The following is a 72089-nucleotide window of genomic DNA, read 5'->3' as shown; positions in this document are numbered from 1 at the left end:
AAGCATCTCTAGGTAAGTCAGTCAGTCTTCCTGTGTGAGAAGTCATAAATAAATAAGCGGTGGAAGGAAAAGTGTTGACAGCAAGACATTATATAGCTTTGTTGACCATTCTTCTGCTATTACTCTAAAATTGTCTTTGGAGGAAAGCAAACAAGAGCCTAATTCTGTCATTTAGCGACCTGAAATTCTTGTGACATAGCAGGCTTCAAAAGTATTTCCAGTCTTGGCAAGTTCACAGCGCCGCACGGGGCCAGAGCAATCTATCAAAATGACTGCTGTGCTATAAGGACACCTCTGTCCCCCATATTATGTGCAACGCCTAAAAACCAGTCAGACGTTTCAGGGAAGATCACTGAGGTCAAATGAAAGACTGTGTGTGTGTGCGCCAATAACAGCTTAACAAGAGAAAATAACGAGGATCGAGAGGGGTGTTTCTGGTAAAAAATCACGACCTGCCAATTAAAACAAAAAAAGGTGTGTGAAAAAATGTGTTAGTGTGTTTGTTTGAATCCTCATTAGTGGCTGTATCGAAGCAAACGTTCCTGCTGAGGTCCAGAAAAAAAAGGCACAGGGTGACGATACAAACGGACATACAACAATAAATATAAGACGTAGACTTGACTTGAAAATAAATAGTACTATAATAATCAGAAGTATTATAATGACAAAATTAAAGGCACTTTATCTGAAGTCTCCTTAGAGAAGACACATTTTTAATGTTAAATATATAACTTTTAATATTTTAAAAGTGGGAACACAACTTTCTGAAGCAATTGGTTGAGAGAATGGATTTCATTTTGATATTTGATTTCAGTTTGATATTTGACAGGAAGAGGATTGAGTTTTTTCTTGTAAACTGCTGTCCTGCCACGCTGGTCAAATCATTACAGTATGTTTTAGAGATGCAATGATTAGTGCATTCATCGATTAGTCGATCAAAAACAAAACAATTGCCAGTTATTTAGATAAAAGATCAGTCATTTTATTAATAAGAAGTAGAACTCAGCCATTTTTTAAACATTTTACTGTTACACTATTGGTTCACAAACCTTGTCTGATGCTTGAACCAACTGTCTTACACAGACATAAACAAAACAATCATTCTGGACCTGACAAACATTTTGAAGTTATTGATTCACAATCATAATAATGTTTTCAAGAAAAAGAGATACTTCATTCTGCACCTTTAAACAAGTGGTGTAGATGTATTAGTTCTAAAAAATGATTAGTCTGCTTAAAAATGTTGTCAATATGACCTTTGATTTTCTCCTCGATAAATAAACATATGCTGTGTCTAGGGCAATATGTTTACAGTAGAAGAGAACAACACTTTTATGCTTCAGCCGCAGTTATTACCACAGGCATGCTACCTGAATGACAAAAATGATATTTTTTTTATAGACCTTCTCACTTAAAGGTCACATATTGTATAAAATTGAGATTTCCATTTCCATGGGGGGTGGCAGACAGATATTAAAGTATGTCAACATTTTCTAGTATACCCAAACTAAATTATGAAACCGAAACTGTCCAGTGCTCCTATTAATTTGTCCATAGCTGCACATACTATATATAGAATATAGCATAAGCAGCTAAGTAAGTGTGCTGCTGGAGAGAAACTTTTTGCTGCAGTCTTTGGCACACATACTGCACTTGAGTTCATTGTCACATTGAGGCAACCTTGAAGCATATTTTTCGAGCACACAGTACAGGTTGGTAGCGTCGTTCATGAGCAGGTATTTCTGCTCCCTGCGTACCCAGCCTGCCAGCAGACTGTCAAAAAGGACCTCCACACCTCCATCTTCACAATTTATTGACTTACCTCTACTTTTCCTTCATCTCCTGGGCCAGTGCTGCTTGCCTCAGCACATCACAGCCTAACACCTTGCCTGTCTGAACCTTCTCCTGCCTCGCCGGCTACTGACACACGCCGATGCTGTAATTAGGTGTGGGTGGTGCAGCGCAGACTGATATCATTGACTTTCAGGGACGAATGAGCCCGACAGTATCAACATTGTGAGCAAACAGAGGAAGAATTTGTAACTCAAGTTCAGGCTCGGTTTAGCCTTTTATCTTCTAAGGCACATTTTGCCTGTCACATTATTTATGATCACTGGAGGTCTGTTTTTTTGGGATGAATCCCAATAAAAAGTCGGAAAAATGAAACCCCACATGAGCATTCCTAGTGTAGAAGATACTTTTAAAATGACACGTGAGATGAATAAATACAAAAGTGTGTAAAAATACTGATCGGAGCCCATAAACAGCTGAACATCCCAATTACCACGGGAAGTGTGGAGCTCTTTCTTAATTATATTCTACACAAATTAGTCAATTAACTCTTTTAAACACCCAATTAATCATGAAACCACTTCAACGAGGCAGTTTATCATGTACAACACGTTTACACATACTCACATGTAACCTTGTGGGGACCACAGAGCAAACACAGGGGGCACTACTATGAAATCCCATCGCTCTATGTTTCACATTCAATCACTTATCGCACAATTACTGCAGGCTGGACACACAGGCACACCTCTGGATTTATGTGGCAGGTTTACCAGCAAAGTCCCTGATCCAACACTGCATGACATTTTTCTCTCTGGTCGTTTTCCGGGACGTACAACGTCAAGTGCTGACAGTGTTAAATTCTGGTAGTAATAGGAATAATTGATGACTGGCTATTTATGGGGATGAAACCAGTCTGGCAGGACAAGGTCAGAAATGTGATTTACGGTATTATCCCCATAAAGAGAAATAAAATACCCTTTTGCCTTGAGTAGAGGAATTGTGATGTTTGTATTCGGTTTGAGTAAGGTGAGTCACACCAGCTCAAAGCAGGACACAGTGTGATCTTTCCGGAGACACAGAGTTAAATGTTAAGCTTGATTAGTGCTTACACTTTTTCCTCTTTGCAAAATCAACTCCACACTGCATGATATGAGCCCTCCCAGTGTTTACATGCAAGCCTGCTGCAGTGTATTTTCATCAACTCCGGAGCCGAAACAGTCAAACAGCTGGAAGTGCAAGTATGTCATCTGTTTTAATAAGGAGCACTTTGCTATGACACTTTAAGTGGGTTGCATTAATGCTCTCATAACCCTATAATTAGCAAGGCACGGTTTCACAAAGCAGATTATTCAGCAGTGGCTGCACAAACAACTGCTTAGCTGACTTGATTTTGTGCATCAGCATCACCTGTATGGGGGAATCAGGGAAGGGAGGGAGAGGCCGCTTCAGCTACTCCTTCCTTGAGCGTGGGATGATGTGATAAACGCCAAGTGTGCCTATACATGTGTGCAGCTGCATATTTCATGGTTAGTTACCAGAGCGCTCCCACAACCTCAGAGTAGATATCGCAAACAAATCCCGGGGATTTCAGGGGAAGTAAGGGTGAGCACCAGCACAATTAGATAAACACTCATTGCACCCTCCAAGGTTGCTGAAGTAAAGAAAGTGCAAGGTGACATTTACACTGCAGTCGCAGCTGTAGAGCCAAAGTAGCTGTATCATTTTAACATGGAACTCAATGCTGGATGGTTTTGTGGGATTTTTTACTATGATGGTAATGAACAAGCCTCCTGTGACTCTGACTATGATCTGAAACCACAATTTCAAATGGCTTCTCATTTATTTCAGTTACTATAGAGATTCATGGTGCGTCTGTGATACTAAACAGTCAGTCCACAGTCAAGGCGTTGCTTTGTACGGCTGCTGTATTATATAAAAAGGACAACTAGATGTCAGTTACCTTCGCAGCAGCAGCCTGACATTATAAAGCCTGATAGGAATCGGAGCTTCGCTTCTATCCAGCGGTGGATTCAGGCTGTCTGACAGGCAGAGGGACCATAAAAAATAAAACAGGGGACCAGCTGCATTGGGTGTAGCACCAGCAAACAGAAAGTCATGAGATATTTGTGGTAAAAAAGTTCGAAACGCAGATTAAGATCAAACATGCATATTGTTTTTTCCACTGGAAGGACACCCGAGAGGCCTCTGCATCATGTTTTCTCCATTGGAAAGGAACCCTAGAGGGCACTTCATATTGTTTTCCCCACTGGAAGGACACCATAGAGGGCACTGTATTGTGTTTTCTCCACTGGAAAGGAACCCTAGAGGGCACTGCATCTTGTTTTCCCCACTGGAAGGACAGCCTAGGGGGCACTGCATCTTGTTTTCCCCACTGGAAGGACACCATAGAGGGCACTGCATTGTGTTTTCTCCACTGGAAAGGAACCCTAGAGTGCACTGCATCTTGTTTTCTCCACTGGAAGGGCACCCGATAGGGCACTGCATCATGTTTTCTCCACTGGAAGGGCATCCTAGATGCCTCTGCATCATGTTTTCTCCATTGGAAAGGAACCCTAGGGGGCACTGCATCTTGTTTTTCCCACTGGAAGGACACCATAGATGGCACTGCATCATGTTTTCTCCACTGGAAGGGCACCCAAGAAAGCACGACATCACATTTTCTCTTTTTTAACAGCACTCATTAGTGCACTTATTTATGTTTTCTCCACTGGAAGGACGTTCTACAGGGCACTGCATCACATTTTCTTGCACATTGGGCCACCACAGAGGGCACTTTATCATGTTTTATCGACCACAGGGGCATCCAGCAGGCCATTTTTGTTACAATCAACCCTCCTGCCCTCCTCTCCGCCAGTGGGTCTGTTTCTGGCAAAAGTAATTAAGATGAATAGGAGGGATAGTTTTGTGTTCAATGTGAAAACAACTTAAAATCTGATTCTTAACTGGTAGTCGGTTCACTAAAACAGAGTGTAAGCAGAATGTCACTGCAGGAAGCAACCGGTTTGCTGCAGACAATGATGATTTAATTAAATGAATCACCTTGAGAGTAAGGACTACAAAGGAAGTGGAAATTCCTCGAGGAGCCTAATCGGGAGAAACTTCCGAGTTTTACAAGGCCAAGTTCCTTCCAATATAACATTTGAATTACTTTTTTTTTTTTTTTTTTTTTAAACGGATTAATCACGTCAGCAGGAGAAGGGGAGTTGGGGGGTGGTGGTCGCATGGAAGTATCATCCATCATAAAGGAGCAGGATCGGAGTCTCCTCAAGCAACCTCTGATCACTGCAGAATAAGACTAATTACAGAGAGGGAAATCTCTGAGCAGCCTCAGTCTGACAAAAGACAGGCACCCTCATCTCCCACTCTGCAGCCTCTGAGAAGAAAAGCTCAAGTGAAGTGCACACAAACAACAACACACCACACACGCGCGCGCGTCTCCCTCATGCCTAGAAAACGCAGCGTTTGGCGTTTGCGCTGCGCTCAGTTCCCCCTTCCGACCGGCGCGTGGTTCATTCCAGCGCCTCTGTCTCCTCAACGCGAGGTGTGTTTCTGCTGTCACCCACACTGAGCAGCGCTGTTCAATCACTCAGCAAGAGCTGCAAAGTGAATCTCGATGATGGTGTGAGCAGGGATCTCTTCTCGTGCAGGACTGCTTTGTGTTCAGCTGTTAATGGGGTGAGTTATCTCCGGATGCGAATGATCACACCGCCGCCGAGTTTTGTTTCCTAACAAGAAAAATAGCCGGGATTCTTTCTTTTTATATATATTTATAGATCGATAGATAGATTATGATTCAAAAGTATGGCTGTGTTTTTGAGACGATGCGTAACAAGTGTCCTAATTGATGACCAATTATAAACCAGAGTCAGGAAACCTCATGGGACATGTGAGCACCAGAGGGGATACTACATATTGAAATCTGGAGAGTTAAAAACAATAATCCACATGTGATTGTTTTCAGTGAGTTAGAGGAGCAGGTTGTACATGTCTTACATAGGCTGGACCCCACATGAGTTCAAGGTTTGCTTCATGCTTCCTTTATCATTTTAATGTCAGCCGAAGGACACATCTGCATACCTTCCTTTCAGCTGCAAATGTCAGCCCCTGAAGCCTCAGAGAAGCTTCAATGAGGAGCTTCACACAAAGGGGAATGCCATTCACACTCTTGCTGTTATAATCAGGTTGTGACAGTGTGTTTGGACACAAAGATTAAATGAAATTGAGATGTCAAAGTACTTTTCTTTCTTTTTTACCTAGAATCTGCAGCAGGTAGCCCTCAATGCTTTGTTGGAGATTGTTGTTTTTCTTTCAACAGTATTGCATGTAAGCAATATATGTGTTTGACTTCTTTTGCTGAGAAAAATAACACTCACGCTGTGCTCTCGAAATAATCACAGCAAAGAAAACTGAGTTTAAAGAACATGCAAAACACATTAATCTAACTTTGTGTGCAGCGTCTCAATTCCCGCAGCACTGGCCGCAGCGTGGGTTTGAGTTACTGATTCATTTGCTCATTTTCTAAATTATAATGAAATACGCACAGCCCTGGAAATATCTCCCTGCTGCAGCTCTGTCAGGACCGTAAAAATCCTTCACTGTAATAGCTTATCGTTTTCACCTCTGTTCTCCTGCTGTCATTACAAAGTAAAAGCTCACAGACTTTATGATAGATAATGAGATGTTGATCACCCTATGTCCCTGTCTAATTTCTCACAGTTAACAAAAATTCCCACTAGGCTCTCGAGCAAATAAGCCCAGCGACCCAGCTGGTACTTTAAAGTCTCGAGACGGTGACTGACCTGAACTGACACAGCTACCTTTAAAACACTCTTATGTAGAGACTGTGCAGTTGTTACCCTTTGACGCCAGTGGATGTGATTCCTGTCTCCCTGTCTGTCAGTGCCTTTGTCCTCATTCCTCTCACATATATGCATTTGCATGTGTTTTCCTGCCCTGCTTGTCTTTCTTTCAGAGTGAGTGACAGCCGCTGTTTAAAAGGAGAGAACAGGCATGTTTGATTGCCTGTTCCCTTCATAACGGTTGTCCAATTTCATGGCTATTAGGCTTGTTAATAGTAGCAGGAGGGAAGAGAGAGCAGAGGGCCTATCGGTGTGCTTGGTTGGACCCTTTGATTAGAGGGCATGGTTTGTGATGCTAAGAGACGGTGTCACATGTCGCATAAATACATCGGCTGACGGGGACACGCTTCGTATGGCCTGTCGGGCCTTACCGATGATCAGACTGGCACAACCCAGTGGGTATAAGCACATATATGAATTAAGCATTTCTTCTTCATGCCCTTGAAAATCCGATACAATTTTAATGATTTATTCATCAGATTAATTCTTCAGTAATGGAGCCAAAAGTAATGTCATCACAGGACAAACAGCAACAAGAATATGATCCTGTTGATTAAATCCTGTTATATAAATGAAACTCAATTAGAGACATTTATTTCAACTGAATTATATGCATTAGCCGCACTCATTATGGACACTGCCACAGCACCCAGATGCCTGGGGGAAAACCCTCATTACAGTGTCACAAGAGGAAATATGAAAAATGAATGCTTATGTTTTATATTCAAAGCTCCACTTTAAAGATACTGGTGCTGTAGATACGCTGGCTCATGGTGAGAAACAGCGGAGATCTGTATTTTTAAACCACCTAGGAGGATTGTTAGAGGCAGGAGTAGGTTGTAGGGAATTGGTTGGAGCAGGAGGTGTAGTTTAAACTGAGCGATTATAAATATGATGATTCATGATTAGAATTAACATCTTGTGAGATTGTTTAATCAGGCACGTCTGAATATGTTTTCCAGAACATGATGCATGAAATCATTATTGCCCCCGGTGACGCTCCTAAAATGAATGTGTCAGAGTGTGAGTCTCAGGCTCAGTTTTCACAATCTGGACAAAAATGATGGATTTCTAATGTTCAAATGTTCTTCTGTGTGTATATAAAGAGCCACTGAAATCACTTAAGAGTTGATTTATTCATGTATTCAAGTATGCCACTTGTAAATAACTTAATTCCATTATTTTTAACTGTATAAATCAGTTGTAAAGATTAAAACCAGACTTTAAAACATACAGCTGAGAGACAGGAAGCGGTTGGTGTCTTCGACTCTTTGTTTCTGCACTGTTGAACTGAGCCTCTGAGCATCTTTTCTTTTTTTTTGTCTCTGAAACAGAGACAATTCTGTGTTGATACAGAGTATCTCTCCAACAGACTCTCTTATCTGAAGTGAAAATAGATGCCGCTCTCCGCTACCACTCAAAACATATAACTCCACAGTGTTTAACAGAGGGATCTCTCCATTGGATACCAAATTCCTGAATGGGTTCACAACAAAGTCTCCACTTAAAACTGTTAATTTTCTAACAGAGGTCTGACTTTGATGCAAATCAAAAGACAGCAGTGGGATGATGAAACTGAATATTTATGGTATTTTCCAGACCCAGAGATCTCTCAGAGTACTTTTGAGCCTTTTTAACAGCAGATGAAATTGCACTTGAAAGTTGTAGGCAGGTTACTTGACAGCTGTGAGAAACTCAAGTGCTTTTTACTATTGTGAGCAAATCACTAAAGTACCTCTCTGGTGATGTGCATTTACGCAATGGTGCAACGCCAGCCGTAAAAGCTGCCATCTTTTGTGAGCATTGCATCTCTTTAATCTAGTTTGTTCCTCCCCTCTCTCCCCGCTGCAGAATGCATCAGCTGTCGGCGGAAACTGTCTCTAAATCATCTTGGCCCTTGGCTGCGGGGCCGTGAGCAGCTACCATGACGTACCCCAACACCAGCATACTGACAGCCAACTTCAGTGAAGCTTTGGACAGCCATGACTCTGGGGGAAACATCTACCGGCCCTTTTCTGTTTTCAGCGTGCTCACGCTTACATTACTGGCAATGCTGGTGGTGGCCACATTCGTGTGGAACTTGCTGGTGCTAGTGACCATCCTGAGGGTACGAACGTTCCACCGGGTGCCCCACAACCTTGTGGCGTCCATGGCCATCTCCGACGTGATGGTGGCCGCCCTGGTCATGCCGCTCAGCCTCGTCCATGAGCTGAACGGGAGGCTGTGGAAACTGGGCCGCGTGCTGTGCCAGGTGTGGATCTCCTTCGACGTGCTCTGCTGCACAGCCAGCATCTGGAACGTGACGGCCATCGCGCTGGATCGCTACTGGTCCATCACCAGGCACTTGCAGTACACGCTGAAGACACGAAAAAAGATCTCCAATGTGATGATCGCACTCACGTGGCTGCTGTCCTCCATCATTTCCCTGTCGCCTCTCTTCGGCTGGGGGGAGACCTACTCAGAGGGGATGAAGTGCCAGGTGAGCCAGGAGCCGTCCTACACGATCTTCTCCACCTTCGGAGCATTTTACCTGCCACTTTGTGTGGTGCTGTTTGTTTATTGGAAGATCTACAAGGCTGCCAAGTTTCGGATTGGCTCCCGCAAGACCAACACAATAACACCCATGGCTGAGGTGATTATTCATTCTCTTCTTTTTCTTTATAAATCACAGTATGTTAATCATCCCTATTGTCAAAGTATTGGGTAATACATGTAGAGAGACACTTCTTGAAACCAAGCAGGGAGCTATAATGAGCAGTTACACTGAACGAGCTGTTTGAGCTGTACGAGTCAGAAAGGTTGGAAAGCACTTTGTATACAACTCATGTTGAGATGCTGTTGTGGAGTTAACAATCCAAATATTCTAAGTGCAAATACGCTGTCATCCAGCAGAGTATCACATCTGGTGCTACGGTGAAGTTTAGCCCACCAGAAACTTCAACTTTGGGCTGCAAAGCCGAAAATAGTCCCCACCTACGTAAGACGGAGAAAGAGGACAGCTGCGTCACAGTATTAGCTCAATAAGACTAATGCTTTTCACCTGAAAAAAACACAGTACTTGAGAGAGGATGTTTACAATGGCAAGTTCAATGGCCACGACGAAGAGCTCTCCATGTGACAACGGGGGGGAGGGGGTCCAACCCCATATTGGACACGGCAGTGCAGAGGCAGCACAGCAGATAAGCCAGTATGACCAACAGGTAGCATTCAGTGTGCAGGACGTGATTCAACTGTGACCATTGAAGAGAGGTGAGAGACAGTCAGCTAAGGACAGAATTGATGGACGGGAGAAACCCCACTCGGGGACTATAGGTGCCGGCGTCACGGGAAGGAGATGCCCAAGGCAAATGCCCAGCATTAGATTCTGAGTGTGGAAAATATGGGGAAAAGACCACTGGGAGAGAAAATGTTTTCGAGTCAGCAAAGAAGGGAAACTTTTACCCAGAGAAGAAGTGAAGGAAAACAAGAACAGTGCAGAGCATTGCTTGGGAGGTCAAGTACATCTTTAATATAGACGTTGCAAAAGGTGGAGATGGAGGCGGAGGAACCAGCAGGGGCCACTTAAAACAGACCCAGTCACCCACTGTCCAAGCTGTCAGATTCCACATTCTTCAGGTTTATGGCAGATATAACTGCATGAAGAGTTTAGCATCCCTACAATTATCTTGCGTTTTGGGAGGTATTGACTCAAGCACTTACACTGGGCATGATTAATTACATGAGCAGATTAGTAAATACCTGATTTGTCAACTGTAGCAAGTCCCCTATATGATCTGTTGGAAGGAGAAACTACCACGACATTGGATCAGGCACTTCTAGCAACTCAGAGAAGCCCTTATCACTTCACCTGCTCTGGCACACTATTACCCACAGAGGCAGACAGCTGTTTAAGCAGAGGCACTCGCTGTCATATTGTTCCCAGGAGAAAGACAGACGAGGAAATCAGGTGTGTGTAATGTGAGAATGAATGGCAGGATTATGGAGAAACACTGGAGATTGCTGATGCACCATCACGCAGGCCATTAAACGACAAAGGCAACCACACAAAGACAGACGTTGCTTGTCATATCAGTGCTGTCATTCGCACTTGGCCAATATCACAGCACAAACTGGACAAGATAAAGAGGGATAAGCAACTGCAAAGTGTTCTGAAAATGATCAGAGATGGATGAACAAGTGAGAAGCATCACAATCACAACTGGTTTGCCTTGTTGGTGTTTTTCCGGAACATCATACCTAATGTTGTTCCAGGACCATCATTGAAATTGACGTTGACCTCATGTTTTTGTAAAGTCATAGCTTAGCGTCTCGGGAAAAAAGATGCACAAGAGAGACGTTATCCTTTGTAACAGATATTTTATGTTGTGAAATGTTGTGAAACCTGTTTTCCTACAACCCACCAACCTATTTTAGTACCTTAAACATAACCAAGTATTTTAGTTTCTCAAACCTAACTAAGTATTTTAGTTCCCTAAAACTTACCAAGCATTTTTGTTGCCTAAACCTAACCAAGTATTTTGGTTCCTGAAAGCTAACCATTTTTTTTTGTCTAAACCTAACTAAGTAGTCTAGTTCCCTAAACCTAAGTATTTAAGTTCCCTAAATCCAACCAAGTAGTTTTGTTGCCTAAATCAAACTTAATATTTTAGTTCCCTAAACCTAAGTATTTAAGTTCCCTAAATCCAACCAAGTAGTTTTGTTGCCTAAATCAAACTTAGTATTTTAGTTCCCTAAACCTAACCGAGTATTATGTTGCCTGAACCTAACCGAGTATTATGTTGCCTGAACCTAACCGAGTATTATGTTGCCTGAACCTAACCGAGTATTTTAGTTCCCCAAACCTAACCTAACAGTGACACAAAACTGGGGAAAAAACCCCTGAAAAAATAAGTTAATAAATGATGAAGTGAATAATATAATAATAAGTTCTTAACAGGATATAAATCCTGGTCTCCTAAGTGATAATCTTATAGTTAACCCACTCAGCCATGACGGCTTGCTCCACATGTGGTTTTCGTCACTGTTTTGTAAGTTGAAATGATGTGTCCCTCAGCGGCATTAATTAGGATGTTCTGGGAACAACACCAGTATGGTGATATTAAATACACCAGCATCATAAACAGTGCAAAAGACTATTACACAGTGAAAGACTCATTATCAATATGTAAAGGCCTTATCACACCAGGCTGCTTTTATATATCCATAATCCAACAGTCAGTGAGAGGAAATATCAGAAAACAGCCATAGGAAACTACGTGGTAAGCCTGAAGTATCTGCTGATAATAAACACATAGTGGAAACAACTGCTACTTCTACCACGACACAAGCACACACAGCACAAAGAGCCATTACAACATTCACCTCTGCCTCGACGACCATGGCAACAGATAGAGGCAAGAACCACATTGTGACATCAGACTACTACACATGTAACCTGGACATTTTATACCTGCCTACCGCCACAGAAAAGACCAGGTTTTTGGAATCCTCATTTGCAAGATTTGGTATTCCTGACCAGGAAGTTAGTGAAAGACTTTTGCAAACACTATGACACTGTGTATGTCACGGCAGGTCCTCACAACCCTCAGAACTGCTCACAGGACAAAAGATCAGAATCAGGGATCCTGGCCCGTTTGAGTCGGACGAAGACAAAGCATAGAATGGACCTCCAGCAGCATCCATCATCCAAGAGAGCTGCGACTGGGAAAACAGAGAATATGAAATCAAGCTCAGTGCCAGTAAGATCTGAAACATGATATCAGGGCTCTGGTCATGGAGAGAGTGAGAGTTATGGGTATCAGGAAAGGGTTTGAAACTAGAGCTGATAATTGAAGGCAATGTAAGGTCAAGCCAAGGATGTAAATTCTGATATATTAGGGTAAAAAATATAGAAGGACACACCTTTATCAAATTAATATTTCTTCTTATGCTGATGCCCCTGAACCACTAATATGAGTTGCAGTCAAATTATTTATTATTTTTACCTGATGAGCTATTCAATAGCAATCAGGCAAACATGAGTATCCAGTGTATGAGCATACGGACAAATAATTGAAGCAGTCCTGCTCATCACCACAGGCAGCTTGTTAACGTGCATCGGCAGAAGGTAGAAGTCTATAAATACCACCTCCAGCATCCTTAATGGGCCACTGCACCTTCCGAGCTGCGGCGTTTTCTCTAATCAGCAGACACAAAGGTCTAGATCTATTCCGCAAGCATTAGCAAATATTTAATCAGGCAAATTTTCCCTGTGAAAATTGAGCCGGCGCCCACTTTTCACCGGCCCTTATGGTGGCAAATGCAATTTTAAATACCCTCCGAAAACACGCCAATGATAGAGATTATGCCACTTTTGTGCACCTCAGAGCAGACATCTTTTTCTTCCGCCTGCAAAAGACTACTTATGAAAGGCACTCAGCATCTGAACATTGGGAGAAAATGGCTAACTTCCTGAGAAAGGAGAAATGTTTCAAATGTTGAGAATACACACTGTGTTTTTTATGATAATTTATGTAATGCATTTTGCAATTACCCAAAAATCCTCAAGATACCCCTTAGTTGTGCAAGCGTGACAGCAGCCGGCATGAAATTAGGACCTGGTGGTCAAGAAGAACCAAGCGTTGAATAAATTAGCCGCATCTTTTGTTGCCGTGATGGACAGACTTCTATGTCAAGTTTCATTACACAGGCAATCATTCTTGTAGCTATAGCAATTAAACGAAATATGTTTTATCAGTCATTTTGCTTTCCGCAGACATACTCACAGCTTATGGTTGTATTATACAAGTCTCATTACCCAGCCAAAGTTCATTCTCATCATTTCCCAGCGTACGGCGAAGAGTCGAGGCACCGAGCCCTGCAAAGAGCCTGTAAGGAGTTGGGATGTGAGCGGTAGCATCAACATCCAAGATAATAAACCCCCTGCACTCATCCATCAACACCCACTCAAAGACATTAAGAGATCCACACGTACACATGCCACCAGAAATAGAGTGCATTGATAAGTAAGGTGCACAGATTCATGGCCTAGATGCACAAATAGCTGTGCTGAAAGCCATAAAATGTCTCGTTTCAGAAAGCGCTTATTGTCACTCCGAATATGAGTATACAGTTTAGATTCAATAATACCTCTAAACACTCTAGATTTACCTGACCTTCAACACATAAAGCACGCTTGTCATCCATTCTTGAACAGTTACACCTGTCAAACATATGAAAGGAGGTGAAAAATTCTTAACAAGACAAAAAAAACATCCATATCTGCGGGCGGAAGGGTTTTGTCATCAGAGAAAAGAAAGAAAATCAACTTTTGCTACAAATAGCACCTTTAAAGGTCAAATCTGTAGGATTTAGGGTGGTTTAGGGGCAGAAAAGTAATCCAATATTCATAAACATGTTTTAGTTAGTGTGAAATCACCTGAAAATAAAAATCTTTATGTTTTCGTTTGTTAGAATGAGCCATGAACGGATAACTTTCTGGGCTACAAAGAAAAATGTAAGACTAGAAGGAGACTAGGATGACTGTTGAATACTTAGCATCAGGTTGCTGAAGGATAAGATCTCCATGTGTTTAATAGAAGTGAGCCATTTAAGGTGAGTCTTACCTTCTTAGTTTCAAAGTGCCTCATAGTCTCACTACTGATCCACAGTTAAGTGCCTATTTTAGCTCCTGCGCCATCTCGTACATCGTGTTGAAGCCTCTAAAAACCATCCACCAAACTTGAAACCTTCCCAACAGCCCTATGCTTTTAACCTCTGGCCTCTGCTGCAAATGGATTTGCCTCGTCCATCTTAACGTTTTTAGGCCCCGCTGAACCGTATTGATTCAACTAAATTTACTTCAGAGGGAACAGGTTTTTCCATCCGTGCGCAGGTTCTTGTTCAAACAGAACACAGCAGTTTAGAGCGCTTTACTTCTGACATGTCTTAGAGGGACGGTGAGTCTCTATAAAAGCTGTTAGGCTGCTGGATGACCTGGGCGACTTCACCTGATAAACAGAAAAATAAAGTCAGCCTTGAGCTGTGCTAGGCAACAAATAAGAAGAGGGGGAGTCCACAAATTAATGTTGACATTTCTTTTTCCTCTTCCCCGGCGCTGCTGTGTGTTTGAGAAATGGCACGAAATGGGCTGCTGGAAAATGCAGATTAAGACACTGCTCTGGCTTTATGCACTCTGTCGTGTGTGTGCTCGCATGTGTGTGAAATGAAAGAATAAGCTTTGGCTCGTTGATCCACCTGTTGATTCACACTTCTGTTCAGCAGCCTGTAATCCATCTTTTGTTGAGCAGCCACAAAATTCCCACTTGAGCATTTGCTTCTCTTTGGCCCATATTGTTAAAATCATTGCCTTTCTAATGCAAACCAGGTTTGGGTCATTTATGAATGAATCAATGGAGTAACTGCTTTATTGTCTGATCTCCTGTCACGCAGGTAAAGGAGGAGACGCATCAGCCACAGATGGTGTTTACTGTGCGCCACGCCACCGTGACCTTCCAGACGGACGGGGATACCTGGCGCGAGCAGAAGGAGAAAAAGGCGGCGCTGATGGTCGGCATCCTGATCGGCGTGTTCGTACTTTGCTGGATTCCCTTCTTCATCACCGAGCTCATCGTGCCGTTGTGCTCCTGTGACATCCCACCCATCTGGAAGAGCATCTTCCTGTGGCTGGGCTACTCCAACTCCTTCTTCAACCCACTCATATACACCGCCTTTAATAAGAACTACAACAACGCCCTGAGGAACCTCTTCTCTCGGCAGCGCTGAGCCACTCTGAGGGCTCAGAAGACACACTTCACCAGCACGTCGCTCCTCCAGACAGAAAGGGACTGACCTGTCTGTATCTGTCACTCCATCATCCTTCAGATGGATGACAACCAGAAACTATGTCTGACAAACTGTCTTTAAATATGTGTCATTTTTATTTATATTCTGTTTTGTTTATCGCCATTCCGGAGGTAACCTCACAGCTGGACTGAGATGGGTGTCCGCATTATGTCTGTACAAAGTGAGGAATAAATTGGTGGTGTTGTTGCAGCAGCTGATGCAGTGCTGTCGACATGTTGGTTTCTTTCTGCCGTTTCAGGCTTATTAGGGAGAGAGGAGCGTTAACTCCCTCATAAACAGTTTCATCATCATATGGGAGGCTGCTGGGAATGATTTCAAAGTAAAGCTGGAAGAAATGTTCAAGGAAAGTCTTTTCGAACTGAACAAAAAGCACCTCATGAATAATAAGCCAAGAACAAAACTGTGCATTCTTTATTAAACAAGACAAAATGCTCATCACCCCTGAATAATATTTCGAGCTAAAAAAGCTGATTTGGTTACAGAAAAAGAAGGATCGCAGGAACTGACAGCTCTGCAGCGAGGTCACATAAAGTGCTCAGCTACCTTCACCTGCACATGAACACCATGGCTAGATAAATGTGCAGTCTCTCCTCTGATTCCAGTCGGCTTTACACCGAATCTCCTTGCAGACACACTTACACACTCCCATGCCTTTTATGAAAGCAGGGAAACAGCAGAACGTGTTATTATTCCTATCATCTTCGAATAGATCGTTGATAAACTGTTGCCACGATTTATCACCTCTCACACCAAATGCATACATCAGATGTGTGCACACACTGTGTAAAGCTATTCAGAGCGTTATCTCGATGGATTCTGTTGCCGGAGAAGTCGGTAGTAATTAAACTGGAAAATAAAAAATACATTTGTTGCTTCAGTGAGCCATGCATGTTTATAAGTAGTATACTATAGTAGAAGGTGTATGGGAGTAAGAGAAGCTTGTTCACCAAAACAAATGTCCCTGATGAGCTACGCACACAAAACAGTTGCATCAGTTGTTCTAATGTTTTTTAATTGTGGGTCTTCATCAGCTTTTTCATGGCTCCCTGTTTCCTGTTCACATCGCCACTCTCTGCTGAAAGTGTTTTGCCCTGTAGATTCAAGAAGTGAACCTTTATTTTGTTGTGTAATGTTCTGTAATGTGAAGAATCAAGCATGAGGAGGTGATCCTCAGCAAATAGTCGTGCTAGTAACTTCTTTCTCTTCTTCGGGGGGGGGGCGGCAGGGAGAAGATAAAAGGTCCATTCTGAATGATTTAGTGGTGTGTAGCCTTGTGGTTGCACCAACTGACAACCCTCGTCTCACCCTCCTCTACAGTGGCCACAGAAACAACACACTAAAAAACAAACACTAAAATACCCCTAACTTACTCTGAGTCATGTACACTAATATAAACATAGTTTCCATTTCTGCCACTAAACGCCCCAAATCGGACACACTGGACCTTTAAAGGAATAGTTCGGGTCTTTTAATTGGGGGTTGTATGAGGTGCTTATCCCTAGTCAGTGTACTACTTGCAGTAGCTGCCCGTCAGCTCTCCCTTTGTGTGGAGAAGCAGCGCGTAGCACTGACAGCTTTATGCTGCCGTCAAACAGCCTTTTATTTTGGCACTACATTCCCTCAACTGCACAACATCCATGTTCCTAATCACAAGTGCTTAGTGAGCTGTGTGTGTGTGTGGTGTAATAAAGTGCATGGCAGGTAGAGTTTGGCTTGTGTGTAGGAATACGGATGTTGTCAGTTGAGGGAATGCAGCGCCAAAGGAAAACACAGCACACTATACACTTAAACAGATCTGTATTTCTTAGGTAGGGCTTATTTTAGGTGGCTAAAATCCATGTTGCTACTGGTTCAAAGTATAATGCTCTGTTGCCTGCTGGCGCTACATGCTGCTTCTCCACACAGGGGAAGACCTGACGCTCATCTACTGCAGGAAGTACACTGACTAGGGATAAGTACCTCATACAACCCCTCATCAAAAGACCCGAACTGTCCCTTTAAGGCTGATTGGAATGTTAGATTTGCATATATCTGACCATAAATGAGAAAATTTGACCTGATGAAAGTGTCAAAGGAAAAGTCAGGGGTTCACAAAAGTCTATAGGAAACATTGTTTGGGAATCTGTTTCAATTTTTATGTTTGTTCAGTAGTTGTTGAGACATTTGTCTGAAAACCGAAACTGTCCACCTCCTTGTGGCACTGGAGGATTAGACAGAGGATCACCAACATCAGTAGGACTCATCATCTGTGAACAGTTAGTGTCCGTTCAACATTTGTGCCAATCTTGTAGATCAACTTGTAGATGTAGAGATACGCATTTCACACATAAAGTGACAACTTTTACCTGTGGGTGGTGCTTTATGTAAAACTCATTGAGATTCATCCGCGTGGCTCCATGGATATCATGGAAATTTTATGGGAATCCAATAGTATCCAATGGTTGTTGGGATATTTCAAGTGGTGCATCAATCATCTGGCATTTTCATCCCATGTCGCTAGCACAGTTTTCACAAGACATCAACAATGTGTGGCTTTACAAACCCCCGTCATAGCAGTGTGTGAAATAGTCACAGAATGTAATCTATAGGATTAGTACACATGGACACAAATTTAAATGTTTGTGACACTCAGCACAACTTTGAAATTGAAAATTCATGTTCATGTATACAAATCCTGTAGATTCAGTTTCGTGACTATTTCACAAACTGCTGTGATACTGTGTTGGGCTTAAATACTATAAAGAATACTTTAAAGTACTAAAACAATTATTATTTTTTTACCCAGTTCTGCACATAAAGATCTGTCAGACAATAGTAGTGCTAAATCTTTTTTTTAAAATTATATTTAAGTTCTCTACCTGACCTCAACCTTTCACCTTGAAGAAGCAGAAATATCTATAAAAAAATAAAGAAAATAAAAAAATAGCCCACTAATTGTAATGGTTGTTCCAGTGATGACAATATTCTGTGGTAAACAATGAAATGCATGAAAAATCGACAGTAAAAATAAATGATAGTGCCGGGGGTAACTTGTCTGTTCTCTCTTCGCGCTTCTGTCATGTATTAATCAACTTGGGCTGACGTTGTATTGCAGGATTCACTTACTGAAATGACTTCTCACTGCTCTCCACATCGCCTGAGGATGGTTGATTATTCACCCTTTGCCCATCTTGTTCTGTGTGATGACTCTGCTCAGGAAATGCAAAGTGTTGCAGTTATGCGTTGTTTAACATCCGTCTCCATTTTTCATGCTCATAAGACGTAAACAAATGTGGGCAATTACCTCCTTTGGAAGCACTTGTTGTCAAACAAACATGAAAGTATTGGAATTTTTGATGGTGTATCATGTGTAATTGTGTCAGTGTTTTTTCAATGTGTGCATGTTTTCGTCCAGAGGAGCCTTTGATGATAAAATTGACAATAAAGCAGCGCTTAATTTGTAATACACAGTGTCACGTTTGGCACTTTGACAAGAAAGCCTATGAAAATCACCACCATGCCAGCTGAGCCACGAGGCACACCGCAAGAAATTCTCGAACAACTGACTTCACACATAAAGAAAGGGTAAAAACAAGCATGAAATGGAGAAAAAAACGTGTGTTTTAGTTTGAATAATAATTCATTTTTACGAGGATCATTGCCCAACTACTGGAGGTCATTTTACAAACACAGATTTATGTGTCCTATCTTTCCACGGTGCCACTGCCAGCACGCACAATTCAGAGCCAGGAGCGAGCCTGCTGCTGTTCAAAGAAGCACATCCATCCATGTTTTCAGGGGAAGACAGCATGCATAAAAATGTGGCTTGGCTAAACTGACTTCGGATTAGAACCAAATGCCTCTGGCAAGGCAAACCTGTGTTTTAGCTGCCGAGTTTGACAAAAATAGATGCAACAAGCAGCCTCATCATCACACGTGTACAGTGATAGAAGGTGGTTGCTCACCACACTCAGAAAAGAGGTGAAAAACCAGTGGAATGAATGGCCAAAGACGCTTGTGAGGATTCTCTTAACATATTTTTATTAATGGGGATTAATTATGCTTATTTTCAGGTTCATAATTTTAGTTTGGGTTACTACTAGATTAGGTTTACATGCTTTAATGCTCAGAAAACACACCAGATTTCTCATACTGTCCAATGCTGCAGCACTGTATTCAATTCAGCGGCAGACTCAGGATGTTAGAGGGTCAAAAGCTAAAAAAATAAAAAGGGTAGAGCAGTATGCAGTGGGGCACCAGTGCTGAAAGCTGCGAGATGGCACTTTATCACGTTTTTTCCACTGCAAGGGCAACCTAGAAGGCACTTTATCACGTTTGATTTTCCATAGGGGCATCCAAGAGTGTACTTTCACGGCGTTTTATCCAACATGGGGGCACCAGTCCTCCAGTGATCCCCCCTCTGCCTGAGATGTTTTAGCTCCTGTCTCTTTAAGGCCCCCCAAATACAGTATTTTCTGATTGGTCAGCTCACACATGCCTGAGCCAACAGCACTCACTGCGTCTCATGTCGGCTCTGTTGTGTTTTCAGCTCACAGTTAGTTTCACTTCTACCGTGAATAAATTATGCTAATGTGTGACACAGTGTGATGTCAGAAAGTCACGGAACTAAAGGTAGGTCTTCTGACGAGGCGTTTAAGGCACTTCAGGAGCAGTGTTTTCTGTAGGACAAATGAGCTCCCATTGGGTTTTTTTAAGCTTTCAAGACGTTTTACGTGCACATGATCCCGTATAACACACTAAAGGAAAGGAAAAAGCGAATAAGCATAATAGGTCTCCTTTTTAAATATGTTTTAACACTATAAACAGCCCCTGCTGCATGCATATGTGCCGTCTTCAGCACTTGTATACCACATATGTTCTGTAATATCCCAGCCAGTTCAGTGTAAACAAAAACAGTTTGCCAGCACAAGTCTACGGTGACAATAGAACAGTTGAAGTGCGTGTGTTGGAGACATGTAGTGTGGACTGACCAGACAGGACCAGATGCTCTGCCCTGCCTCGTCTCTCTTATCGCCGCAACAAAGTGGCCTCAGTCCGTTCCAGTCTGGGGCCATGTCGACTGTGTGACTCTGTTGTCGTTCCACTTGTTATTCTGAGACAGCTCAGTTTTATCTAAATAGAAACTTGCACAGCAGGAGCGCGGGAAAAAAAAGGATCCTGGCGAGCGTATGTATTTATATGTGATCTGAATGAGCGCTCCACTCTCACTTTCTCACCCTCTGCTCGGCTCCTCGCTCGCTTTTAATTCAGGTTCTCGGGGCAAAACAGAGGCGATTGTAGGAGAATAGAAAATTGGAAATTCTAAAATACTCCAGAGGAGATAGAAGCTGATAAACCTCTCTTTGCCTCAGGACAGAACCGGGATGGACAGTGCTTACTGGATTTTTTATGTTTCTTTCTTCATATTTTAATACATAAAGTCTGCTTAGTGGAAGGTGTAGGTTAACAAAGAGCAGTGGAAATGTACTGAGCAATGTTTTCCTCTTTTTCTTTTTAAGTTTGTAGTCAAATATTACATTGATAGACATGAGTAATTGTGAATTTAAAGCTTTTATTTATTTGACTGTAGTTTCACAAAATTAAAAAACCCACAAAAGCAACAGAAAACAAAAAACTACGAAACATGACAATGTACAAAAGACATGACTGACACTAGTCTGACGCGGTGGACCAACTTTTTTCCAGGTTCAAATCTTTTCACAGTGAGCCTGCAAAGAGGGATTACTGTAATCTCTGTTTTCTGCAATCCAGCCTGTGTTCCCCCAAGCTTCATCCTAGTTTGGACTTGTTTACTTTTGTATTTCTCTTTAGTTTTTCGGATTTAAATCAGCCTGTCTAGTATCGTAAAAAAAGAAAGCAGTATTTTGGCAACATGTTTTCAGAGATATTTACAAGTGCAAATAAAGACAAAAAATGTGGATCTCAAGCTTGGGGCGTGTGTATATAAAATCCCACTTTAATAAAGTTTCCTTTTCGTGTTGAAAGAACAAGACAGGTTTTTAAACCTGGAGGAAACGCTGCCATCAAAACTCATCCATCTGTTGTTCTACTTTGTAAGTAATGTTGTTATCTGCTTGCTCTGAACATTGATCCGTTGCTTATGTTCTACCATTTTTCCTGTTTCCTCTCTCTCCTGACCCCTGTGCTGTCATTCACTATAATAACTCACTCTGCTCGGCCATGAATAGTTAATACAATGTATGTAGGAAGCATCTCAAACAGCTTCGGCAGGCACTGTTGTGTTACAGTCCCACAGATGAATCAGGATAAAACCTATGACATTTTTAAATGGAAGCACTCTGGAGTACCTCTATGCATCCTCTTGTGATAACAGTGGCATGATACAGCATGTGTCTGCACAATTTGTCTCTGTCCATGCATCCTGATATCAAAAATAGGATTTTTTTTTATTGGGTTGCACTGGAGTAAAAAGAACAGAAGAACTTTCTACTATCTTTGTGTTGTCTGGCTGTCTGCATTTCAATTTTACAGCCCAGTGGGCTTAGCTTAACCAATGCAGACATAGAGAGAGAGCAGAGACACAGTTGAGAGAAGTTGAAAAGAGGAGACGTTGCACACACAAGATGAGTCTAAAGGCTGTTACAAGAGCACCGAGCTCCCGGTGAGATTAAGCAGGTGGCGTTGTAATTTTGAGATTGCAGGAAAGGGCAAGCAAACTAATTCGGGAGGTGATTGCTCAGAGTGGGTAAATGGTGAGCTGCGGGAAGTCTCACCATGTGCTCATCAGGGAGACAGACAGACAAATACGGTGATAGAGAAACACAAAGACAAAGAGGTTACACTGTCGGTATCCAGTCATTCCAGGTGATTCCCCCAGCGTGTTTCTTCCGCAGTATACTGTAAGGATAAACCAGCACATCCTCATGCTCTGTTGCTATGGCACCAAGACAGTGAAGAAAAGCTCCATACATGTCAGTGAAGATTCTCAGTCACCCAGGTGATATAGGGTGTCCTCGAGTGCCGAGTTAAAGAAAAGCAAGTGGAGATGTGATTTGTTCTTCCTCCAAGAGTCCTGAACCATTCAACAAGTGTGCTTGCCTTTAACTCAACACTCCCTCCTAGCAAAGAAAGACTTGTCGAGCATTCACGTAATGACCTGTGCATCCTGCAATCCTCACAAACACTTGTTTTTTGCTGGCTACTCAGGTTTGAAATGCTCGGCACAGTTTGCAGAGTTCACAGAAACTGCAGTGGTATGCCTGAGCGAAGGCGCCACTCTTGGCAGGCAGCCTGAGGAGAGCATCAAGACGGGGTGATGTCATTTTTCTTGGCAGAACCGTATGGTGCTTTGGTGGGGACCAGCGAGCATGCATTGTCATTCTTCCTGTTCATTTTTTCAGCTGATTGAGTCCACGCTGATGCCCTCCACCTCCACCTCAATCAGCCCGAGGTTGTTTGCACGCGCCACTTTGATGTGCACGTCTGCGCCCGTTTCATCATCGCTCACATTATACACCGGGGTGACGTGAGAGCTTCTGGTTTGAATTCCCTTGAAGAAACATTACAATATGAATGAGATCTATTGCAGAGGGACAAAATGTGGTTGATTACCCTGCCCGGTGATCAGAAAGACGATGAAAACAGCGTGACCGTGAGCTTCAGCGGCTCTCTTGTGCCTGTTCAGGATTAAATAGAGAAAAAAGAAACTGGTTATGCTCCTTAACAAAGAGTTAGAGCTGCCTTGAAAGCCATATTGACCCAAGCCCCTGCAAGCCTGTATTACAGCTTGTATGTGAGCACCGCAACAAGTCTCAGGAGGGAAAAAAGCCTTTGTTTTGCATTCCATTGTTGCAGTGCATTCATATTCAGGAGATGCTTGTGGTACACTGGCAGACACTAAACCAACTACATGGCCCGAAACACCCCATTACTTCATTTTCAGACAGAAAACATGACTTTTTTTTGGTGGTTTTCCCAAGATGAGCATCGTTGGAAAACTGCAACATTTAGTCTAGCTTGTTGCCATGGTATTATGTTGAGGGGATACATCTGTACAGGCTTAACTGGTTCCTTTTCTATTATGCAAGCTTCATTAACATCAGTAAATCTAAACACGATGCCATGTTTGTGCCACTTCTGGCTCTGGTATTTTTTTGTCGATTCGATTGAAAGACAGCTTTATTTCCATTTTGCGCACTCGGATCCACACCAGAGCTGAGAGCGTCCACACGTCTCCGAGTGCCACTGTGGCGTTTTCATTAGGGTCTCAGACAAATTGTGCATTGCTCAAATGCCTGCAGTGGTAACCTTTATTGGCCAGCTGATTGCCTGTTAGTTCCCACTTCTGCTGTGGCTGTTTTTGAGAGATTTAAACTGCAGGGAGGAAATGTTGGATTAGCATATCAACGCTGACTGGTAAGAAGCACACAACAGCTCACTTGTGAAATAATGACAGCTCAGTCAATGCTCAGTGAAATCTGTATAACCAGGTTCTTAGGTAATCTCCAGCATCACAAATCAAACCAACAAATCTCATTACAGCGTCTGCATCTTGGTCATTGATCATCCTATTGCGACAGATACATAAAGAATGTCTTCTTTGGATAATGTAGAAAATGCAGAACAGCTTTTTGGAAATATCTGACTGCAAGGCGCTTTATATTTAGTGCCACATTGTCTCCTCCTGCCTTGAGTTTTTTATAGCCACAGTTGGTCCACGCCAACTCCACTCAGCGCAGCCCACTTCTCACTTTAAATGTCCTCTTGGGCTGCAGTACTTAGCAACATGTTCTCTCTGCCAGCCCAGAAAGACTCAATAACACCTAAATCATAGAAGACATAATAGCTGAAGTTAGAATGAATTGTGAAGTCTCCATAGGAAACATTAAGTCAATGCACTGTTCAGGCAAGTTTTACGAGCGGAGAACGTTTCCCCTTTAAACGTTTGATAATTTCACAGCCACAGGGCCTCGAATATTAATAATTTGCTTTAAAAATGTGAATTAAAAGTGAGATAACTGAATGAACTGTATGACTCCCGGAGGAACCATAATCAAGAGAAAGACTCATCCTATTATGATAGACAGCAGTGAGGGTGTTAACACTGATTGGTCGATCACCATCCATACAGCTCTCTGTATCTACTCAAACTTGACTGTATTGTTTCAGCAGTTTCAAAAACGCAGCCCGCAGTCTTCATTTGATTATTGATTATTCAATTAGGTGGATCACAGTGTGCTGAGTGGGCAGATTCAAGAGGAGTGGGCTGTCCCATTAACTAAAGCACGTTGACTCTGATCATGGAAATAAAGGCTGCGTGGGTGAGTATGGCTCTGATCGCAGGGAACAGTATCAAAATAAGCTTGTTAAGAGGAAAATGTAGAGTGGAACCTCTCACATGTGATGGAAAATAACCATCTCTGATTGTTCTTCGGGTTATCTTAAAACGTGTCCTTGGTTCAGCACCTAATAAATCTATTTTTTCAAGATAAAACTGTTAATGTGACCAGTCCAAACGCACATCTGCACACTTATTATGCTGTTTAATGAGCATCTAAGCCACACCTGTTAGCTGGATGGATTATCTTGACGAAGGAGAAGTGCTCACTAAGATGGATTTTAACAAAATCAAGTGTCAGTTTCACAAGGTTTTATCAGCTGTAGCTAGCTAACTGTTTAAGCTTACTTTAGCTCCATGAGGTTGTTTGAAACACTCAGAAAAGTCTGTAATTTCGTTTCAACATGTGGAGTTTAATTTACATTCTTTTTCTGTATTTTTGAACCATATGTATATAAAAAAAAGGAGGGGGCTTTTTCATTTATTCAATATCTTATTTTCAAGTAGGGGCAATTATGTAGCATAAACTGAAACCACTCACCGCAGCTTTTATAGCCTAAGCTAATTAGCAATGCCCATCAGATACTAACAAAAAGAAAAAAGCTCGGTACAAAAATGTTTATGTAATATATGAATAAATTAACACAAGTAACAGATGTGTTGTGCTGACTGGATTTGGTTTTCTGGCCTATGTGTGTGTGTTTTCAACGTCCGCTTGTGTGTACATGCATCCGAGCCATTTGTCATCATCAAGGCAGGAAGGAGCTGCCAGACAGAGGCCAATCAAACCTTCATCACAGCGCTCTGATTCACAGGAAATGTATGCACGGGGCACCAAAGCACAGACGAACACATGATCATCTTCAAAGCAGAGGGATCATCATCAGTCTATACTTTGCTTTGTGTGCATCGACAGCGGTGTGTGAAACCAGTCTGTGCCACATGATGCACGCTCTCCAGGGAGATATATATGCTAAACCCCCCCTGGCATGCATTATCGCTTTTTGTGCTTTGTGAATTTAAGATAAGCCCCTCTGATCAACTGGACAATCATCAATCACCTCATTCTCAAGAATTCATAACCATGACTAGCTTCATATGCTTATCTCATGTATAATACTACTAAATGGGTGTAAAATGACATTACAAGCCTAATTAACATTAATGCTCGTACAAATCCGCTTTTTCTGCTGTGCTCTTTTGCTTCTGAGCCCTATTTGACAGTGGTAAAAATAATCAGAGACGCCACGTCCTACATGACTTTCTCTTTCACCATTAATAAGCTCGTCAGCGTGTCAAACACTTAACAGGAACATCCCGGAGATGTTCCCCACTTCATGTGTGTTGGTGATAATGCAGCTTTCCTCCTGAGAGCATCAACATAAAAGCGAGACTCTTCAAACGCTCCTTCCCCCCAACACGCCATCACGCAAAGGCACCGTCCCGCTGGGAAAGAATCCACCTCACTGACCGATTGCTACTAATGTGTCACTGCAAAAGTGTAGCTTTCTCTGGCTTCATGCGCTTCTAGCCCCCGGAAAGTTCAAAAAAGTGCAACATGGTGTGCAGCATGACTAAAAACCCCAGCTGTGTAGCTTAATTGAGATTCACGATGTAATTTAGAGCACCATATGTGGATTCATGTGTGTGTCTCCAGAGTCGGCGGCATCGTAAGTCACGGTCATCCGTGTATGTCTATGTCTGTGTAATTGTAGGACTCATCATTATTTATCAGTATTGATTTAGAGGCTTAAACAGATCCATATTTCTGTAATGTGGCAGGAATAATTTGATTCCCCACTGAGCACTGCGGGATGCTAAAACTGGGGATAGCAGGTGATTTCAGGTCAAGAGAAGTATTTTTTTTATTTTGATAAATTGATGCAGTTTCTAGATAGATAGATAGATAGATAGATAGATAGAGAGATAGATAGAGAGATAGATAGATAGATAGATAGATAGATAGATAGATAGATAGATAGATAGATAGATAGATAGATAGATAGATAGATAGATAGATAGATAGATAGATGTTTACACAGACGTCATCCACAAGGTGAACTGGCATGTCAATGACACTATTCGCTGAATGGCTCGTCCATCTCTCTTCCCTCATAGCTAATGGCTCCCACATTGCCGCCTCTTTCTCTGTAGCCCAGCAATCTTCATTAGCGTCCCAGTGTTCCATGCTCTCACCATTAAACTCCACTTAAATCCAGCGCTCTATCTCATCCGTTTCAGATTTTTTTTTACGCCACACCACGGGGTCTGATTCATGTGAAAATATTGCAATGTGTGAAATGCAAAGCGAAATCTGAGTGTTTTATGTTGTTAGATATATGGGTAGTTTTGATTCAGAGGTTCAGTGTATGAGTGTGATGAAATGCTTTCAGCTGAAGCGCTGGCTGGAGCAACAGTGATGTATTAAACCGCACGTAAATCTACAACAGAGCTCTTTTTGTGTGAGCTGTAAAAAGGGGCCACTGGTTTAGCATTGCACTCCTTTAAAGAAGAAAATAAATCGATCAAGAGATCTCGCCTTTTTATTCCACACAAAACCTGGTGCCTACATTACCCACAATGCACCGTAGCCACTGAAAAGGCTCAACTTGGGAAGTAGATGGTGGTGTCATCAACATATGTGTATTGAATGCTGGGCTGAAATCAACAAATAGCATTCTGATGTAGCTGTTCTTATTCTCAAGGTGTGTGCAGACTGAGTGGCGGGCAGTGGATATGTGGATAGTGTCAGTTCATTTATCCATGTTTGAAACATAAAAATCAAAATAATAAAAATGTCCCAGTAGCTCACTTGGTAGAGCGTGCACCCCATGTGCAGAGGCTGCGTCCTCGCTGCAGTGATCCAGGGTTTGAATCTGACCTGTGGCCCTTTTCTGCAAGTCATCCCCCGTCCCTCGTCATGTTTCCTGTCATCTCTAAATTGTCCTGTCAATAAAATGTCCATATATGATGGTGAAGTGAATTGTTTAAATAAGAGTGTAGGAGTGAGTGTACAAACTGTTTCTACCCTAAAGTAGAACATAGAGTACTTTCAGAGCTGAAGGCAGATGTGATTCATAAAGTAGAAGGGGACATGAAGTAATTTTCACATAATGGGAGTTTAAAAGAAGCATCCTATTGTACAGAGAAAGCATCAAACAAACTCTGTGAAGAAGTTGAATTCTCCTCATTCATTTTATATATAAAGAAATAAAATGATACATTTTTTATGACACAATCTGAAATGCTATCACGGTGCTCTGGTTAACATCTGGCACAGTCTGGACATTTCATATTGGAATTTGTTTTAAAACAGAAAAATCACAGACCCTGAACACGGCAGAATTTCTTTGTCCTGCTTTCACAGTAACAAAGATAAATACAGAAAGGATCTGTGGTGAGTGTTTTCCGCTTCTGTTCACAAAAAAAGAGCCTCCCATTTGGCCTGTCGAAGTAGCTTTTTACATCAGTGCAAATGGCCTGAGCATAGTGAGCAGAGCAACATTAGAAAAGCTGAAGATGAAAAGAAAGCGATACTCCTGACAACTGACTTTGCTGTTGGAAAGGTGAAAATACACACTTTCACTGTCAATTTCACAAATCGTAAAGAACGACCCCTCCCTTTTTTGTGAAACATACACACAAAAAAATCAAAATATTGAGGAAAAGTGCTGCAGAATGTATGCGAATATTTGTCGGAGACGTTTCGTCCACGCTTTTTGTCCACACACAAAATTCAGGATGCAGAGAGACTGACGATGCAAAGAGATTCACTCCAAAGTGAAGCCAATAACTGTGTCAGTGCTAATGAGGCTGTTTGATGTGATTAACTGCAGGGCAGTTATTGATCTTTTACCAGACGCTGGAAATAATAATGATATGGCAGACTCACATCTATGGAGAAGGGCTGCTTATATTTTGGATTTCACACATTATTACACCTGAGAATATTACAGTGAAGCTTTACATTTGCTGACGAAGTATTTCGCCAGGATGTGTTTTAAATTGCTCTGCAACGGCATGTGGTGTGCTGTAGGTTTGTGTGTAAATTATGGAGGCGCTGAGGGTAGAAATCCCATCTGTGTATGGCAGTATGACTTCAGTGCTTTCTGACTCAGGGGCACAAACAGCAAACATCGCACATGCACACACACACTTCACCAGCACTGCCACCAGCACAAATACAAAATGCACACAAAAAGAGAAGAGACCAGCACAGTGCCTGCTCTGCCATTCTGGTCCTGTTTGGTTCTAGCTGCTTCTTTGCATCACAAAAAATATTGTGATCCAAGTGTTTGTTTGCTTCACAACAGATTCAGGTGCCAAAAAAGACACAATCTGCTCTGTTTGTGTGAGTAAACCAGAACACCGGGAGACATTTTCACCTCTGTTTCTGCCTCTTGGTCACCACAGTCAATGAAAACATATTGATTGTTGGATATTTGTTTGGGCTTCATTCTCTCACATATTCCTTTGTTTCAGGAAAATTTGTGAATACTTCATAATGTTTTGCAGTTAAATACAATTAGACAAATGAAGTATATCAGTAACAATACCAGATCCTAATTGGATTACAGCGACACCGCCTCTAGTGTTTTGAAATAAGCCGAACCAAGTGTAAACCCACTGTGACATCGCCTATTGGTTTGTGGACTACTGCTTTGAAGCCTCGAGTTTGAGCTAATGGCTGCTGCCATCCTGCTTTTTTGAAGCCAGAAGTGATCGTACTTTGACAAGAGTGTGGAGCTGGAGTACTACATACAGTATTCTCGTATTTTTAGTTATAAATATACTAATAGAACACTTGAAGAAACTTGTGTTGTAAATCACAAGGTAGCCTCGGCTCCGTCCATATTTTAGACGGTTAATGAGCCTATGTTATGAGGAGGAGGTTGCCTACCGTACAAATGTTTTGTTGTAAAGTTCAACACCCTCACATTTACCCACTCAGACACAGCTTTGGTCACAAATGTGTATATTTTCTCTTCCCATAAAGCTTTTTTTTGGATGAAAGAGTGTAGGTGTACTCCACTTTAATGCGTGCATGCTGTGCCCGTCTGCTCTCTGCCACAATCATCTGAAAACACAAGAGAGAAAAAACACGCAATATACCAACTAAAATAGATGGAATCGAAATTGTAACAGCAAATGAATCAAAGGCAGTGAGCTTGAGATAATCATAGCAAGGCACTCTGCGGAGAGATCAAAAGTAGAACGTTTCTGCACCTGCCAGTGTCTGTTTGGTGTGTGTCAGGGTTGGCTGGCTCACCATGGGAAACAGGACTATGCATCTCCTATCCTGAGGGGACCCGAATGCAAAGATGACTGATGCCTCTGTGCACACGACAAGACTGTTTTCTCAGGCCTTATTTGTAGGCATCTTGTTTTTCGAGGGTTTAGGGCGATGTGAGACGCAGAGGGCAACATATGGGAATGAGAATTCGTATTATTAGCTGAGGTGATGTGTTGAAGTGTCTCATCCGAGGAGTGTGATGTGTTACATCCCGAGCACACAATCATGAGAGTGCAAATGGCGAGATGGAAAGTGTCCTCCTGCATGAACTCTGACATCCTAACCTTTTTTTGTCCTTTGGGAGGTTCAGGCACAAATATATGATCTCATTGCTTGTGTATGAGGAAGTATTGACATGTCTCTGGCCTGTTTATTTTTTCGAAAACACCTTTTTATTTTAGTCTTAGTGCTCCTGTTGCTCTACTCTGATCCATCCCTCTTCTTTTCTTCATCTCTATAGCAACACAAAAAGGTTTATTTGTCCAAGAACACACTAAACTGGAAAAATATTCTTTTTTTAATTATGTTTTTGAACCTTATTGGATAGAAAAGCTAGAGAGATGACAGGAAATGGGGGGAGAAAGAGGGGATGACATGCAGAAGTGGGCCACAGGTCGAATCCAAACCCTGGGCCGCTGCGGCGAGCTACCCACTGAGCCACTGAGGTGCCCCAAATTTAAAAAATATTAACAAAAACAATGTATAAAATTAAAAACTAACAACATTACATATTAGTATACATTCGCATCCTCTAACACTTCGTTATAATTCATGATTCCTACTTGAGTGTCAGCGGCGTATAACCAAACAGATTTTCTGATCACGTCTCTGTTGAGCAAACTGACTTTTCCTCATTAAATCATAATCACATGCTGTTTGGAAAGCATTTCGCTAATGATTTAACTCATTTCACCCAAGGTGTTCATAAAACTTCGGCACAGGATGCCTGTTTACATCCTGTTGGAGCTGACCTCCTTGGCACTGATGCACATTCAAGTCTCAAAACAGCACCGGGCTCACTCTGAGGCAACACATTCGTGCGGAAAGAAATATTCTGACTCATTTCAAGGTGTTATTGTCGAGTTATCTCAGTTTTTAATTAGCAGAGTATTGGAATCCTGCAGAACTTTTTTTTTCTTTTGATTTTCCAATGACTGTTCTTTAACACGTTTAATTTCCCTGATCTTTTAATAACTTCTACGTTGATTAAAGACCATAATCATCTCAGTGCCTTTTTAATCTATTAAAGCAGTATCAGTCATTTCCTCAAGCCTTCTTCTGTCTCAAGGACTTTGATAGTATATGCTCCCATATGTGACACTGATGACATTTCTTTGCTCGTTCTTTCCTTCTCTTTGCTCAGGATCATTAATACCTGTGCAAACACACATAATGTAACTACCCCGTTAGCCCAGGTGGGTACACTTCTCCTCATATACATTCAGATGCCTGGAGTGAGTTTCAAATGTAACACATCTGAGTCTCTATTTGACTTGCAGGATTCAGATTCCACCTTCAGGGCTTTACGAACCAAAAGAGATTCTCCTCGGCTCGACTCACAGGCACTCAGGCGTTGATGAAAGTCGTGCCCCTTTTGGAGTGCGCTGCGGTGTGACACGGTGTGACTTATCAATGAAACATAAAGAAAAATGAGAGGCTCTCAGGTTCTGAAATCATTCGTTTTTGCCCGGCATGGAAATGTAAATGAGTTTCTATAGACATCATGTGAGGATTTGTGTAACATACCTTACATTTTAGATGCTCCACTCGAGCAATATAACAGTCTGGCCACGCTGAGATGGGATATTTTCCTACTCAGAGTGTGGTGACGTCAAGCAGACCCACTTTACAGTCAAAGTAGGGTTTTTGATATGTATATTCACTGAAATTATCATCCTTGTTTCAATATCCTGTGATTTCATTATCTGCAATTAGATGAAAAGAGAACTTTCGTTATAATTGCCGGCAATTATTGGATAGCCGGCTCCCATTAGCATTTTGCTTGTTTCATGATTTAAAAGTGCCCTGTAAACCGCCAACTGTAATAGACCTATGATGAACAATTACCTTTAAAGGGATGATAATGACAGACTAAGTAGAAAACCATTTACCTGCTCCTGCAACAGCAGAACAATCGTGGACAGCTTGAAGAGGAAAAATGGACGCATCTTATTTTCCAATGAGTAAATACAACAAAACAGTGAGTTAAATTCAAAACTCAGAATTTCAATATTTACAATATCAATGAGATAATAAGACAAAATCAGATTATTTTTTTTCCATAACTGAATAAACAAGCTGTTCTCAGAGGAAAATAAGGTCCCCAGAACACTGTTTGAGACTAGAAAAGGTGGCGGGGTCCGCCACATATAAACAATATAAAACAGTATGAAACTGTGTTGTCCTTTAAGGTCAGTTTGTTTATTCAGTTTATTCAGCCATGAAAACAAAGAGAGTTTGTTTATTTGATGAAATTCCATCCCCAAAACTACAAAGTGCACCTTTAACATATCAATTAAAATAACATGGAAGGAAAAGGTTAGACTGAGACAATAACAGCAGGCTGCAAGAGTGCGCCTTGAAAACATGTTATCCCTGCCGAGTGAAATTCATTCACAGGTAATATGCACTCTGGAGGCAGCACTGCAATGGAGAGTCACTTTTGTCTGACCCCTCAGGCCACCAGACGAGCTGTTATCGACAAATACGTCTGCCACCTCGGTGGACCCTGCCGGTATCTTTAAAATGAGCTGAGGGAGATCTCGGCTCGAAATTGAAAATGTCTGCTTCTAACTTACACTGAAGAAGGAAAAATAAATAACTTTTTGGACAATGAGTGTCCCTGAGTGACATTCTTTGCCTCTCTATAATTTCCAATTTATGGCACAGCAGCAGGCATACAAGTGTTTAATTAGCGTGTGTATTAGATGTCTGTGTCTTTGCAGTGGGGCGTCAAATTCAAAGTGCTGGAAAAGTTGAAAAGTTCCTTTAATGAACATCTTGGAGAAACTGACGCTGAAGGACGTGTGTTTTTTGTTCTGGCGCCATAGCAACACAGTGCTGCATCTATTGTGGAAATGATGAGGGTGACACAACCAAATTGACTTAATACTCCAGTGGACTATTATCTAAAATGCTAAGAATGTGATGTACCACCCCAGGTCAGAACAGGTGTGCAGCTGTCATCGTACAGCCTAAAACTAGATCATGTAGCTGGATGAAGGAAGAACGAAAGAGAGAAGATCCTTGTCCTCTGTTGACTGTTACTTGGGTGCCATCTGCTGGTTATTCTTGTGCAAAAAAACAGAAAACTCACTTTACTCGTGCTTTTTCTCTATTCTACCACAGGGAGGACATGGTGATAGTGCATGCACTGTGTCAACCAGAGCAGTTGTGGGCGCTTCACACAATTTCAATGACTGAAATTACCATTACTCGATGAAAACTACAATAACATACCATGTCCTGCAGGGTTTGAACTATTCTCTCCAAAAAAAATCTTGTTTCTTTTATCTTGCCTGTTTCAGCCCTATCACTATTCTACCTTATCTGACATAATAGATCAGCCATACAGGCCAGTGTCCCATAGTGACCCTGCAGTAACTGCTGGCCTTTATCAGTGATAAAGAGTACAACAACAACATGTACGTATGGATAGGAACAGTGTAGAAACTGATAACACAGCCTGGCTAGTTCAAATGTAATGTAAGGATCCTCTAAATGGGTTAAATAGCAGAACATCAAAAACATATTATTACTTTTTAAGGTTAAGATGTTGTGGTTTTAAATGAATATGTCCTAATAATACTGCTTAATAATGAGTTAAAGTTGTGATAGCTCAAGCTAGCAGTCAGTCATCATCCTAATCAATGATGTAACGATACCATGTCATAATATCCAGTGGCTTATTATATAAATTGCTTTTATTACACATTAAAGGTGACATTTTATGACATTTTGACAAGTAATGGAAGGATCCACGATGCTGTGTTTATGGTTAATTATAAGCTATCTTGAAAAATATTAAGGCAGTTTTATTTCATTTTATTTTATCACAGTCTTGTTTTTCATGGAAGAGAGTTAATTAGTGTTTGAATCCTTTCGGGCACATGATGCGTGATGATACTCTTTCAGAAGTCCGGAGTCCAGAGACGGGAGGGCAGCGTGGTTGCAGACTCATGTGCTTTACTCACTGTTTGTTTGTTACAGACAAAACCAAGTGGAACCGGTAACATCCGTCCATCCAGCCGTGCTCGATAACCAGACTGAAAAAGAAGTAGAACATTTTGAGTACTTGGGCCACAATCATTGATCAAACCCTAACTCTTAATGAGGACTTTTTTTAGGAAAGCAAATCCGCAACTGTTTTTAATCAGTACCCAAAAGTCATACTTGAGTGAAAGTAAAGATATCATCAAAGATATCATCAAAAATATCTTTATCAAAATGAACTAATTTAAAATGTGCTGCTTTGGCTCAGACACCGCATTCAATCTGCAAAGAAGCTTATAACTGAAGTTATCAAATAAAATATAGTGGGATAAAAAAAAAGTACAATGTTTGCCTCCAGATGGCAGAAAATGGAAAATCTAATAAAAGACAAGTTACCTAAAAATTATACTTGAGAAAATGTACTTAGTTACATTTGTTTTTAATCAGATGAGTGAGAAGCAAACACAAACCTGAAATGGTATACAGAAACCTGGTTGAAAGCATTTTATCATCTAACAGAACAGCTACTAGGGAGGCATGGTTTTGGATTTTTGCAGATATTCGACATGCCATTTTTTTCCAAATCATTCTGGATGTTTGCTGATGCCGATACTGACATATGCACATATTTTCCACAGTCTCTCCTGAGGTGGAAACATTTTATCATGCCTACTCTCATTGTGAGGGCCCTCCGGCAGATGCAGAAAAAACAGTGCTTTCCAAAATGCACACATTCACTGGGCAAAACAAGAAGCTACTCAGTCAACACTTTAGATTGCACATGCATAAACAAAGCATCTTCTTATCGACCTGTGATATCTGCAGAAATGTTCATTCGGGGCCGATGTGGATATTTTATTTACAAGCCTCAATATTACATGTTACAGCGACTTGAGTGCAAAAGAGCAGAAACAACCTCTCCAAATGTGCAGTGAGGTCAAACATATAGAGGTAGCTACGCCACACCCACTTCCACACAGTGTTTGAGCTGCTGCCGTCTGGCCGTCAGTTCAGGGTCACTGCCGGCCAGAACATATACAAACAAGCGATACAGGATTTGAACACACAATGACTGAAACAAACAGGGAACACCCATATTTTGCTCTTGGGCATTGTATACAATGTGTTGCTGCCTGCCTTTTTGCACTCTTACATGTTGTTTATACTGTGTTCAAATGTTGTTTTTGTTCAGAATCTAAAATGTCCCTGTGAAAACACGGTTTGTCAGGAGATACTATTAGAGAATATCTTTTATGCCTTGTGATGAACCTTAAAATGTGGTCACTCCAGAATCTGTCCCGCAGTGCGCACTGGCAGGCCCGTGATGCAAGCCTGAAGAAACGATTTAACACAAAAGAAAATCACATGCTTACGAAGCATCAAGGCTTCATCTGTGACAAGTGCAGGGCAGGCCAGCAAGGACAATGGTAGGACAGTTGTGAGGGACACACTGTTCAAATCTCCAGCCAATCCTGTGACTTCTATAATCACATGATGTCAGTGAGTGTTGAGCTGTTAGATGTGGCACCACATCGAAGTCAATAAAAGGTTTTGGACTGGGCTGAACTTGTCTGCTGAACTATACCTTGACAATAAAACAAAAGGTTTTATTTTTGTTGTTGTGTGAAAAAAACTGTTTCCCAAAATCAACTCTTTGTTTAACTTTTTTTGCAACTTTTGCACAACATGACACAAGATTTATTTGTTTTATTTCATCACACTTGAGTTGAAACACCTAAAACCACAACATGGTCGTTCACACCTTTTCAAAAGTAGGTCACGGCTTATCCAAGCAGCATAAATATGATGCTGCCTTTTCTGTGAATAACTGGGTCAAGTGGAAATTGTCTGGGAACTGTAAACAAGACTAGTTTACCTTTTAAGTTTTACTAACTTTTTTTCCCCCACACTAATCCTCTTCGGCAATAAAGTGTTCAGCACATCACCTGATGTAAGGCCACTATGTTAAAAATTAAGCCTTAGACAGAGGTGAGGGAAAGAGCTTGGCTCAGGTGGAGGTGGGGTGATTGAAAGGTCTTTACCAGCTGCTCAGCAAACAGGATGGCTGTAAGCATGGTTACCTGCCTAACAGCCTGAGCAGAAGATCCCACTATTATGAAAATGTCCATCAAGGGAAATGCTAAGCCTTAAAGGGGCGCTATGTAGTCATGTAAGTCTCAGGATTACTCTGAATTTTGATATTTACAATATTAATGAGGTAATAATACAAACTGATTTTCAATTTTTTCCATAAGTGAATAAACGAGCTGTTCTCAGAGGAAAATAAGGTCCCCAGAACACTGTTTAAAGCTAGATAAGGTGGCAGGGTCCGCCACATATAAACAAAGTAAAACAGTATGAAATTGTCCTTTAAGGTCAGTTTGTTTATTCAGTTTATTCAGTCATGAAAACAAAGAGTTTGTTTATTTAGCTTGTTCAGGCAGAAAGAAAACAGCAGATGAAGATCTTTCTCTTCTGATTAAAATTGCTTCCCCAAAACTACAGAGTGCACCTTTATTTCATTGACTTCAAACGGGAAGTGTACAGATGCTAACTTATTTCCAGGTTTTAGGACTCTGGACTGAATAAGCATATTTCACAGCATGTTGAGATATTGAATCAATTTAAATTGTTGTTTTTTTTTTATTTAACTTAATTTCATATTTTATTCACAAATTCCCCATCTGGTCCTGTTTCTATGAGTTTTTCTTAATTCATCATTCCCTGTTTGGGTTTTATAATCTCTTTCCTTTATATTTACTTATTGTTGTTGACATCTTTAATTGCTATCATGGGCCAACTGGCTCCATTTATAAGGGTTAAAGCTGTACCATTTACATTATTGGTTATCTACTGTTATGTATGTATGTATGTGTGTTTTTGTAAGTATGTATGAGTATACTATGTAATTCTATTTTAGGGTAGGTTGTGGGGAGACTGATTTATATATGTGTATGTATATCTCAGCATGCATATTCAATTGCATTCATTACAATGAATTAGAGTCACTTCGTATGTGTGCTGTTTGTCGCTTTTTCAAATTATTGCTACACTTATCGATGAGTCCTTATAAATAAAGTATTAAAATTGAATGTATTTGCATTCATTTCAACAAAATATGTGTCCCTTGTTTCTCTGATGATAATATGTAACCCTTTCTGTCTCAGAGTTTTGGAGTTAATGACTGACAAAGTTGTTTTTTTGTGGACATTTTCACCCACGAGTTTTATTAGCTATTCGTCACGCACCCAAATCTGAGTCAAGTCATGGATGGCTGCTGTCATAGTGAGTTGTCCTGTTATTCACTGTCTGTGAGGCAGCTCCAGGATCCGTCTATGGATTACGTCATCATGAAACTCTGTCTCTGTGCTGTTCAGCTCAGGCAGACACTTGTCCAACATTTACTGAATCAAACAGCACTGCTGAAAAAAAAAACACATGAGTAGTATTTTAAAAGCATTGTTAAAGCTTGAACAAACACCATCCATTGCTCTCAGTATCTCTCCACTCTGTCGCTCACGCACACAAATGCACCCACCGAGGGAGTGGCTGCGATTGGTCGAGAATGACACCTGAGCAGACAGCCGGGGATGATTTAGGATGCTGATTGGCTGTTGGAACCTTGCTGTTCATGGGCTCTTCTAGTGTGGCTGGCTTGAATAGAGCTTTTGTGTAAACATGCCACATATACAGACTGGCGGGAACAGTGTCACGAACACACATACTGTAATCTAAAGCGCTCCAACACAATAGCCCTGCAACAAAACAGAGACCATTGCAGAGTTCAGATATTGTGAGATTGAAGTTTTGAGTTTGAAGTGTTTACTCCACTGTTTCCTAGACTGCACGTCAACCATAAAGTAATTAAAAATACAGTCACCAGCCCCTCTGAAGATACAGTCCTTATCACCTTGGTGCAATTTCCGTGAAAGGACGATAACTCGAGTTTTCTTCAAAGCTAAATGGCTGTTTAAAAGGTCAACGGCAGCAATAAGCTTAGCACTGGGAAGCTCACAGCTGATAAGAGCAGCAGCCAGTTTTTACATAACAGACATACAGTGAAGGCTGTGTATCAACTTAAAGGGAAAGATGACGGTTACATACATGAAAGGATTGTCCAGCGGGTTAGCTTAGCTTAGCCAGATAGCTTGGCTTTGTGGTAACAAAATTCACCGACTGTTCATTTGTGAGCTTTAGTTGAAATGTTGGCTGTACATTTCTGCTAAACGCAGATATGTTGAATTTCTAAGTTTCAGTTTTATGTTGTGATAATGCTGTGGTCAAGGTCTGGTTAGGTTAATGCACAAAAAAAACTTGGTTATGGTTAGGAAAAGAATGAAAAAATACTTGCTTTTGTCTCCAGCAAAAAAATGTCGCAAATCGTCTCAGTATCTGAAAGTATCTGCTTTTGTCACCAGAAAAAACGGCTGCATAAATGTCTGACGTCTCGCTTAAAATGTCTGCTTTTGTTGCCAGAAAAACAGCTGCAAAATGTCCCGACGTTTTGCTATCACTACCTGCTTGGGTTGCTGCAAATTTCCCTGACGTCTGGCTTAAAAATATCTGCTTTCGTCGCTAGAAAAATGGCTGCAGGATGTCCCGACATCTCGCTAAAAAACACTGTCTTGCCATTCTCCTTCAAATGATAAAGTCAGCTCATACACGTAGATTTATTCTGAACTGTGGCACCTGCACAGAAAAGTGGATATGATACGTACCAAATGTTGTAATACGTACATTTCATTCTGGTGACTTGACTGATTTTGTTCCCTTTGAACTGAGCCAGGCTAAATGTTTCCAGTCTTTATGCTGCGCTAAGCAAACCAGCAGCTAGCTCCACCTACCTACATCTTTGCTGTAAAGACATTAGCATTGCATTCATCTTTTTATTCAACTCTCTCCAAGAGAAGTAAATAATTTCCCCATAAACATCCACATTAAATGCGCCCCACAGTCTCTGAGACAGAAACATTTTTATTCACTGAAAAGCAGAGTTTGTTTGGCTCGTGGCTCCGTTTCTGGAAATGTTTATCATCCCTTAAAGCCCGCCATGTTCTTTCTGTTGGGGTGTAAGACGCCCAGTAAATAAGCATGCTGTGCAGGAGTAAGTGTTGGATCTGGCTATGAAGAAGAGGTGAGCCGCTCTGGAACAATTTCGGAGCTGAACGGTGAAGAACAAAGGGGCTGGGAGATTGCATCCTGGTGCCACGCCCTCGGGCTGTAGAGTCAGGGCCTTTATGGCACCCTTTGTTAAGCTGCTTGATACACTCTATACCCCAGAATCCCCTTTCATCTTTCATGGCACATGGAGAGAGAGCTACTGAAAAGGTTGTGTGTATCAAGAGTACCCAGAATGCATTGAAGCAGTGGTGTTGGAAAAAAAAAAAAAAAGATAAAGTTGGAGAATTCAGAGCAAACTGTGAATTATTAACCCGCTGATAAAAGGTGATGCTGCAATTACCTATGGTGCGTTTAAATAACATCTGTATTAAATGTGAATTATCTCAGCAGGTCGAGAGGAGTAATATGACTCTGACACCTGAACTGGGAGGAATAGACACGATGAAGCTGAAGCCGTTTGCATCATAATCAACTATCCGAGCGGATGGATTAGGATGTTTCCCCTTCATAATTTCACACAGGATGGAGGAAAGAAATTGTCAAGCTCCGGTTTGATAGATCAATTTACCAGCTGTTCCAGCAGCCTTCTCCTTTAGCTATAATTCAATCCCTCCCAGTCTAACGGCATAATCTATGACACACTTGATCTGCTATTCATTTGAAGTGTCGTAGCATCCTGCTTTATCTTCTGATGTGGCTGAGACCTCCTCGACGCCAGCGCCAGCTCTGCCGGTTGCTAGGAGCTATTTGCTATATGTAATTGTCATGGTTATTATGGGCCCGCATTAGCCAACATACGACTTGTGATTTCAGCCTCCACATTAATGCACATGTTACTGTCAGCAGGAGCTAAATGAGGAAGCTAAATTCCTGTAGGATCTCTTTATTTCACACTATTTTCTGTCTAATTTATAAGATAGCTAATGTGTCGTAACGTGTGGAAGTCATCTCAGGTCACATTATGCACCTCCTCTCAGTAGATTAACACATACACACTCAGGGAAAGACAGAGATCTACGCACACTGACACACAACCCCCCTCCACACACACACACACTCACTGCTGTAGGCTTTTATCCTCAGGCATCTGGATTGCCAAGAATTACATAGAGAGAAACTTATTCATTTGGGGAACGTACACACACTCCTTCCCAGAGACGAGCCTTCAACATACTCATTTTGTCCTGAGGCAGAAGAAGAATACTATTGCTGGATTATTCGGGCGGTGTAGTAGCGCGGGGCCGTGGGGAGCTCCCCTTCTCATTTTGACCTCCTTTCCCCTTTTGTGAAAGTGTGAGGCTCTGGCGATTTATCTGTGTTAACCACATGGTCCACTGAAATTCGGATAAAGTAAATATGACTGATGTCATTATCTATGGACTGCAGTGAAGTGAATGTGTCTGAATGTTAGTTTTAGGACCACGACAGCGTGTTTGTGAAGAGGTCATGAGTGCCGTTATATCAAAAACTATGAAATAAGTGAGGAAGAAAAAGAAACCTGTTAAAAAAAAGCTGAATTTCTTCTTTGACAGTCTCCTCATCCAATAAGACATGCTGTATTTGTTCAAGCCTCCTGCACACACCAGCACGACTCAGACATGAGACGGGGGGACAAATGCAAACTTTTCAACTCCTCAATATACTTTCATGCTTGACTTGTTTGGTACAAAATGGTGAAACAGCTCCAGTGGAGTGCAGCTGTGACATTTATATTTAACCATTCAGTTATCACTGCCATTTGGGAAATGGCATTTTCTCTTTCTATTCATGTGGAACCAATTCAAACTCAGCCAATTTGAATGTGCAGTCTGGAAACTGTAATACCTATAAGATGACTTATGTATCCATATGTAATGCTATCATTCAGAAACTCATTCTGACACTGCTCTGCTTGAAAAAAGCTCCTTTATCTCTTAAATTGTGTGATGACATGGTTAGTCTTTGGAAGAAAGAAGCTTCCCCTCCGCTACACTTGCCATCACTGTTTGTAGGTAAGTCTGCAGCCGTGCCAGCCACTTGGACTCAATGTGCTCTGAGCTAAATGCTATCTTTCTCACAATGACAATGCTGAGATACTGATGCTGAGGAAGTATAGGCTAATGTTTACGATATTCACCATCTTAAGCTTCATTTATGCTCCCTTTATGTACGAAAATAGATACGTCTGTTGCAAACAATATAACCGTCACTGCCCACATATGTCCTAAGTCCTTTCACGCTGGCATGGATGTTAAGTGATACAACTACTAGAGGGCGCTGCTCAGTGGACCTTCATCATCCAACTCCCACTTAACACACCCGTGACTACTGTAGATATGGCTCTGTCGGCCCGTAGCCGTAAGCTTTTAGAAAGCGTGCCGAAATATGTACAAAATGAACGCAGGGTACGGACAGAGGGCCACATCTTTATCTAAAGTTGAGCATGAATGAGCCGTTTAGGATCCTAGCATGCTAACATTTTCTAATTAGCACTAAGCAGAATGGACAATATTTATGTCACATCCAGTCAAAGCCAGGATTTAAACTTCTGACCTCTAAGTGTTCCAGTTGCACGACTAAAAAGTTAACAAAAACGTGGCTGACCGTAACAAAATGTTGTCTCTTTGACAAGCGTACACACAATTACAACCTCAGCAGTGCAGCCATAAACGAAATAGGAGGCGGGAAAACAAAGTGTGAGGTAACAAGACGCCATTATACATTTCATTTTTCGGCACTTGAAAACGTATCTAAATAATCCATTCACTCGCCTAATACAAATACTGTAGTCTGCAAATACACCTTAGCTTTGATGAATAGAAGGATCAACTCGATGAGCCTCAGTTGTCCTTACTTAAATATATAGATTCATAATAACACAGGTGTGTCAACTGAGAACGTTTTGGCACACAGTCAAATACCAAAAGGTCAAACTTATTTGCATCTCACACAGCTTTAAAAGGCAGCTACATTCTTGTATCACGCCACCTAGAAGGAGGCAAACAAAACATTAGTTGTACGAGTTACTCAGTCAATCTAATTTCCAATTCAATATTATAGATGAGTCTGGAACATCTCCAAGGTCCTGTCTTATCCTTATCTCTGGGCAAAAGTCTCACGAAAAGTCATTAGGATGCATCATGTGGGAACCATGAATGTGTGTGTTGGCCTGCTGGTGGTGCTACAAGAAAATACATTTTCATTCATCCTCTAGGGAGCATGAATGTCTGCAAAGAATTTCATGGCAAGCCATCAAATAAGACCAACAGACTGATACTGGAGGTCCTCGAGCTATGCTGCTAGCATGAGAGTCTCTGGTGGGCCTGCATTTTTTTCCATGTCTATTTTCATAAATATAGTTATTGGATGTTTTTTTTTTTTTTCAATATTCCCAGTAATTGGGGCATTGTTTCCCTCCACATGGCACGTCAAATCAGCCATAAAAAGAAGAGATAAATTCAGCAGTTGGGATTCAGGCTTTGAAGCTGAACACTGGGTGACAACCAGAAACCAGTCCCCACATCGCACCCTCATTTGGTGCAGAATTTTTTTTTTTTTTTTTTTTTTGGTTCTGCATTTTAGCGCCACATAATTGCCACGGGGAGAAAAAAAAAAACAATGAATACAATACAATACCCTGAGACATTAGAGCCACAGATAATTATGTCAAAAAAAGGGTTTTTAATTAAACTTAATTGAAAAGAATTGCTATCTGATTGATACGCTCTCCGTTTTTGTTTACCAAATTTGCTGTTGGTCATGAAGCATCACTTCATTTTGTAAGCCAATTTGCATGAAAAAGATGATTCATCCATGGTATTACTTTCTACAAAATGCCAGCAGCTGAAATTCAGTCACTCTGACTCAGTCTGGGACTTTCTCACGGATAATATAAATGACTGTAAATTCTGTAAAATCACCTGTCGTGCCGCTGTGTTCCAGATAAATGTCGGGAATCTGACAAATCTTTATCATTTCACTGCTTCCAGAACGATCAGCAACTGAAAAGACAACGGGCGGTGAAAGTTCAGAGGGACATCAGGCCGATTTTAAGTTAAAACAACATCTCTGAAGACCCATTAGCTTCTGTTTCAGCTAACGCTAGCATCAAACCACTTCCTCGCAAACATTTCTGCTTGGTAGTGCTAGCGTTACCTAACTAGGCCTCAAAATGGCCTAGTTTCCCTCCAGATTTTCATCGTCCATCACCGTTTCAGTTGCCACTCAACCGATAAGTCGTGAAATGGTAACAATTTATGTACGTTTGTACGACCTGCAACCGACAACACAGCAGCACAACATTATCCCAGCATTCAAGCTTCCCACCCTGAACACGACGTCAGAGGAAAATGGCCACTGTGTGAAAAAGGGTCATCTCAGTCTTGTTATTGATTCAAAGTTTGGGGGGCAAAACACTGTTGTCCCTATGGATGTTTCTCTCTGCACGTATGCACCGGGAGGTTTGTTATGGCATTGCCCTGTACACTCCTACTTGGGTCACACGGCTTCTTGCAAAACACCTTTCCATGTTGTTGTCGGTCCTGAAAGACTGGGTCACTCGGGCGCTGAACCTTATCCATTTACATTATCTCTGACTGACGTGCAGGGGCCCTACATGCAATCCCTCCACACTCCTCCTGGCAAGCCACACCTCCTTTAACCTGACCCAAAGTTCAGTAAACTTTTCACAAACATCAGATAACAAAAAAAGGCTGCGCCACTGATCCCATTACCCAAAGGCAGCCTATATAAAGGCATGTGCTCAGAAGATTGGGACTAGTTTGTGGAGGTGAAGCCTGCTGGAATAGCTGAGAAAGCCTGGTAAACATTCTTCTTTTGCTTCTCAGATAGCTTATCATTGCAAATGTGGATTTGTGAGTTTATCATGATATATTGTGCAACTTTTACTGAATTACTGGGCTGTGTTTGCTCTGAAAACATCCTATTTTTACGCAGTTTAAGTCTGAATCCCTGTTTTATTTTTATTTCTATGATTGGCTCTTCAAATGCTCTCCTTTTCTAAAAGCACTCCTCTGTTTCCACTTTCACTTCAGGCTCTCTCCAGCCTCTCTCTGGTTTTTTTGCGCGTCTGTTCCGGACGAGGGGGCGGTGGGGTGGCGACACGTCATATCAGCCGCCGCGCTCTGATTGGCTGCCGATTCTCACCCGACACAGCTGTGATTGTTTTCTGCAGAGGAAGCTCTTGCCCCTGGTATGAGCTCTGTGCTGAGGAATGGAGGCAGCGCTGTGTGTGTGTGTGTGTTCTCAGTTTGTATTTGTGCGTGCGCGCTAACGATGGTGTGAACACAACGCAACGTGGTGATTACTGTCCTTGTTGTAACGCACAGGAAAAACAAAGGGAGGTCTTTTTTTTGTAATCGTTCCCCGAGGAGCTGAATGAAGAGGAGTGGAGGTTTCTCTTTGGACCAGACACTGAAGACGTCTGGAGAACAAGGTAAGGAGGAGGGGGGGTAACTGTGTTTTATACATTATTGTTACAACTTGATCACTTGTAGCAGAATCCGGAAGACAGCTACCTCACTGATCTGTCATCCTGCATCAATGTCTCTCTCCTCCAGCCCCAAAGTGCCAAATGCCCAGACTAGAGGACCACTGCTGGAGCTGCTCCTGTGCATCGAGGGTCGAGACCAAGCATTCATCTGGGGCGAACTGGTTAGCATCCAAAGCTGAAGAAATGATGTCCATCATCACCTCGGTGCTCAGCAATGCCTACGGCTCTCTGCACGACGTCCGGACGGCCAACCTGATCCGCCGGGGTCTGGTGCTCTTCACCGTCGGCGCGTTCCTCGCCCTGGTGCTCAACTTGCTGCAGATACAAAGAAATGTCACCCTGTTTCCCGAGGAGGTGATGACAACTTTGTTTTCGTCCGCCTGGTGGATCCCACCGTGCTGCGGCACAGGAGCTGGTGAGTGCGCGTTAGAAAAAAATGTTCATTAATGCGTTATAAATAGTTGTCGAGGGCTAGTTTGACCTCGGTTATCACCAAGTTTGTTGTTAAGTTATGGACAAAGGAATGCAGAGAGGGGAGGGGTTACAGTACAGCAGACTTTCCCATATAAAGACAACATGATCGTGATAAATGAAGCCATTAAATGTAAAATTTAATAATCATGTATGGGCGCTAAAACTCGCGAAACCCTCTCTGAGGTTATTACGCATCACTCGCACCAGACTAGGCAGGGAAATAGACTGATTTTAAACTGCCAAGGGCATAAAAACAGCACCTTTCTATTGTTGTCACATATATCAGTGACTGTATGATCAGGTGGTAATGAATCATCATTCGGCTTTGTTTTTGTAAGCTATTACACAAGCCTTCCTGTCAGGATGTACTAGTCTTGGATGGTTTTGCCTGGCAGTCGGTTATGAAAAAAAAAAAAAAACCTGACTTTGCACAGATGGCAGCGATTCTCGGCCTCTGATTGGCCGCAACAGCCGGACACGAGGCGAGCTGCGCGCTCATTGGCTGGTGTCATAACGGGTGAGCTGACGGGGCGGTTCCTTTAAGGCCAGGAACCAGGAAGTGAGAGGGGGGAAAAATAAGAGCGCATACCGTCGACACCTCCTCCCATGTGCTGCAGGGCAGAAAACAAATGAAAGTGGAGGTGTAGGTACACGTCCTCAGTTTGTTGACATTAGTCTTCGCCCTATAAATGTCTTTCACAGTCAGGTAGGAGCTTGTATAAGGTCTGTGTTGCATAAACAAGGCTGTCCTTACTGTGCAGTGAACTTATCTAACTTTTGTGATGTGTTGATCCTCTGCAGGCTCTTGTTTGCTGCACCCAGCTGTTATTTTTCAATTGATTGCTGAACTTAAAATGTGAAAATGTCTGTCACTAATCCACAGAGCCCGAGGGGACGTCTACAAATTAGCTTGTTTTGTCCAACCGACAGTCAAAACCCAGAGACATTTAGTTTTATAATGATGTAAAAGAAAGAAGAAACTTTTGAAACTTAGTTTTTAGTGAACTTACTGCAACTTTTGGGATGTTTTTATCCTCTGTAGTCTCTTTTTTATTTGCTTCACCCAACCATTATTTTCCTTTCCATTAATCCATCAGTCAAGTAACTGATTAATTGTCTAACCTATGAAATGTTTTAAAAGTATTTAAAATGTCTGTCAGTCGTTCCCAGATCACAAGGGGACGTCTATAAATTCCTTGTTTTGTCCAAGACCCCAAAATACTCAGTTTATCAGACTATAAAACAAAGAAGAACAGCAGATTCTTCACATTTTTCAACCTGGAACCACCAAATGTTGGTGATATTTTTGTCTGATTAATGTTTTAACAAGTATTTGAATAGTTTGCAAAGCTGATTTAAGATTAGTCGGTTATGTATCGGTTATATATTTTGGGTTTTGGAGTGTTGCCCGCACAAAACGAGCAATTTATAGACATTCCCATGGAGAGTAGAGAGTACAAAAGAAAAAAAGAGCTCAAAGTCACATAAAAACCAGGAATTACATTAAAAGAACCATCAAACAAACAATATAAAGGGAAAGTTCAAGACCTTTTTTGTTGCAGGTGTCTAAATGAGTCACTAATTATGGAAGCGCACGTTCAGCAAATGTTCAGCAAATAGAATAATCCCACACAGCAGCTCCGTGACAGGATTTGCCTGCTGGCGTTTCACAGAATTTCTGCTTATCTGGTGTAATTCGGGGTCTGTTTGTTCCTTTCTTCACAGCTGTTGTCGGCCTGCTGTACCCCTGCCTCGACAGCCATTTGGGAGAGCCCCACAAGTTCAAGAGGGAGTGGGCCAGCGTCATGAGGTGCATCGCCGTGTTCGTCGGGATCAACCACGCCAGTGTTGTATCCTTTCATGAGCGACTCGCCTTGTAGATTTTGTCAGCGTCCTGTTCTTAGTTTGGACCGGTATCTGAAGCATGAGAATGCCCTGCTTTACCCTCTAAGAAGTGATGGGACTTGCAGGTCGCACAAATATTTGAGTAAGAACTAATCTCTTGCCAGCGTCATACTGTTTGACTTTGTCCTTAACTGCCTGGTAACACAGAAACTAGACATCGACAACACCGTGCAGCTCTCGCTAACACTGGCAGCCTTGTCCTTGGGCCTGTGGTGGACGTTCGACCGGTCCAGGAGCGGCTTCGGTTTGGGCATCACCACCGCCTTCCTGGCTACGGTGTTCACACAGCTGCTGGTCTACAATGGAGTCTACCAGTGAGTTAAACTTTTATCCGCTGTCGTCACGCTGTGTTCAAGCACAGGGGGAACAAAAGTTAACACTTAATCAGGAGTGTTTTATACGACACTCGCAACAAGAACTATGTAGCTTGGCTCGAGTGTTAAATTAAAGAATGGAGTAGATGAGGTACCTCGAAGACGTCCCACCTGCGCGATTCCATCGAGAAAGATGTGACAGATAACGCTTCAGGTATATTTTGGGAAGCTCCCTTGTCTCTGGGAGCCCAATTAACAGGCCCTCCTACCAGCTTCAGTGGCACATCATCAAAAATACACTGCGGAGAAAAAGGACTGTTGCTGGCGGTAAGAGGTTCAAAAGGCAGCTGACTTTACAAGGTAGAAACAGAGAGAGAAAAGAGAGGAGATGATTATATTTTCAAGCATGACATGTCTGTGTATGTTTTCCCCGCGCACAGATCTGTCTGAATGTGTCTCTTTATCTGTGGCATGACATTCTGCGACATCTTATTTAGCTTTGGCGGGGCTTGTTGTTACAATACATTATGAAGAATGATTAAATAAGGTGATTTCTGTCTTTCAGGTACACGTCTCCAGACTTCTTGTACGTACGCTCCTGGCTCCCCTGCATATTCTTCTCAGGCGGCGTCACTGTGGGAAACATCGGACGGCAACTTGCCATGGTAAAGTTCGCAACCCGTTTATAATATGTGCTTCTGTAACTTAAGGGTCAAAGATGCAGCTGATTTTAAAGATTTAGTGGCATCTAGCAGTGAGGTGGCAGATTGCAACCAGCTGAATATCCCTCGTGTCATCGCCCCTAACGACGGCTCATGAAAAATGCCAGAAACGCAAAAGGCCCCCCCTAAAGCAAGTAGAAAAAGACAGATTAAAGACAAATAAATTGACACAACTGGTCACGTTTCTTTAAAGGTTTACATTATGACATTATAATCTTTATGTGCTGTGTTGCAAAGACATCTACTGAAGTTAGCATGCTAACCAGCTAGCCCCGTCCCGGTCCAAAGCTCCTGTGCTAGCAGTATAAACACTCTCCCAGTACTCCGAGCTCCCAGTCTGCACTGCTAGCTGCATGGCTAACTGAGCTAACTAGCTAATGGCAGCCACAGTTAGCAGTTTCTCTGGTGATATGCTGCCCCCTATGAGTTTTGAGCATGAATTTGACGGGATGCCAATTCTGACATATTGTACCTTTTTTTTTTTTTTTTTTTTTATAAGCAAATTAAGGAGTTCCTTATGAAAAAGTGTTTTTTAAGAGAAGAAGAAAGTCGCCTGACTGTTGAATCTCTCAAATATTTCTTTCACTACTGGCCTCAAAAGTCCAGTCACCCCAAAATGAATCCATTCAGCACTGTCCATGTATATTAAAGGCAATGACCTGGTTTAGGTCCCAAAGATTAGCATCCATCTGACTATCTGCTGTATTGTTTTCCTTCTTAGAGATACATTAATTATCGATTCCTGCTGCTTGAATGTGATCCTAAACAACTGTTAAGAAAGAATTTAACAACCTCGTTTGACACGTGACAACATTTCAGCAGCCAAGTGGTACAAAATTGTGTCGTCCTACATGAGCGGAACAGAAAATTACTTCAATTAATTCAGGCTTTATAGCTCGAGGCTTGTTATGTGTAAAATGAGACACATTTGGGCGTCTTCACTTTCAGCTTTTGGGTGAACTGTTCCTTTAAAGAGCCACCAAACAAATTGCAGTGCTGCAGTTTTACCATGATTATAACTCAGCTTTTATTATGTCAGAGTCTGTGTGATTAACATCCCTACGCGTTTATCAGTATCACTCGTCAAACATCTGCATTATCTGCACTCTGTCCTGACTGTGGAACAGAAAAATGATGAGTTCAGAGGACTCCTCTGCACCACGCGTGCTTTATTTGCAGTTTTTCGGCTGACGCACAACAGCCGATAACGTTGTCAGATGGTTTAAAGTTGTTCAAAGTGCACTGGACGCCCCCCCTTCCCTCATAATTATCACATCAAGTCAGCTTTGATGTCTTCATTAAGCTTTTGCCCAGAAGCCTCACCTCATTCTGTCTGTAAAGTACGAGTCCCGTCACTCCCTCAGTTTGACTCAGTGAAAGCGTGAAAGCAGATTAAGGGCTGTTGTTTTTCACAGTCGCGGCGAGACACAGAGCCAGTCAGGACTCGGCTGACCAGAGGGTCATTTGCTGCTTGTTGTTTTTGTTTGTGATGAGGCCTGAGGAATGTTGGCACAAGTCTCAGCTCGTGGTTTTGTTCTCTGTTTTTTCTCTCTTTCGCTCCAGCGAGTCATTTATGAGAAGGATCAGGAGGAACATGAGTTTCTTTTACTCAAATTTGTTTTGTTTTTTTAAATTAAGGATTAACGATGGTTACAGTGAAACAATCTGGTTGGCAGCACTAACCGTGCAGAATAGAAGCTCTTGTACTTATTAGATCTGCTTTAGAGCTGAATGTCTAATAATTTCACCAGCTTATTTGAAGGTGCAGTCAAATGTCCCGTTTTAAAAGATCGCACAGGCCAGCACACAAACTATTGAGACTTTGATGTCTGAATATATTGAAATTGTTTTGTGGTGGGTAAAATAAGCGATTGGAGAAGCAGTTAGCAGTTTCACTCCTGCTGAGCAAGTAGTGCTTTCTTCCCTCTTAGGGTACAAAATGTTCAGTTTCCGTTTGGAAAAAAAGGGAACAGAAAGAAAAAAGTTCCCTTCTGCAAATAGGAACTTGACACCTAAATGTGCAAAATGTAAGAATTGGCCACAAGTAAACTTTTCTGCCAACTTCTAGCTAAATATCTCTGCAGCACAGTGTCAAAAGTCTTATTTCTTCACATTATGTTGCCAATTTGTGTTCATTTTTGAATGTCTTCAACTAAAATGTTTACATATTGCAACTTAAAGTCGTCCTGAAATGTTCCCAAAGCAGCGGCAGGTCCATGTTTACTGGAGAATCTGGAAGTGGTACACAGAGTTTGGTGTCACTACTCAATCTTGGACAGATAAAGATGCAATATGTAATCATTTTAGTTTCAGCATTCTTCATTTAACTGCAATTATCAACAGGATCTGAAGAAATATCAGTTTTGACATCATGTTGAAGATGCATGCTAACCAGCTAAGAGAACAGCTAACTGAGCTAACAAGCTAACAGGGGCTTCAGTCATAAACAGAATACAGTTAGCAGCAGTTAGCTTCTCTGGTGATACGCTGCCCATGTTTGTCTGGAGAATGAGTTCAACAGGTGGCCAATTCTTACATATTGCACCTTTTTTTTAAGTTTAGTTATGATTAGCATTTGTTTTTTTCATTTAGTCCAATAAGAATAATAGAATAATTAGTAAATTCATTACCAAATATAATCATAATCATAACCAAACAAATTGCTCGTCTTTACTGCAGTTCAGCGTGTAGTTTGTCCGAGTGGTGTTGCCGTACTTAGAATGCACTTGTTCATGAAAACGAAACTGAAAGTGTGTTCACCTGTGACTCACGTCCTGAAAATGAGTCACCTGAAGCTGATAGAAGTCATCAGAACAGAACAATAGTTTGAGCGATCAAGAGGATTCGATGAGTAATGAGTGGGATTATATATCTACTTCAGTGCTTACACAGAATTACCTTGAGCCACCACCAGCTCACTATAGAGAAGCTACCCTTGCATACATATACATGAGCTGTTTTTCTACTGCTGCGCCACGTTGATGGGTTGATATGTCATTAACACTGTGCTTCTTCTCTCTCTCCTCCTCAGGGTGGTGTCGAGAAACCCCACATGGACTGAAAAACGCAGCAAACCAGGCGAAAGGGCGGCCGATGTAAAAAAAAAAAAATGGACAAGTTATGAGAAAAAAGACTCATTGTTTCGACTTCATCCTTTGTTCTCACAACAAAGTGTGGGTCAGAAAAGCCCCTCATCTAACGTGCCATGTCCTCTGCACCTCCCTGTGGCCAACCACCTCTCCCTCCCTCCTCTGTTGTACTCCATTAGCATTAAGGCTTCCTTCGCACTAGACGGGAGGACGGCGTTTGCCTTTCTTTTTTGTTGTTGTTGTTTTGAAGTGAACTGTTGACTGGTTTTATTTTTCGCGGATCTTTCTGCTTTTTATGGAGTGGAAGCGTGCGTGCGTGTGCTTTAGCGTGGTTGTATCCTGGTCTTAGCAGAGAAGACATGAGGGGGTGCTAATGTCTTTTTTTTAATTTTTTTTTTTACAGTCTGAATTTAATATGATCATAAAAGGGAAATATTGTATGAGTGGGCAACAAAAAATGTCTTCACTCTCACGGAGAAATGTATTCAGCGGCCTCAGTGGCACCGCCGAGGCACAGGGGAGATGTATGTTCCCAGTTAAACCAAATTAAGTATTTATTTTATAACTTCTGAATGACCCCAAAACCAAATGTACCGTGTGGTAGATACTGAATGAGGCTTCCAGTTTTGAAAGGAATAGTTTGACATTTGGGGAAATATTTGAAAAATTGCTTCCTTGCTGAGAGTTAGATGAGAACATTGATACCACTCTTATATTTTTATGGTAAATATGTGGCTAAAGCTAGCAGCTGGTACGCATAGCTTAGCACAAAGACTGGAAACGGGGGGAACAGCTAGCCTAGCTCTGCTGAAGGTGACAAAATCCCCCTACCAGCATTTCTTAAGCTCACTAATTAACACATTATATCTCGTTCATTCAATTTAAACTTTAAAAGTTAAGCTAACCATTGCTGGTGCTAGGCTACAGATTTAACGTCCAGAATTGAGAGTGCGATCAATTTTCTCATTTAAGTTTCAACTATTTCTGTAAAGTGACGATGAAACAGAAGATTGATACCACTCCCAAATTTGTACAGGAGATATGTATTGTTAGCTAAAGCCAGCAGCCTGTTTGCTTAGCTTAAGTCAAACTTAAAAAGCAAACATAACCGTTACTGGTGCTAGCTTCACGTTGACCATTGACACACAAGTAGTATTAATCTTCTGATTTAGGTTTAGCTATTACTTTAAAATTACAATGAAGCAGAAAATTGATACCTCTACCAGATATTTAAGGTAAATATGTAACTAAAGCCAGCTGCAGGTTAGCTTAGCTTACCACAAAGACTGAAACAGGGTGCAAACTAGCCTGACGAAATCTACCTACCTGCATTTCTAAAGTAAATAATTATTATATAACATCTTGTTTGTTCAGTTTAAAGTCAAAGCTAACTGTTGCTGGCGCTCGTTACGCTAAATGTGTAGCTATAGCCAGCAGCAGTTTAGCTTAGCTTAGCACACAGACTGGAAGCAGGCTAAAAATTGCTAGCCTGGCTCTTCCATAGGTAACAACATCCGCCTACCAGCATTTCTAAAGCTCACTAATTAAACATTATGTCTTGTTCATTTATTTCAAACTTTAAAAAAGCTAAGCTAACTGTCACTGGCGCTAGTTACACATTTACCATATAGACACGAGTGGTATCAATCTTCTCGATTAAAGTTGAACTATTTGTTTGAAGTGACAATGAAACATTTTCTAGAGAGGAGAGAGACAGGAAATATGTACAGGAGTGCCAACTACCGATTCCTTCTGGCTGGTATTAGCTTCTGTATGATGACATGTGACACACTTCAGTTGTGTTTACCTGTGAAGAGTCTCACATTCACAGCTTTCTGTCAGCACAAGATCACATTTTACGTGTTGGAAAACTGCTCTGAGACCTTCAGTTCATTGTTTGGGCTGTTTCGGACGAACAGACGGAGGATTGTTTAGTCAGGAGGAGGGAGAAGTATGACCTCAAAGCATTATTCGGGATTGAAACGAGTAAAGACGGCCACCGTGGTGGCCCGTGTTTTGGAAGAATGTACCGGGAGTATACTACGCTCAACAACCTTTGCCAGCATTTGTGGTTAATGTCAAAAACATTATCCAGTGATTATTCTCCCCTTGTGACCAGGTGTTAAATGTCTTATAGAAACTGACCTGTGATTCCCATCGAGACAAACATGTTACCGTGCGATTGTACACTTTTCCCACCTTCAATTGTACCTTCAAACCAGCGCTGATAGTTTGGGAACATACAGCGGTTGTAGGAGAGGAGCAGGACATTATTACTTAAGATTTGCAATCTGTGATTGCCTGTGTATTATAGAATGTAGTGCTTTTGTCACTATAACAATTTAGTTTTATCATTTGTACAAACATAATGACATTATTGCTTGTATGTATAATGGCTTGCCTATGTAATCAGACAGGTATTATTACCATACTAGACCTACAGTATGTTAGTTAGCGTTTGGGGGTCTAGAGGATTAAGTGCAATCAGAGTATACATGAGCCGATTATTCTTTCCTTTATTTATTATTATTTCTGACAATGGCTAAAAAAAAAATATAACTTGTTGTAAGTATATGCAGTGTGGATACTTCAAAAAAAAGCAATAACATCTTTTTTTTTTTTTATTTGTCAGAGATTACATGCCTTTCAGAGTCAAAACCAATGACTCTCACCAGAGAGACAACATAAGAAAATATATTGTGTCAAACAGAAAAAAAATCTCATTTAGTAGCATTACGGAAGGAAACCTGATTTATTTTTTTAAATACTTTTTTCGTGGCAGATCACTTCAGGTTGAATCTGCCCACGTTCAGGTGTGTTAAACTGAAGAGGAAGCTTTATTTTTTTGAGGTGGTGAAGCACCTTCTGTTTCAATGTTTCAGAGTTTCTGTGTGTGTCTGATATTTCAGCTGTGTATCATTTTTGCTACCATGGATTTAAGTGAAAAATAAAAAAAAAAACACCTGACCAAGGATACCTGCGTGTAGTCGTTACTCACATGTGGGACTGGATTAAGAGCTTTAAAATGAGCTTATTACAGGAAATGGATGATGTGCATGGCACTTGTCAACACTTCTTTTTTCCAGTGACACAAACCTGATACCAACACACACAAAGCAACCAGACAGTAGCCTAATTACACGTCTCAACAGCTTCAAAAAGACAATAACCCTCTGATATTTTGGGGGGATGTTGTCAAATGTGGCCGCGGCTCAATTGCGCCCCGAGCTTTCTGGGGTGCTGACGATGGCATTTTGTTGTGTCTGCTGTCACGGCCAAGTTGAATAGATGAGGACACTCTTTTGTCCAGGCTCTCTGTCAGTCTCCGGAGCCATTATAATGTCTTCGGCTGCATCTTCCCCTCTCTGTAAGACCCCTCCCTGTATCTTCCCCCCCAAAAAACCCCTGAAACCACCACCCCCCTCCACCCCCTGTGTGTCATTGGGATCATGAGGAACTGCCCACCCCTACCCCATCCCCTCCCTCCTCTGTCTACCCCCTCTCTCTGAACACGCCTTTCTGGAGGGCAGACTTCTATTTATACCTAGCGGGGGACTGACAGTTAACCTTTTGCACTGGGGGAAATTTCTGGGAGTGGGGCCAATATCTGTGGGCTATTCTGAATGAACCCCTCGTCCTGGGAGCCTCTCTATCTCCATCCACCCATCCATCTATCCATCTATCCATCTATCCATCTATCTATCTATCTATTTATCTATGTATCTATCTGTCTGTCTGTCTGTCTGTCAGGACGATTGAGCGCCACACGCCACCTCTCTCTTCCTCCTTCTTTCAGTCTCCTCCTCTTCAGGCAGAATAATTGGCCTGGCTTCAACCGCCTTTCATTTCCAGCCACAGCAAACTGAAAGACTCCATTAGAGTGCCTCCTTATTGCCAAAACACCCCTCCCTCTCCTCCTCCTCCTCCTCCTCCTCCTCCTCCCCTCTCTGTCCTTCCTTCAAGGCGAGGAGACAGGCCTGGGCCTATCTGATCTATTGATTTGAGCCATATATAGGCCAGACTCTCCAATTCCTTCTCCTCGCAGCACCTTTGTTGTTTAGATTGTGTCTGTTATCGAGCCTCTAATTTGCTGAAGCTGGTCGACTGCCACAAAACATGAAGACAGTGATGTCAACATTTAACAACTCTTTAAATTATAACAGGCTGTACATAACCTACCCGCTATAAAAGTCACTTAAAGATAACAAGCAGAGGGCCCCACCGGCGGGTCAGCGAGTGCAAACACATACTGCACAGCCAAATATCGTTCAGATCCACAGAGGTGTACTTTAAATTCTAGTAGAGGCCCCAAAGTTTCCAAAGACACCAACCAGTTTGCTGAGTTTGTATTATTACCTCATTAATAATGTAAAGATTAAAATTCTGCGTTTGGATTTCTTCTCCCAAACTACACAGTCTTCAAATACGAGGGAACTTTGTGTCTTTTTCGTGGATCAATTCAGTTTTGGAGACTTTTCTTGATGCGGGATAATGTTAATTGTTGATTGGCGTGGTTAAGAAGTACGTATGAGAAAATGTTTCCATACTCAACAATACACTTTTTCCTCTGATTTCAATATTTTATTTCATATTTTTGGTTTCATGTGCGTTTACAAGCTGACACGGCCGAGAAAGAAAACATCAGATCCTCAGTTCACACGTGAAACTGTTAGCTGGAAGAAAGAAAGAAAGAAAGAAAGAAAGAAAGAAAGAAAGAAAGAAAGAAAGAAAGATTCAACAATTTGGGCCAAATATAAAATCACACATGACCTTGAACGCCCCACATTTATCATATACAATCCCTTCTGTTAGCACCTTTAAGCCGAGCACTCTGACTCAGACTCTGTGTGTACAGGTGGCCTGTCTCCCTTTTACCACAAGTCTCTGCCTGTCTCACACATTTACAGGACATCTTGACAAATGCTGGGTCCTCCTCCACTGGACTGAGTTCAATGTCAACAACTTATTTGAATTACTTTAAAGCGCATACTGTGGAGAACCCTGCAGTATGATATGAGATTACAGTGCTGTCGACTCAACAGTGATTGCTTTTGTTACCACCAGATGACAGTATTTATCCTCTCAGCTTGTCTGGACATTATTACCATGACAGCTGTGGACCCCTAGTGGAGGGACAGGGGACAGCAATGTCTTGCAGGGGCCTGATGAGGACTAAAGATAACATGAATCCAAAACCACATACAGAGGGTATTTACTGACTATAGGCTGTACAGTGAATGCCCAAATGTTGCACAGGAAGAGGAAAACTTTGGAAAAATCATATTTAAATGCTTTAAAAAATACAGATTTTTCCTTAACCGCCGATGAACATAAAAATTCAGATTCAAAAAAGATAATTTATTAAAGAGTGGCAGGGATATTATTCCTGGAATATTTATCTCACACTGCAGTGAGCGGGGCAGAGTCACATGCATGATAGAAAAGGTCAATGAAATGGATTGAGTGTGGAGAAAATCATTGCACACTCTTATTTCTCTGCCAAAAGGTCTTCAGTGGCATTAATGTCCTGCTCTCTGTGATATATAATGAAAGATAGTGTGTGTGCAGGCGTGTGTGTGTGTGTGTGGAAGTGTGTGTGTGGGTCGTTTAGGTCTACTGAGTCTTCATTACACCAGAGCTGGGTCCACTCCTGTCCTCTGCCCTCGCTCATTGCCTCTCCCAGTGCCGGCCAGGAATAATGAATTACAGTGGATGCCATGGGGGGGCTGAGTGAGTGGCTCAGAAGTGGACTCCATTTTAGCTCAAATTACCTCTCAGATCCCATTCAAATGGCAGTCTCAGGCTGCTCTCTGCCTTCTGTGTGTGTCCCTGTCCGGGCTTCAAATTAACTGTTCACACCTTTTCTTCATTTAAAAAGCTCTGATTCCAGCTTTTTCTTTTCGTGGTCATTTCTTCAGTGCTTTAGGTTAAATAAAAAAATTAAAAACACCCAGAAAAATCAAAGAAATACAAGCAAAACATGTCAGGGGGATAGTCTACACATACAGCATCATCTTTAACAGTGTAAACAACAGTTCACGTCTCAGTGGGATTTATCAGTTCAGTCAGCGTGCTCAGCCTTGTGTGCCATTCCTGTTGATTCCTCTTCTTCCTCCGCAGGACAATAATAAATATGACAGCATAAACCTCAGGTGATGCCACATTATGCATGCCATCCAAAACAAATCCACCCCAGTGTAAATTAAACACACCCAGTGCATCTTACAGCCCAGATCAGGCTCTGTAAATCGAGCCGGGTAATAAGAATAACTGAATAAAAGGTAATGGAATAAATCAAGGTGAGCATTTCCATTGCATGATCCATCCTGAGAGGCAAAAAACAAACAAACATGTATTTTGTGGGAACTCAAACAGGAGGCTCTAAACATGTAAACCGCATGTCAATCACGCTAATTCCTTAGTTTTGTACAGATAACAAAAGATTTAAATATAAAGGGATGCTCTGGAAGTCTGGATTATTAAGAAACAGACATTAATGCACTGTTTTTGGCTTATTTATGGGTTTAACTGTGCTAATTAAACATATCAAAGTATCAAACAGCCATTCAATAATTCAGATTATATCCTAAAAACCAAAAAAAAAAAAGGCCAGAAACCTGTTGTGTCACACACAAACACACACACAAGCTGATCTGTTCATGGACACACACATCCAAGAAAATATGTCCAATGTTGTCAAAGAATGCTGATATTTGCATAATCCAAATCATGCTCGCAGCCCTGTTTAGGATGCACTAAAGGTCGATGTTTGTCATGTTTTAATTAGTCTTCATTAGTAGGCGTAAGAGGCATTTCTGGGGGAAGCAACAGGCATGCAGCCTATTCATCTCGCTGCTGAGAGATGCACAAAGTTGGCAGGCTAAATCCATCTGGGAAAGTTATTGCGCCCCAAAATGGCCTTTGACAGCGCGCCCCCCGATAAGTGACAAATTCACAACATATCTGCGAGTAGGGGGGTAAAAACAACTCAGGTGCACGAGTAGAGGGGTGAAAGGGACTCCCGTCCGTCGCACATGGCGCTTTCAGGGGAGTCCAGCACTATTTTGGCGAGTTTTAAACAGCGCACAGGGCGCGATGCCACACAGGGAGAGGGGTCGAATAACCGCTTATGACTGACCTCCGTCCACTATAATTAAAGTTGCAAGCTGGACCCAGAGACATAACACAAATTGTTGCTCCCATTTAGGAGGAAATAACCTGATGGCGTGCTGGATTTTTTTTTCTTTCTTCTGGCCACTTTTACTCAGACTTGTTCTAAAACATTGAGGGTTGACTGTTCTGTGAAAAGTGCTGAAACTGGACAAACGCACCTTGCAGAGATGTATTGATTGCGCAAACTTCTTCCGCTTTTGATTGGCAGGATTTTGTTTTTGCATGCATCTTGATGTTTTACTGCCCTGCCTGCTCTCAGTGTACACATTTTACAAATGTTTTGGGGTTTTTTTTTTTCTTGCAGCAAGTGCTTTCCACCTGTCCCTCCTTCCTCCACTTGTTCCTTCCCTCCCTCGTAAACTCAGGAGCTCGAGACAGGTGCGCGAGGCATTTAGACGATCCCAAACCCGTAAAGCATCCTGGGAGCACAAACTTTAGAGGCCACCGTGAGTGAACACCAGGTAGACTGCGGTGCACCTTTCTTTTTTTTCCTTTTTTCTTTAACATGACTTCTCTTTGTGGCTTGTTTCATTCATAAATAAATGCCCCCTTCTTGTCCCTCTCTCAGCTCCCCCCCTACACACTCACCCCCTCCCTCCCTCACCCCCTCCATGTTGCATGGTAGCCTATTTGTTCTGTATGACTGAGAATGTAAACCCATTAACCTCACGGAAATAGCCACCACGTGTAGTTCATTCTTTGCTGTCACAAGTTAAGACGTCCCGACATGTGAAAAGTCCTGCCGAGCAGCTGGAAAACTACAGTAGGAGAGGAGCAGTGAAGGGCCTGACACCAGTTGACTGTAACGCATTATAACAGTGCGTGCGCGCGGAGATGGAGGCTGACAATACCTGGGAGGAAATCCTTAAGAAAATAAAACTCATGGATGACTTTTACGCTTTTATTTTGACATGATAATAAGAGCAAAGCGCCTTGTTTAAAGCTTAAAAGGGAATAATTTGGAGATAAACTAAAAAAAATAAGGATTAAAGTAGGACAGGATGTTTAAAAAACTCCTTTCTCCTCCACTTTTAAATAATTTTTCAAAATAAAATGAATAAGGTAGACAGGTGTTTTCAATTTAAAGCAATTTACGTTTGGCATTAATGCGAAATTAATAATGTCCCCTGTTTGTTTTGTGTTAAGTTTACGAATAGGACTTTGATTTCTTTTTTAGGGCACATTATGTAGTATTTGTGATTTTATTTCACAATAAAAGATTTGGAAATTGAACAAACGGGCTCTTCACAGTTTAATGTTACTTTCAAGGACACCAATTTGGGCTCGTAATAATCCCTTTCAGGCTGGATACTCAAATCACTGACTTTGTTAAAACTATATTTTCCACTGCGAGACTTCGGCCAGGCCAGAAATCAATATTAACTTTTATAGATTTTATATTTAAGTGACTTTTATATCGGTCCAGCATCCAAAACAACTTATTTAACCACAGCTGCTGAAATGTTTTCCCACGTTTGTGTCTCTGTTTTTAGAAAAAAATATTTTCCTTTCTAATTGGATGCACATTCAGACGATTGTCCGGCTGCTTTGTCTGGATTAAATTCACTTTTCTTGACATTTGAAGATATATTAACTCTTTTTTTTTTTTTAAAAACAGTGACTTTCCCGCTAAACGTTTTCCTCATATTAGTGAAGCGTTCAAGAGTTTGCTGATGGGAACTCAGCTGCATTCAATTAGCCTTCATCTAATTTAGCCGGGGCCTTAATTGCGCTCAGGGTGGTGCAGTTGTTTGTGCTAAGCTCTGTTTGAGACTTCTGTGGAGAAATGCGAGCCGGCTCCTTAAGAACAATCCCAATTCAAATGAGACTTATCTACGCCAGAGCGATCAGACGGATTAAGAGTTATTAAAACCTATAAAGGGCTGAAAACCAGAAGATTCAGCAGCCCCGAAGTCCGCTGCGAGTGGCGACTCCAGAGGATTTCTCTGTAAACACATTCACGGGGAAAGAAAAACATTATATAGACATCATCTACATACAATGATGTACGATGGAGTGAACAGTGGAGGGAATAGAAATGCATTTAAATGAATTGTTGAGGAGCAGCGTGCTGATGCTCGTTTTACCACAAAAATAAAAAGCAACATTGAAGTTTTATATCACGTGTTGACTTTTGGAAGAATAAGAAGTAGGTTTATATACATGTTACAGTATTTCAGCCGGATTTGAGCAGCAGAATGGAGCTTTAGTATCCTATAAAGCAGGCAGAGGTTCGTATTTCACGCTGGAAAAATAGCCATCTTGACTCAAGCTGCAAAATAATAATTGCATTTCTTTTAAATCCACTTTTTCTTCCTCCTCCCCTCCGTAAGTTTCATGTGATTTGCACATTCCCCCCCCCCCCAAAAAAAAAAACTCAACACGGCTACCACTTTGTGGAAAATCCACTGGCGCATTTGAAACAAGCGGAACTCCCTTCTCAAATCCTAGAATTTATTTTTAAATTCATCTTATTTCGAAACTAATTGACTTTTTGCAGTGTAGACTCAACGCAATTAGGCCCGCTTCTAATCTTTTCTAATTCGGCCGCCATGCTCTTGGCTTGACCCGTGATACAAAAAAAAAAACAGGGGGCAACGAGCTTCCAGGCCCACAAAAGCACACACAAAAAAAAAATCATACAGGATCATCACATAGGAGAAGACGTGCTTTCAGGTTTTGAAAGGCACAGGAAGCTGGAGGATTTGGTCCGACCCCTGCATGGTGATATCTTTTAGAGACCCCCATTCATCTGGAGGGGAGGGATGGTGACCGGGGGAGGAAGGTGGGGGGGGTGCTGCTGGGGTATAGGGTGGAGGGGGGCTCAGGGTGCATCTGCAGAGGTCCCACCGCCCTCTGATCTGTGAGCTGGCACACATCACGGCGTCCATTCACAAATCCTCCTTCTGCGCGTCACCTTTTGTAGTACTCCATAGTACTGAGCGCTGGTGACGTGTAAGACAATCCTACCAAGGAAAATACAGAGGAAAAAAATAGGTTATAGGAACTCAAGGACAGGGCACATGCGCACAATGCATGCGATTTATTATAGTAGTAGTAGGAGGGGTGTGTATGTATGTGTGTGCGTGAGGAGGAGAGGGATGGAGGGAGGGGTATATGTGTGTGCGTGTGTGTGTGTGTGTGTGTGTGTGCGTGCGTGTGTGTGTGGAGCTATAAGTGAATATGAAATAGACCCAGTTTCTGGATTTATAGGCAGAATCAGGCGGACAAAATGTGCGCTGCCGGCCTTGAAATGTTCCCAAAACAAAGAATATTAACCCTTCCGTGCCAAGCAAAACGCAATTCGCCTGATTTTCTTTTTTTTTTTTTTTTTTAAACAAACAAGAGAGAATGGAGAGGAGAAAACTGAGGCATTCACTTATTTAGCAGAACCTGACAGACATGACATGTGCGATAATCAATATTTGCTGCTTCCCTGAACAAGAACAGAATATATTCATGGAAAATAATAATTCTACACAGCCTGTATGTTTTAACCACAAGGCAGCACTCTTTTCAGATAGTGAAAAAAAAAAAAAAATTAAAAATCATACCTTTAACTCACAATAAGGAGGTCGTGTGTGCGGAAATTAACAACAATGAAGGCAAGAATTTTCACAAAACTTCATGTCATCGATTTGTGATTTGACAAAAACAACAACAACAAAAAAAAAACAGCTATGGAGCAAATTATAAAAACGCTTAAATGTGAAACGTGGCAGAGCAGGGCGTCGATTTCTGCACATATCTGAGGCGCAACATCACCAGAAATTGGTCGCTTTTTTTCAAAAACGTGTCTCCAACTGAGACATTTCATAATATTTCAGCAAAAATGTGAAAACACAACACATGCACAGGTCTGAGAGTCACCTGAAATAAAAAACTACACACGCCTGCAGTGCAAGCGAGTGAGGCCTGCATGGTAAGCGCGTGCATGCACGTTATAAAGCCACTATAACACACTGGTTTGGATGGTTTTTCATCATGTTACAAGCAAAAATAAAAATCTAGAATATTTTGGAGTCATATATGCATTTCGCCGCGTCTGGGCAGCTCAGACCTGAGCACACATATTTAAAAAAAAATAGTGTGTGCAAGTGAAAGCTGCCATCAAAACATCATTTTTATAAAATAACAATATTCCAGTAAACAACAAACATCCTAAAAACTGAATATGGACTGTCTCAAACAACCTTATAGCCGATATAAAGTAGGACAATGAAACTACAAAGCAAGCGTGACACCAAAAACACAACAACAAGGCAAAAACTGACTCATTTTAGCCTCAAATGACAGATTTGACTTGACAATAAAAATATAAAAACAACAATATCAAAGTATGCAAATCAATTAACTGCTTCAGCACTATTTTAACCCATCGTCAACCAGGACAAAGTGTCCTACAATCATTCACAAGCAGAAAAGTCAGAAATCCTCAGTCAGTAAACACAGCGATGATGGTGACAGGACACATTTAGCCTTTTTTAGCCAAAACAAGCCAGTCAAGACTCAACAGACAGGAGTTAAAAACCCCATAATAGTGGGATTATGTGTTTGTAAGGTATACACTGCAAAACAAAACACACACACACACACATAGTCGAGCTTTCAGTATTACAAGCCTGTTGTCCTGCTGAAAGCTGCAGCACAGAGATGACTTCTGCACACTGGTGTTTCACCTCTTTTCGAGGTGTGCGTAAAAATCACAATTCTCGATCCACTGCCATCCACCCAGTCCTCGTTTTTTTGTTTTAAATCGCGACTTCACAACGGAAACAAGTGGATCAAGTGCCAGATGTGTCATTTTTCGAAAGTGAAATAACATCCCAGGGCTTAATAGCAGGCTATTTGGCGTGTTCATATGTGTATTTTTTTGCAGTGCACACAGCCTCTGATTATAATTCAGAGCCTGAAATGGTGTCATTTCCTCCAGACATCCCTGTTTTGCTGTGAGGTTAGAGGCCAAGCCCAGGCGGTAGCGGCCTGTCTGTGCCTCCATTGTCTGCTGCTTATTTAGCGCTCAACATTAATCTGCGCTTCCCCTTCACAAGTGAGAAACAATCGCAGCATGAGAGTGGCCTGTCTAATTACATCTCTCCCTGCCCAACTTTCACTTTGAGCAGCCCCGACGTGAGAGCTCGGACGGGCCCTTTTGTGGTGAAGACATGTGAGAGGTAGATTTGGAGGATAAAGGGTTTTTTTTTTTTTTTTAAATGCAGCGAGATGAGAAATAATATAGAAAAATAATATTCACAGATCAGCTTGGAGCTTTAGTGGAGCTGCGTGCCAATGCGCGTTTGAACGCAGGCTCCAGATTGAGCCCAGGCAAATATTTTAGCTAATAAGACTTCACTGTAATTGCTTTGCAATTTGCACAAAGCCTGTGTTTAACAAGTGAAAAGTCAGGGATGGCTGCGGGACAAAACCTGGCTTACACTCGAGCTTAAATTACAGGGTTTGACGTGCCACAAATACAAATTAAAACAACTGTTTTTTGGGGGGCAGCAGGTTATTGTTGCAGCCAAAAAGTGCACGTTTTTTTTATGGCAAAGCTAAAATAAATGTGAATAATCTCCTCAAATCAGAACGGCTGACCGGCCTGTGATGCACGAATAATCACAACAAAGTACGCGTCTTGTGTTTCTATCAGACATTTGGATAAAAGTTGCTCCCACTACCTAAAAACTAGAACAATGCACGCTTGCGTTAAGAAAAAAAGCTATCTGCCTGACTTTCTAACTGAATCGTTCAAAGGCTCCTCACTCAGTCTCAGTCTTGCAGCTCCTCTGGTCCTCCTCGATGCCCCCTTTTTCTTTTTTTAACGCGCAGCCCCGGTTCAAACGCCAGCGGAGAGCCGGCTGAGCCGTCCCTGCGAGCCCGGTGGCGTCCTGGGAGGAGGAATGGAAACTTAGTGCTGGTCAGCAAAGTTACTCAAAGTTTTGTCTTTGGCGCGACTCGGTACCCTGAGCACCGTGCACAAAACAGTTTGTTTGCATCACTGATTTCTTTTAAAGGGATATGGACCCAGTTCTTGGTCGACCGCAGCGTCACGACAGGCGAACATGAGAACATCAAAAATATTAAGCACACATCCTTGCGCGTTTCAAATCAGACTCTTTGGCTGTCACGTTGCAGGTTTTGATGCGTTTTTGTTGCCAATTATGAGGGAAGAGACGTGTCACATCAGACCCTCCTGCGAGCCAGGGTGGTTAAATCTCATTAAAAGAGCCAAGAATGCGTTGCTACTGAAGGTTAAAATGGAGATAAATGATTTGAGATCAATTTAAAATTTAAAGAAAATGCAGTCACCACACCCTCAGTTCAAAATGTGGGCATATGGACGCGCATCAGGTCTGTTTTACGCATTTAACCTTGGCCAGGACAAACTGACTTTAAGTTACTCCGAGTCCAATTGTCCTTACAGGTGTTATAAAAAACCTTTCATGCAGATCTATTTCCAACAGATAATAGTGTTTCCACTCTTGCCTAAATGCGGAATCTCAGAGAATATTCCAACACATGTTGCTTGAAAGATTTTCACGCCACGGGCCCCTAAATGCATCCAAAACAGGCGATTTGACCCTATTTTACAGGATCTTGTCTTCACGTGAGAATAATTTTTGTTTTCATTGCTTTAAAATTGAGCTGTATTGAAGTTAAGGTGCGTAAAAGTGTCCACAATGAAACTTCCTTACATCTAATATATGTTGCAGTGCATCCAAATGAAGAAAAAACGGACTATTCCTCATTTTTATTGGGAATCCCTCCCTGCCCTGCGAGCAAGCAAGCAAGCAAGCAACCCCGGGGGTCCCCACAACCCACTCTGACAAGCGATGCTTCAGTTGTTTTCATAAACACAAACTAAAGCAACGTCGTGTTGATCTTTGGGAACTAAAACTCAAAAAAAAAAATATGAAGTTGCATGTTCATAAACGTAGGTGAATTATCGGGGAGTATCTGGGAGCATGCACTGGATTTAAATTAGGCTTCTCCTCCGTCAGTCCAGGACTCTTTCCCTTTACTAAGGCGAGGATGGGCGTTTGTGGACTGCTCTGGTGTCTGCGTCACGTGGCCTGGTTTCTGCCATCCCATTGGTCCAAGGCACGTGTCTGGGAGGACGGTGGGAAAACGTCACTCGGGGGGCTCGTATTGAAAATAAGAACAAAACTCCAGAGTGAGAGTATTAGAGCATCAGTTTAGGAGCCTCTTTATTTACCCTTAGTTTAGTTTAGGCGTAGGCATTGCTGGGCACACTGAAATCGGATAACAATAAATTGGATGGTGCGCAAATGGCACATGTTTTAGCTCTGCGGTGTCAGTTGTAACCCGAGATTGAGGGAATATATGTCAAAAAAGTATGCTTTTCTCAGAGGACACTACCGCAAGGCTTTGCATGGTGTCCAAGGCACTCACTAGAATCTGAGTTTTATTTTTTTATTTATTTTACGCGTGCGGGGTTTTTTTTTTCGCAATCGTAATTTTCCCCCGAAGTTCTTTGCCAATTTTATTGCAGCAGAGAGAGCGATAAAGGGGTTAAAGAGAGTAAAGCGGGGAAAGTGAATCAGTATGGAAGAAAATGATCACGGCAACAGAGACGTGGTGGAGCGGCAGGAGTCGGCGGATGAATCCAACAGAGCCATCCTTCCCCTCTTACAGGCGCCGGGGAACCTGCAGATCCCTCACCGGGTCACCAATTTCTTCATCGACAACATCCTGCGGCCGGATTTCGGTCGGAAAAAGGACGCGGGCGCAAACCGCGAAGAGAGTAGCCTGGCATCGCGGGAGAGCCACAACAGCCCCGCCGCCCCTCAGACCGAGCCAGTGGGGAGCACGGTGCCGGCGGAGGGGACCTCCACTCCGCACACGGTTACCGGGGCCAAGAAGCCCGCTATAGCCGCCGAGGAGCCCCTGAAACCCCGCGGGGACAACGGAGACCAGTGCCTAAGCTCAGACTCAGACAGTTCCCAAGCCAGCTCAAACCCATCATCAACGTCTCAGCCCATGCTGTGGCCAGCCTGGGTCTACTGCACCCGATACTCGGACAGGCCTTCTTCAGGTTGGTGGCACCGTGCATGCGTTTTACTCTATACCGTGTTCTCGGTAACCTGAAATACCCCGTAACACTGACCCCGGATGCCTTGACCGACTTCTCCCGAGTAGAGCAGAGCGAAGCGTGCAGAGCTGCGCAAAGAGGCAATTTATCAAAAATAAATGCATGTAGAATTTGTAGAAATATTATTTAACGCACAGGACAAATCGCGTGGTGGACTGCATGTGCACGATTCCCTCGTATGATGCAGGAAAAATAAGAAAATCAAATATTAAAAAAGGCTTTTCGTGCGAGTAGGGAGTAGGCCTATTTTAAAATGCACGAAAGCAAAAAAAATATTTCTTTTAAGCCTCCAAACCTCCCTTAAATATTTATATTTTAACTTCTCACCAAACGCATGAAAACATTTTTTAAAAAACAGCCATTTTGGGCACTTTTACGCACGGATTTTTCCTTCACTAAAATGCTCTTATTCAGGCAGCCTTCTCGCGAATTTCCTCGGGTTATGAATATGATAATGCTGGGGTCCTACATACACCAAACACAAGCGCGCTGACAGGCTGAACGTCTCCCAGAGCATCTGCAGCTCTCTCAAAATAATATCTGGGGCTCTTTTCGGGGCTCTTTTCGCTCCTTCGATGCGTTTGGCGAGTTGTGTTTGGGTTGGAATTAAATATGCATCTGTTGTCACGATGGACGCTCCCACAGCCCAACGTATAGAGACTTTTGTGGTGTTATTTATAATGTTTACTTATAAGAAAACACACGTCACAACTCCTCAGGCCGCCGTGAGGTTAATATGTAGTGTGTATTTTCTTAGTGTCCATCAAAAGTGGAGTACAACTTGTTCTCATGCATTATGTAACGCTGTATGGAGTGGCGTAGGCGACTACTACGAGTTGTAGAGCTGCACAGTTTTGATACACACATACACACACACACACATACACATACACACACACGAGCTGATTCATCAGTATAAAGCCTCGGCCTATGTTATTGTGTCATTAGTGTTTCGCACCCTGTTTGGAGCAGGGGACCAGCAAAACACTCAGTCCGAAGCTTCAGCGAACAGGCCTCAGATTGGAAAATTAATGTGTATCCTCAGATTCTCTTCACGTTTGCTCATTGAGGAGCTTTTCAAGTGGCCCACAAAAACAAAAAATGCAAAGCAGCTGCACTCAGATGAATCCTCTACATCCAGCTCACCTGCAAAACAGAGGCTGAAATGCGTCAGTGATGGTTTTTGCACTGTTTTCCTATTGGTTAATAATTCCTTATTACTACACAGTGTCAGTATGTGTGTGTGTGTGTACGTATGTGTGTGTGTATGTGTGTGTGTGTGTGTGTGTGTGTGTGTGTGTGTGTAAGCGAGGAAGAGGGATAGAAACAGGGAGGGAGGGGAGGTTTTGCTTCTTGGGTGTTTTCTTCAGTGGACGTGTCAACATTTTACAATCAAACCTCCTCGGGTTTTTTTTTTTTTTTTTACAAAATGCTTCAGGGAAACTTATTTTGTTATTTTTTTAAATACAAAAAGCTTCTTGTGAGAAATTAACAAAATGATAACAAACGTCCGAGAAGCTATTTGTTGACTAATTTCTCCATTTTGGAGATTAAAAGAAGTTAGAAAACCTACATTTTCCTTTTAAATCAGCTTTACGCACAGGTTTTTAGTTAATTTGTAGGCTCTGTCGTAAATGTAAAGTAGTAGGATAGTATAGTAGGGATACGTGGGGTGGGCATTTGAATGAGAAAACCTACAAATATATATTTTTCATTTATGAAGTTGTTTACAAAGCAGTTTCTTTCTGGTTATCGCCATATTAATGACCAATGTATGTGTCTCTGTCACCCCCCCACCCCCGACCCTCCATCTCACCCACTCAACAGGGCCAAGATCTCGCAAACCAAAGAAGAAAACAGCCAGCAAAGAGGACAAGCGACCACGGACGGCCTTCACAGCAGAGCAGCTGCAAAGACTAAAATCGGAGTTTCAGACAAATCGGTATCTGACCGAGCAGAGGCGGCAGAACCTGGCGCAGGAGCTGGGCCTGAACGAGTCCCAGATCAAGATCTGGTTTCAGAACAAGAGGGCCAAAATCAAGAAGGCCAGCGGCGCTAAAAACAGCCTGGCCTTGCACCTGATGGCACAGGGACTGTACAATCACGCCACCGTCACGTCGTCGAAAGACGAAAAATCAGACAGCGATTGATTTCCAGAGAAGTCACAGCAGCCTCCTGACGAAAAACAACCTATAGTAGTCCTATGATAGATTTTTAAAGAGATATCACTGCGAAAGTCTACCTACAGGAATATTTAATGACACCACAGCAGATAAAAATACCATAAAGTTCTATACCATTACAGGAAATTAAAAAAATAAATACACAGTGAGGTCAGTGGACTGCAGAGAGTCCCCACAGGATTATTTAACGACACCACAGGTCTCTATAGGCTCCTATAGGAATATTATAGTGACTTTTCGTGATATGGGAGGTTTTGTCAAGCCTACAATGCAATAATTTCATCGAATAAAAGGGCCAGTGTGTAGAGTATACCAGCATAAATTGTTTAAAAAAATAGAGAGAGATATTTCTGCAATATCACGTCTATAAAAGATGTTGTATAAAGGTATGTTTTCATTGTTTGTCGTCCCCCCCCCCCCCCACCCTCCCCTCTCACCCACCCAACAGGAGGTACCAATGCTTACACCCTTCATTTTTTTTCTATAGGCCTACTGCTATCCATGATTGTCATCATTTTACATTGATACTAACTGGCACTTTCCATCTGTCAGTGAAGTGAAACAAAAACTGAAGTCCAAAGAATATTTTTCTGCTGCATCCAGGCTACTGTGAATTTAAATAAATGCTAACACGACTTTTTATTTCCACGCTTTGTTGGTTTCCTTTGGTTGTGTTTTGGTGTAAGAAAAAGAAAACAGGAGAAAAAAAAAGAAATGGGAAGAGAAAAAAAAAAGAAAAAGACAAAATGGACAAGAGCAAGGTGGTTTTTAATGAGTTGCTAATTGGGCAGACGACGAATTTTGATACGTTTTTTTAAAAAGAAGAAACAAAAAAAAAAAACATCCACGAGCAACAGTTTATTATCACGACTGGAGGGAGGGAGCGGATCTTTTTCTAACACGCCACTGAACTAAAATGCTAAGCTAGGCCTTGCTTTCTATGTTTGTGGTCGTCTCATAGCCTTTAAACTGATATTCGTGCGTATTCCCCTTCGTTATACCAATGCATCAGTGCAGCTATTATAGTTTTTAAAATAGCAATATGAATCATTCTTTTGTAGCTAAATGAATTGAAGGCTATAATGCTGCCTATTAAGTCACAGAAACAACTCTGTAGCATAAAGACAATGATGACAACCATTTTGCGCACTCTTTCGAGTATAGACTATAAAAAGCAGGTTATTGGATGTTCTTGTTAAATCTTTCTCTATATACAGTTTTATTACATATCCATATATCATAAAAAGAAGGCAAATCCGTCAGTGACTGTATTACAAATGTTGGAAATCTCTTATCGTTGTTGAAAGGACTTCATATGTGTATTTATATAGATTATATTGAGAAAAAAAATCTATCCAATGACCAGTGTTGCTTTAGAGTAGATATCTGAGGTGTTTACACTGCTTGTTTATCTTGCAATAACTTCTTTTTGTTTCCTTTTATTTTTTGTTTTGTTTGTTTTTTGTTTGTTTTGTGAATGAAAAATAGTTTATGGGGCCTTTGCATGAAAGCTGCAATTTGTTGTACTTGGGCAAATAACTGTGTTTATAAAAACTTTGGTCTTTATCGACGGAAGTATGATCGAGCTAAGTTTCAGACTGTATCCATACCAAATTGTGGACTTTTTGCCTTTTTCAAAGTGTTTTTGTTGTGTATCTGCAAAAAGTGTGTGTGAATTAAAATCCACCAAACAGAAACACACTTTGCCTTAAAGTTCAAGTGTGAACTTTTTATGAAACAGAACTGTGCCGAATCAGAGAAGCAGTATTACTTCAAATGCAGACTATTCAAGTTTAATGCCTTTATGAAAACTGCTGGTACGACATTATGAATTTACTCATCAGCGTATATCTATCTATATATGAACATGTTTAAATAAAATTACAACACAGAGTTGTAGAATACAATGCTATTTTTTATTTTATGTTGGAAGTATTCTTTGGTATAAATGTACATAATTTGTATCATGTATTAATTGTGTAATTAACTGCCTCCTGAAAAACTGCAAAAGAAGAGTAAATAAACCTTGAAGATTATACACAAACAAGTTTCTGGCATCTTTAAGTGAAGATATATTTCCATAAAAACATTAAAAAAACAACAACAGAGGTTTGGTTGAAGCTGCACATGTGACCTTCAATCATTGCTGAGCTTCCAAACGTAGAAAAGAAACAAGCTAAAAAGAGAAAAATGTACAATAACAGTTTTAAATGAATGTTGCCAAGATGTCAAATATTCACAAATGTAATCACAAACATTATTAATTTGCATAGCATGACAATCCTTTCCATGCAAACGCCCACTCCTTCTATGGGCGGTTCAGGATCACATTCATGGAGGATCAAATTCATGGGGTTGGAGATTAAAACATTCGCAAAAGCATCCAAACATTATGCAAGGGAAAGCCTTGAACAATTCCCAGGCATGTTTCCTCAACAATGCCTTATCTGCATTTCCATACTTGCACCGCTAGTCTTTGAACGCCATGTCTAACGGCCGGTGACTAGCATTAGAGCAGATAGGCCTGCTCCCAGCACTGTCTTCACGACGGTCAGTCTTCCTCGCCGCTTCTGAAAAGGAGCCTGTGCTTCTATCACAAGGCAGGAATGGGAGTCGAAAAGGGGGGAGAGAGAGGAGGGAGGGAGGGGAGGGAGGGAGGGGGGAGAGAGGAGAGACACACTAGAGAGAGAGAGAGAGAGCAATGAAGGTCAAAGCCTGTCATGGCTGCAGGTGGCTGGTTTCCCCCCCTCCCGCCCCTCAGTAACCCATTCTCCACACACAGCTTTCTCACTCACTACTCTCCCTCTCCCTCTCCCTCTCTCTCTCTCTCTCTCTCACACACACACACACACACACACACACACACACACACACACACACACACACACACACATCTTACTATCACTTTTATTTTATTCTTGCCTGGCACGCACACATCTCTGCACACTTCATTCATTTCTCGATCCTCCTCGCACGCACACATACCCCTGTTGTTTTGGCCCTTCATTCAGCGCGTCAATAGGAACCTTCATCAAAATATTCGCAGGCAGGGAAGCTCCCTGAAGTTCAGATCGGGACACCAATGCATGAACAATAGCTGGAGCTGTACGGCTGCATGGTGCACATTTCTCCTGGAACAAAAGCCTTCATCGGAGAATAATTTGTCTCATCTCTAGAAGTGGT

The 72089-nt window shown here is 41.8% G+C and overlaps 3 protein-coding genes across 4 annotated transcripts; all 3 read left to right on the top strand.

Annotated features, from left to right (window-relative positions):
• The first annotated feature begins 8598 nt into the window (after window positions 1-8598).
• htr5ab (5-hydroxytryptamine (serotonin) receptor 5A, genome duplicate b) lies at window positions 8599-15437 on the top strand. The gene is made up of 2 exons (XM_073487832.1): window positions 8599-9306; window positions 15105-15437. The coding sequence occupies exons 1-2, from the start codon at window positions 8599-8601 to the stop codon at window positions 15435-15437; spliced, it is 1041 nt and encodes a 346-aa protein (XP_073343933.1).
• Window positions 15438-44545: 29108 nt separating this feature from the next.
• Window positions 44546-54411, top strand: insig1 (insulin induced gene 1). Of its 2 annotated transcripts, XM_073488020.1 has the most exons (7): window positions 44546-44633; window positions 44770-44876; window positions 45001-45348; window positions 47133-47257; window positions 47460-47626; window positions 48192-48291; window positions 51380-54411. In XM_073488020.1, exons 2-7 carry the CDS (start codon window positions 44819-44821, stop codon window positions 51407-51409), a joined length of 828 nt encoding a protein of 275 aa, XP_073344121.1. In that variant the 5' UTR covers window positions 44546-44633; window positions 44770-44818; the 3' UTR covers window positions 51410-54411. The 2 variants fall into 2 exon arrangements, with proteins under 2 accessions (XP_073344121.1, XP_073344122.1); XM_073488021.1 differs by lacking the exon at window positions 44546-44633 and having other exon boundaries at window positions 44643-44876.
• An 11765-nt stretch (window positions 54412-66176) lies between these two features.
• en2a (engrailed homeobox 2a) lies at window positions 66177-68873 on the top strand. The gene is made up of 2 exons (XM_073488758.1): window positions 66177-66666; window positions 68551-68873. Exons 1-2 carry the CDS (start codon window positions 66177-66179, stop codon window positions 68871-68873), a joined length of 813 nt encoding a protein of 270 aa, XP_073344859.1.
• The last annotated feature ends 3216 nt before the right edge of the window (window positions 68874-72089 follow it).

This window comes from Pagrus major, chromosome 19, assembly GCF_040436345.1.
Source record: "Pagrus major chromosome 19, Pma_NU_1.0".
Classification (NCBI taxonomy): Eukaryota; Metazoa; Chordata; class Actinopteri; order Spariformes; family Sparidae; genus Pagrus; species Pagrus major.
This window is presented reverse-complemented; position numbering and strand designations above follow the sequence as displayed.

Coding starts and splice junctions, on each gene's coding strand:
- insig1 (XM_073488020.1), top strand. CDS start 44,819: ATGAAGAGGAGTGGAGGTTTCTCTTTGGACCAGACACTGAAGACGTCT. Junction 45,349..47,132: donor GTGCTGCGGCACAGGAGCTG/GTGAGTGCGCGT, acceptor CTTTCTTCACAG/CTGTTGTCGGCCTGCTGTAC. Junction 48,292..51,379: donor TCGGACGGCAACTTGCCATG/GTAAAGTTCGCA, acceptor TCTCCTCCTCAG/GGTGGTGTCGAGAAACCCCA.
- en2a (XM_073488758.1), top strand. CDS start 66,177: ATGGAAGAAAATGATCACGGCAACAGAGACGTGGTGGAGCGGCAGGAG. Junction 66,667..68,550: donor CTCGGACAGGCCTTCTTCAG/GTTGGTGGCACC, acceptor CCCACTCAACAG/GGCCAAGATCTCGCAAACCA.
- htr5ab (XM_073487832.1), top strand. CDS start 8,599: ATGACGTACCCCAACACCAGCATACTGACAGCCAACTTCAGTGAAGCT. Junction 9,307..15,104: donor CAATAACACCCATGGCTGAG/GTGATTATTCAT, acceptor CCTGTCACGCAG/GTAAAGGAGGAGACGCATCA.